This window comes from Phoenix dactylifera, chromosome 10 (genome assembly GCF_051530095.1).
Source record: "Phoenix dactylifera cultivar Ajwa chromosome 10, Ajwa_hap1_PhDact_Kaust_v1.1, whole genome shotgun sequence".
NCBI classification, from domain to species: domain Eukaryota; kingdom Viridiplantae; phylum Streptophyta; class Magnoliopsida; order Arecales; family Arecaceae; genus Phoenix; species Phoenix dactylifera.
In genome coordinates, this window is record NC_143199.1 from 13,412,148 (window position 1) to 13,484,236 (window position 72,089).

At 42.7% G+C, this 72,089-nt stretch overlaps 1 protein-coding gene across 4 annotated transcripts; it reads right to left on the reverse strand.

Moving 5' to 3' along the window:
- Window positions 1-4,164: 4,164 nt before the first annotated feature.
- ARC6 (Chaperone DnaJ-domain superfamily protein) lies at window positions 4,165-56,008 on the reverse strand. Of its 4 annotated transcripts, XR_016396613.1 has the most exons (8): window positions 55,411-56,008; window positions 54,857-55,312; window positions 53,626-53,886; window positions 52,561-53,521; window positions 51,659-51,801; window positions 49,530-51,265; window positions 5,129-5,326; window positions 4,613-4,754 (listed from the first exon to the last, which is right to left on the reverse strand). XR_016396613.1 is itself a non-coding variant. In XM_039117008.3 (6 exons), the coding sequence occupies exons 1-6, from the start codon at window positions 55,744-55,746 to the stop codon at window positions 4,464-4,466; spliced, it is 2,448 nt and encodes an 815-aa protein (XP_038972936.2). In that variant the 5' UTR covers window positions 55,747-56,003; the 3' UTR covers window positions 4,165-4,463. The 4 variants fall into 4 exon arrangements, 2 of the variants coding, with proteins under 2 accessions (XP_038972936.2, XP_088561511.1); XR_015969265.2 differs by lacking the exon at window positions 49,530-51,265 and having other exon boundaries at window positions 55,411-56,007; XM_039117008.3 differs by lacking the exons at window positions 5,129-5,326; window positions 49,530-51,265 and having other exon boundaries at window positions 4,165-4,754; window positions 55,411-56,003.
- Between the last annotated feature and the right edge of the window lie 16,081 nt (window positions 56,009-72,089).

Consider the following 72,089-nt stretch of genomic DNA (forward strand, 5'->3'; position numbering starts at 1 on the left):
CTCGATTTCTGAGTCTCCTCTTGAAAGTACTGAAGGTTGAAGGACAGTAGTAGAGCCTTGAATGCGAAGGAAACACTTCTCGGATTGAGTTGAATGCACCTCTTCCTTCTTTTGCTTGTATTTACTCTTAAGAAGCTCTTGGTAGTTGAAATGCTTTAATACTCAGATAGAATAGCTCTCTTGTTGTCTACTACTGTTCACTCTGGCTATTTAAGTGGTTTCACTCGAAAACTAGCCGTTAGAGAGTGATATGGAGCCATTCTGTCCCGTCTGCACATCCTGACAATGTATTCGTTGGGATCGGAGTCGACTCGTGCGATCTGGAGTCGACTCGACTGTTGCTGGAGTCGACTCATTCTTTACTGGAGACGACTCGCCCATTGTTCAAGATTTGAATTAAAGTGCTTGTCCCATCCTGCAGTCGACTCGGACCAAACCTCGAGTCGACTTGCCAACATCTGGAGATGACTCGGGCACTTAGGGGTCGGCTTGTTCTCAGGGTTCCAGAAATCCATCTTTCTGTTTTTCTTCCTCGAGTCGACTCGGGTTTTCTTGGAGTCGACTCGGCTGTCTTGAGAGGCGACTCGAGATCTTCGGGAGACGACTCGTTCTCAGAGTCCGAAAAACCGATTCTCTATCTATTGAACTGATCTGCCTCGGAGTCGACTCGCGCTTTGTTAGAGTCGACTCGGCTGACTTGGGAGTCGACTCGGCTGACTTGGGAGTCGACTCGGCTGACTCTTGGAGTCAACTCGTTCACAGGGTTTCCGAGATTGGTTCTCTGCCTTTCAAACTGCTTTCCTCTGGGAGTCGACTCGGACATAATTAGGAGTCGACTCGCCAAACGTCGGAGTCGACTCGTGACCTTCTGGAGTCGACTCGGTAATAGGGTCTAAAATCCATCGTTCTGTCTTTCTGTCTTTCTGTCTGTTACCATTTGGAGTTGACTCGGAACCATCGGGAGTCGACTCGGCAAGCATCGGAGTCGACTCGAAATCTTTTAGAGTCGACTCGCTGACAGTGTCTGAAACTCTTCTTTCTGTCTTTCTGTCTTTTCTCAGTCGGAGTCGACTCGTAGAGTACCGGAGTCGACTCGAGCTTGTGCCAGAACCTTTAAACCACTCGAAGTCGGCTCATAATTTTTCAGAGTCGACTCGGAATGCAGACTTTGGTTTAAATTGAGTCCAATACTTATCCAAATTACTTTGAACCAGAGCTTGAGGCACTTAACTAGAAATTCATACATATTTGCCTGAAACACTAGATTGAATTCATTAGTACAACATAAAATATACTCAATAGGTTGACGATTGTCTTTCAGGACACAATTTACAACACTAAAGCCTAAGCCATCCCCTCAAGGAGATAACTTCCACACTAGATAATTTTGTCCTCATGAGAAAACTAAGTCCACGTCAAACATAATTTCCTCCACATCAGATCATCTCTAGTGAGCCATGATTGAAATTAGGTGGATGTTGGGCCTATTTGAGCGATGTGCAAAATGAAAGGCCGATATTGCAGTAATTCGAAATGTAGGCGGTATTTGCAATTCTATACAAAATGCAAAAGGATATTTTCTTTTAGCCTCCAAAAAAATCCCTTGATCCCCTCACCCTCACTCTCACCTCCGAGATTCTTTCAATAGACAGATCTCATAGAAGAAACTATCTCCTCCACACACCTCTGTGCAATCAAAGGCATATTTGCTCCTAATCCACTCCTTGTTAAGAAACATGGCTCGAGCCCTACCTCCTTCTTGATCAAGCTGCTAAAGGGAATATAGCGTGTGGCATAATGGGTAGTTGTCGCCCTCAGCATATCTCCCCAAGTTTACTTCCTCATTAGTGCCAACACCTATTTGTGATTATATATTAATCTTGCAATGGCTTGGCATATCTCCACTATCTATTTCACTCTTTGAAGCTTGCCAATACCCTCAAAGATCAGAAAATGCAGTAAGCAATAATGCCAGGATGTGGCTAAAGTAGAATCACTTTCCAGTAGCCCTCCATAAATCCATCTTATCCTCCTTTAACATGCTATAAATTCTCTATTGATATATGTGTCGCTACTCGGGAAGGCATGTGGACTCAGATCTAATGTAGTTGCCCCTGATCTTGACACATCCCTGCTCTTTCTTCCCTTGCCTACCATTGAAGGCCCAGAATTTGGATGTTATTTAGCTGACACATGGAACTCCAACTAATTGGATTCTCCTCAAACCCTAACTTGGCATAGCAGACCCTAAACTGTAACCCTCTTCATACTGTAATGGTCCAAATGGAGCTTTGTGTCTTGCGACCTTATCCATCCCTCACTGCTCCTCCCTACTAGCCCGGACGGCAGCTTGAATTTGGGCTTTCTTCATGTTAGCTGGGTCAGACAACTCATCAAATGCTAGATCCTTTAAGTGATAGGATGGTGGCCTTGTTAACCACATATCCAACTCGACCTATTTTTGTAGAGATCTCATCTTCCCTTCCATGAAGTCTTGAACCTATCTGAAAAGTTGATAGACCTCTTTGGGACATTTCTTCTAGACCATAACATCAAAATACCTACTAACTTGGTGTTGGTGACCCACCCCTTCCAAATAAAGAAACACTATTTGCACCTCCAATACCACCAATGATGATGGCCACTTACTACCTTACCATGTTGTAACCCAATATTCTGTGGCTTACCTTTCCTGCTTTATGGCTATTGCTAACTAATTAATCTTAAAATTTTTAAAACCACTTATCATTAACCCCAAAAAATAGTTGCATTAATTATCATTATGCACTTATAAAATATCCATGATTTTCATGTATTAATTCTAATTTTTAATTTAAAATTACTTAAAATAGAAAATTTTAAAAATTAAAAGTGCTAGTTATCTCAAAAATTACTTTTAAACTATACTTGCATATTCTAAATTTACATAAATTTTCATTTATTAATATTCTTATATTTTTTTATTCACATAAATATGTATAAATTGCTTAACTATTGAGACACTCCAAAAAAATCTATCTGAAGTACCTTTACATGCTATAGAATTTTTATTAAAAATAATACCTAATATAAAAAAATCTAAAATATTAAATTCTAGTTTCAATTAACGTAGCCTCTAATAAGAGGTACTATATACATTTTCAGGCCATATTAAATGCTAACAACTTAACTAATTTGAGAATTACTTTAACTTTTATTCGAGAAGCAATTAAGGAGCTAAAAAATAATCAAATTGTTGTCAAAATAGGATTGCAAATAACATGTTACTAATTTTTGAAATCTAACATCTTTTTTATTTTCTTTTTAATTTTTATCAAAAAATATATTAATATAAAAAAATGGAATCAAAAAATTAAACAAGTTATGACATTGTTTTGATTTAAAATCTATGATATATCATGAAAACAGGCCAAATGCAAAATTTGAACAATTTTTTTTCATATTTTCTCGATTTCTAACTATTAGGATGTAATAGAAAAAATCTAGCTATTTTCTCAAACCGGTATAAAGCCCTTATAGGACCGAACTGTTCAAAATCTAGCAGTTTCAAAATTGTATATCCTAGTAAATATCATTCCAGTCCAAAGATCAAGACCACAAACTATCACAGTTCATGATTAGCACGATACAGTACCGGCCAAATCAAACTGTTCTATGCGAAACCTAAAAACAAGCATGTGAAAGGCAACAAAGAAAAACAAGCAACTATACAACAACCAACAGTCGTAATATTAATCTTTGTTAGTATTCCTTAAATTATTTATCAACGAATCAAAGATGTAAAGTACTTATTTTGACCTTGATTTTGCTTTTTTTTCCTCAAAAAACCAAAAAACAAAATTAAAAAGTAATGATTTTATTTGCTTTCGAAAAAAATGAAGATTCAAATAAGAAAAAGCATAAGGTTCCACAAATGCTACCTTCAACATAAATCTCCATCCCCAGGTAATATTCCTCTAATGTGTAGAGAAACCGAAACAGAGACAACAATGATGCAAAACATGCCCTCAGCTGTTCTATATTGTCTCAGTTCCTCTAAATCATTGTGTTGAAAAAAAAATTCAACTAATCCTTGAAGAATTTCAAGAATGTTATTCCTATGGCCCTTATTTGGTCTGGTCAGTGATGGACGAAGCTGTGTCAGGCACATGCCCTCACAGTTACTGACGTGGCTAACAGGATAAATAACTTCCGAACACATAGTTATCAGGATCTGTTGTCTGTCAGGTGACAACTTCGATGTTCCGCAGACAGACATCTGAACCTTCAAAACCATTAAATCAATCTACAAGTCAGTAATTTTTCACCTACACTGCATGATAAATGTCCTTAAAAAATCCAAAAAATGATGGATGATTGCAGTCCCCCAAACTCCAAGAAACTCCAGAGAAAAAAAATTAGAAATGATGCTTCTCTGGAACATACGTTATTATTTACATCAATCAGAGAGGAAACAGTGTCGTCTATGACTTGAGGACCGCTCCTTCTGTTATCTTCCAGCTAGACTTGGAACAGGCCATCTCATACCTGGTGGTGTAGGTAGTGCTGTAGGAATCATTGTTCTCTGGGTGAGCATTGTCCGTCAGTTGGGCTGCTTCCTGAATTGTTGCCTCCACTGTAGCTCGACGGCCATCCAAAGAAACAATCACACTATCAATAGTCACACCTAATAGGGTGTACCGCCATAACCAACCATGTTGCACAATCTCTGTAGCTCGATCAGTCCATATCTTTAGCATTCGGCCATCCAGAACCTGTCAATGTCCCAAGGATGTGTATTATGATTAAACTTTGCAAGAAATAACTGTGTGAATCAGAAGGAAAAATACCACAGCCCCATTAACATAAGCTGATTTTTCTATGCCGTTACTCATCAAAAGAAAACCCTTACATCTACCGTCTGACATGATGCATAGTTACGCGGTCAAGGAAACCAGGTTGATCAAGGCATACAGGCACAAAATACATGCTCGCATAGGCATGCACATTCACATGTATTCGGAATTTGTTCTTCATGCATGTGAGCAATTGGATAGTCACAAAATATTTCACATGAGCATGACTTGCAGAAACAGAATGCAAGGCAACATGGAACTAAACCCAGGAGTAACAAGCTTACTGCACTTACGTGTACAGACAACAAGAAATTTTACTGCTGTCGTTGATTTTGTTTCTGATCTCAAGAATCTCATTTTGAGCATGAGATAACAATCTATTTGATGTTTGACTCCCACTGGTGCAACACAAGTTCTTATCAATTTTAATTCAGCCAATGCCCATTCAAGTGAGACTATTTACCAGTCATCAGATAAAGCAAGATACCAACCTGCATTCAAAACTGGCATCAGCCATTCTAATGATATAACTGATTTTTATTTGGCTACAAAGTTTGAAGACCACCTATCTTTAGTATTTTCTGGTTATTTAAGTAATGACAACTGTTATTAGTCAATCTTCGAAAGAAAATTGGATAATAAAAGCAAAATAACAGCATTACCTGGCAAAATCATTGTTCACCAATTAAAATTAGTATTTCTGTATATGTATTAAGTCGATTAAGATATAAAACTAATATAGCATTTTTTTCATGTTGAGATATTAAGTCAAAAGCAGATTGGTATGATATCCATGAGATCAATCAGATCCATGAAATAGTGGGCAGTCATTACATGCTCACACATGCCCTCCAAGAAGGGAACTGATTTGCACACTGATTAGCTGGGTTTGCATGCACTTGTGCTCAACCAATATCTAAACATTTCACTGGTTTTGATTTCCCATGGAGTTTCAGCAGTTCACATAGGCTGATGAGTTGGCTCAATTTTCATAAGATGAATGAAACTGCCTATGGGCATTCTATGATAATATTACAAAAAACACGGCAACAATTAGAAGTTATAGTGATGGCCATATACAAAATGCTGTTGCACTATTAGCTGTCACACAAAGAGGTGCCGGACCATAATAATGACCGTCATAATGTTACGATAGTGGTTATTTAAACCATAGGTTCAAGTCCAAAACCAAAACCAGAAAACCTTATTCTAACAAGTTGAAGTTAGTCTTGTGAATCCTTCTTCCATTCATTAATGGGTATATTTGAACGATTCAAATCCGATGAGAGTGCCCCGGTTTCCCTGTGAAAGGAGATGCATCCCAACCCATCCCTTCCTGGCAGCTATCCTAGTCGGATGTCTCGGTGCTTCCTTGGGATGCCCTTCTTTATATTTTCTAATTTTTTAATTTATCTTAGTCATTTTATTATTTTATTTATTTTTAAATGTATTTGGAGTTCAAATATTAATGTATTTATGGTAAATTGACTCTATTTAGGATCAAAAGCCATGTAATAATCTTTATCTAGTTTCCTTTTGTATTTATTTTCTCAAAAATTTCAAAAATAATCTTCAACAAACCTTATTAACAACTTTAGCTATTAAGGTACATGCTAAACTAGAATGGTGTCTATATCATGGCTAGCCTTCATTATTGAAAAGATGTCAAAAATGAAAATATAATTAACTGAATAAAGCCTAATAAACTATATTTCAATGTTACATAAAATAAATTCATGAGTTTAACTTACATGTTTCAAACTCACTGCTAATCTAACATGGAATGTCTATGGCACTCATATGGAACTGCTTCATGTTCATAAATAGGTCATTGAAAACAATGCCAGTTGAGCCCATTCTTGCTACTCATACACATCTCATATTGTCCGAGATGACCCTTTTGATAATACTTCAGCCAAAAACCGGTCATCCCAGCTTAGAGTAATAAGAGGTGGCACCATACAGTGACTCTAGAGCTTATCCGTGTAAAGGTGGGTCCTATATAGAAGTATACCCTTAAAGATATGTAGAAAGGAATGACCATAACAAGCATTCTGACTATTTGATGCATCAACAGATCCTGCTCTGGTTGATGATGATGACTTGACTTGCTTGGACTCCAACCTACCCATCCGATCTTCCTGATCCATCTACACCATAAACTCCGGGTGTTCTCGATGTCGGTGTATTCCTCAGTTATCCTCAACTTCTTAAAATGATCCAGAATATCCATGGATAGTGTACCGCATCATGCAACAATTTTGGCCCACCTCCTATATGCCAGCCACTCGTTACCCTCACATCTAGTCTGGGCCTAGTTCCACAGTCTTGGTCCTGTGTGGCATGAGTGAACTCTGTCACGCCAATGAATGGACTGATCCTTTGTCCCTCATCACAAACTCCACTTTGACCGCCATGATCACCAAATCCATCATCATTCAAGCTATCATTATCATCATTGTTGGTATCCAAGATCTAGGCAAACCAGGACTTGATGGCTCAGTCATCTCACTACTATTGTCCTTGACTGGCACTTTGTCAACTGGCCTGATTAGATCAACTGATACCTTCCCCTTCCACTTGGACTTCTTGCAAATTTGCTCAATCCCACCTCTCTGACTCCCTCTCGAGGCCCACCCAGCCTCCATCTATTGAATTGCCCTAACTCCCCTGCTAATATCAACACCTTACTTGTACTTGGAGGATAGCATGTTATGCCTTGAACCAAACATCCTGTGAACAAATTGATTCTTAGAATCCTTAGACTTCCTACTGCTTGACCCATCATGCTCATCAGTCCCCTACGTCCCTCACTGAATAGGAGATAAGTGAGAGGCTGCCCATATTAGGCTCTTTCCTCTCACTCACATATTTAGCCATAGTCTCACATTATAGTGGACAAAAACTAGATCCCGCAGTCTCTATAAGGTTAGGCGATTTTGCCGTTTCACAAGGATTAAGGCAAATGTGCTCCAGTTACACTTGCATCTGCTTGACAAGATGATCTCTAAAGGAATCTGAATGGCAGTCTTTTCCAGATTTGGTTCATGCCTCACTGGACCCACCATTCCCCAGCAATCAAATAATACACAGCTATATGACACAAATATTGGAAAAGGGAAACACTATATTTGTGCATCATTGAGGACAGATAAGACACTCAAATGGAGAGGTATTGCAATTGGCTTGTAACCCTCATTTATCCTTCATTGAATAATTTGTGGATGGTATTTACAATTTATTAATACTGTCCTAATATTTCTTATGTAGTCTGCTCCCTAAATCTTTTGTAACAGTATAACCATAAGATAAGGAGCTTGAGATTGATATGAGAAATGCGGTGTATAGCTAGAAGATGGCAAAAACTTGGTTGCAAATGCTATAAGCGAGGCAATAAAGAGTAGACGACTATGACTAATGGTGTACTTGCGCATTGTATTAGCTTATTGAAATTAGACGACTGCTAATGGGAAGTCTATGTTGACCGGGCAGGAGAGTTTTTTGAGAGAGAGAGGGAAACTTTGGAGACCAAGGAGCATAGAAATCAATATCTAAAATGTCACCAGGCATGATTAGCAAAAAATTTGTTTCTACTTTATTATCTACGTTCAGCTAAGGACTTGAGTGCTTATATAGTGGTCTTATATGATTGAAACGGAGTGGCAAGTCCAATGAGGCACATGTACACCAAACTTGAGAAAGATTGTTATTTGGGTCCTCTCACAAACAATCTCATCAAGTGGATGCATGGACAACCGGAATACATTTATCATAGTCCATATAGAAAGACAATTACCTACCTCAAGGAGATTGCAAGATCTAGTTTTTGTCCACTAAAGTATGAGGCTAAGGCTCAAGTTTGTGAATGAGGGAAAAGATCCTAAGCAAGATAACCTATTCAACGAGGATTCTATCCACGAAAAGGATAACCATGTGCCATGCTACGTTGCAGATCAAGAAGCACGGGACCTACCAATGCTGGACAAGCCAAGAGATCCTACCTGACCATCTAAAACAATAGCATGAGAATCAAGGGTGCAAGATCGGGACTGATGGGTAAGCCTTTCACTTATCTCCTATTTAGAGTAGGGCACAAAGGATTAGAGGGAAAATGGATCTCGTAGCAGGTGGACTGGGGATTCTGATTAACAATTTGATCATAGGATGTTTAGTTCAGGGCATGCAAGCCTCCAAGGCTAAATAGGGCACTGAGGCTAGCAAAGGAGGTATGCCAAGTCAATAGGTCAAGGAAGTCAAAGCTGGGATCGAGTAGAGCAGCAAGAAATCCAAGTTGAAGGGTAAAGTGCTAGTTGATCCAATGGGATCGACAATGAGACACCCAAGCCATTAGAATCCCTTTGCTTAGATCAACTTGTGATGCCAGCAATGATGATGATGATAGGTTGAGTCTTGATGAATTTGGTGATCATTGTGGTCAGGGTGGAGTTAGCCATGAAGCACAAGCTTTCTGAAAGATGTAAGGATATCAGGTCTTTCCTTACTACTTCATCCCATGAGATTTTCTACCTTTACCCTCTTATAATATACCAAATCATTTTCTACCTTTGCCTTTTACGAATGACATCAGTTCTTATTCTATCTTTTATTGTATTACCATATATCTATCTTAACATTCTCATTTCGGTCACATACATCTTATACACATTTTCTAATTTTCCAACATAATGCACGATAAAGCATTACCTGTCATATAGTTGTCCTAAAAAAATTTTCCTTCAATTTAACGAGTATCTTATGATCACATAATACCCCAATTGTACTTCTCCACTTTATTTAACTAGTTTCAATTTTATGGATAACATTCTCTTCAAATTGATTGTATGATATTTTTCTGTCACACCTAAATCTACGCTCAATCCCCTTCTTCCAAAGTTTTATAGTATAGCTCATGAGTTTAATACTATGATAGTTAGAACAATTTTGCATATTACCTTTATTCTGATAAATTGGCATTATAGTACTCTTCCTCCATTTATCAGACATCATCATATTTTTTAAAAATCTTACTAAACAAATTATTCAATCAAAGTTACTCCCACATCACATAAACACTTCCAAATAAGGGATTTCATCAAGTCCAACTATTTTTCCTATTTTCATGTTTTTTAGTCTTCTTTACCTCATACTCTAATTGATGCAGCGAAAAAAGGAAGAAAGAGCAATTAGATCAATGAGGTTATGCTTCGAAGATCAATACATAAATAGAAAAAAACTCGATTTAGGAATCCTTCACTTGGTGAAAAAAATTCTCTTGAAAAGAATTTTATTAATATCTTAAAGACTGCCCCTTACAATGAATTATATGCATAATTATAGGACATGATGCCCTCATCCTAATTGGGGCATTAAACCTGATACAGAATGATACTCGAAATAGAACTAGACAACTAGAAAATATACTAGAATTATTCTATTTGTGATACTCGAAATAGAATTCGACAACTAGAAAATATACTAGAATTCTTCTACTACAAATATGAAAACCTGGCTAAAATTTGATAATGTTTCTAATGAAAAATTTATAAAAATAATCTACCAAAAACTTCTAAATCTTATTCATTCACATGCTCGCTAATAGGATGGAAATAAATCAAATATTTGCTTACTGCAGCCTTCGCTCGTGAATTCACTGGCTAATCTGATGCTTGGCACGATCTAGTTGGTTATAGTACCTATTGGTTGCACCCTATGCTGCATTATGCTCCCCAGGTTGGAGAAAATTCACCCTCGAATTCAATTCTTCATTAGATGTATCACCACGATATAGCATGAGATGCCTAACATTGCAGATATCATGGGTGTAAATATAACTCGGTAGCTTCAGGCGGTAGGCATTATCACTGATCTTCTCTATAATCTCACAAGGTCCAACCTTACCAAGAGCGAGTTTTCCCTATTCTCCAGATGGTGGGTGGTCCCTAGTAATGATAGCTCATACATAGTCACCATCCTCGAATATCACTATGTGTTTACGCTCATCCACATGCTACGTCTATTTGATTCTTCAAACTTCCCATGCATCTAAGCATGTATATCGTGAAGCTTTTGCACCATATCTTCACCTTGCAAGCTAGCTTGACCAGGTTATGTGATTGGTGCCAAGTCCAAAGCACATATTGGGTTCCAACCATACACAATCGAAAAAGAACTGAAACTTATTGATCTATGATGGATCTATTCAATGCAAACTCTGCTTGGGCAAGCATCTGATCCCACTATCTCGGATTCTTACCAACCAAAGTTCGCAGTATGTTTCCCTAAGTGTTCCCTACCTCAGTGTGCCCATAAGTCTATGGGTGGTAAGCATTGCTAAATGAAAGTCATTCCAAGCAGGGTCGGCGAATAGTCCAAACCAGATTGTTCCGATCATACCAAGTCGTCCTAGCAGCGGTCCGAAACGGGTCTGGCAACGAAAACGAAACCGTTGTCGGAGGGGGAGAAGGAGAAGAAAAGAGAGGAAAAGAGAGAGCGAGCGGGGGAGGGAGAGAGAGGGAGAGGGAGGCCGGCAAAGGGTCGTCGGAGGCCACAGTCGTTCCCCGGTTTCATTTGAATCAGGGTCCGGCCACTAAAAAATTTTGCATTTTTAAGTGAACCTTGCCCGGGCGCCAGCCTCCCTTTCTCCGCCTTTTCTCTCTCTTTTTTCCTATCTCCCATTCGCCCTCTCCCCCGCCTCCTCTACTGTGTCGATACAGGCCCGGCACGGCACGATATGGGCCCGTACCGACCAGTACCGTCGGACAACCGAGCCAGTGCCTAGTATCGGCACAGCAGACTGTGGTTCCCAAGTCTTTGCCATATGCTCCTCCAAAAATGTGACACAAACTTTGGGTCCCCATTTGAGATGATCGATATCGGAACTCCCTAGAGCCCTACCACCTCTTGAAAAAATAGTCCTGCAATGAAAGATGCATCCATTATCTTCCTATATGCAATGAAATGAGCCATCTTGGAAAAAGATCTACCAGCACAAAGACTGAGTCAAAGCGATGCTGAGTCCTTAGGAGCCCCAAGATGAAGTTCATACTGATGTGAGTCCATGGTGCATCTAACACTGGCAATGGTATGTATGTTGCATCCGTTGCTATCCCTTTAGACACTTGGCACAAATGGCATCATTCAACATATCTCTCTACATCCCTCCTTAGCTTGGGACAATAATATTGCATGGATACAAGTTGATATATCTTGTTTCAACAAAAGTGGCCCTCTCCATGCAACTCTTGTAGGATTTTATGTCTTAGCAATCCGGAATACATAGGCGAGTCCCTTTAAACAAGAAGCCATCACGCGATTGAGCTAGCACCTTTTTAAGAATACTACCAAAGTATGGATCGGTAGCCAACATATCTTTGAAAATATCAAACCTATTATAGTAGCATGCAGGGTCGGTGGAACCATCCCGAACCGAGCGGTTCCAACCATTCCAAGCTGTCCCAGCAGCTCACCAAGACGGTTTCGGTAACAAATGAAAACCATTGCTGAAGGCGGAGAAGGAGAAGAAAAAAGAGGAAAAGAGAGTGAGCAGGAGAGGAAGGAGAGGGAGGCCGGCGAAGGAATCTTGATGGAGTGGCGGCCACATTTTCTCGACCCCATGTGCTGCACATTGTATCGACCTCATGTTGATGGACATTGCGAAGATCCGTAAGGTGCAGCATACGGTGAAGACAGTCCAAAGCATCACCAGGTATATTTACAACCATACTTGGGATCTTTTACTAATGAGGAGGTTTGCAGGAAAGAGATTTTAAGACTAGGAGTCACATGCTTTGCTACCAATTACGTTGCACTTGATAGTCTTTTTGAAAATAAAGTAACTCTACGTCAGATGTTTATCAGTCCCAAGTGGCAGAAAAGTAGATATGCCCGGCATAGCACTGAAGGAAGCAGGATCGAAGACTTGGCGAGGCATTTGGCAACGGGCCACTATTATATAACGTGCTTCGGATCATAGATAGCGAGAGGTACCCCGAGATGGGCTTCCTATATCACATAATGGAGAGGGCAAAGACTCAGATCAATGAGGCAGATCCAACCCATGCCCAGAAGTACATCAACATCATTAAGCGGCGGTGGGACTACCAAATGGGTAAAGACTTACATCTAGCAGATAAGCAAGAACATTAAAAATTAGACCGCTCCTATACTTATATAATTTTACTAAGACGATCTCTTAAGTTACCTCCGGTTCTAGTACAATGTAACTAGAATTGGTATGAATGATGAACTTTTGACAACTCTGCATAATGTCATTTACAAGATGGAGTCTGATTCAGAAGTCACGGCCCTATGTCTAAAAGAGGTAACTTAACTTAAGTGGCATATGTAAATTAACCGGTGTCTTCTATTATTAACATAGTACAACACGAATTTTTCCATATATCAAATTATTTAGAGAGGGTAGCAACAACTTAGGACAGCGGACGACTGTCGTGAGTAAGACAACTATGAATCCAAGTATGCCACCCATCAGGAGGACATTCACCTAGCATTAGATGGTTACTAATATGGTACTATCTTATATCTATTTTAAATCAATATTTTTACAATTGAATGGTAGATTTATTTTAGATTGTCCGCAAAAAATCTTAAGCAGCAGCTAACCGAATCCTCTTCCAGACGGTCTCCTCGAGTAGCTGTGAGCGCAACCGGTCTTCCAGTACAATCTAAGGTTGAGGTTAGAGTGCATTCAGAAGGAACTGGAGCTTAAGTATGCAGATCCAATCCATAAATCTTTCGTTGATGATGACGATAATCCTATGATCAGATGGTTTGTGGATTAGCAGGAGCAAGAACTTGACGAGCCAGGATCGCCTTCACGACCGGCCAACTTCGTAGCCAACGAGGCTAGAGTCTGAGGATGATAGTGTTATTTTGATGATTAACACAACCATTGAGGAAATATCTAATTAAATACTACAAGTTAACATGATACATCATTACTGAGTTCGACACTCTCGATACATTAGAAGAATGAGATCAAGATGTTTTTCAATGATTAATAATTAGATAAAATTTGTGATAGAAAAGGAATAGTGAATTCTAAATTCTAATTCAGCAAAGTTTCAAGTGAAACGTACTCTTAAGGGCAAAATAGTAATTTTTATTGTTAAGAGTATGTAACACTACCATGGCATACATTCAAAATTGCTTGAAGTATATTTCATTGATTGTATGGATGAGTCTAACCTTAAGATGCAGCAAAGTGTGCAATGAGTCGACCCCAACAAAGGTAAAGTCGACCCTGGCACATCATGAAACCATCAGGCACACCTCTGCGAAAATGGCACAGATGAACAGTAGTGGAGTCGACCCTAAGTATGCTTGAGTCGACCCCAGCTTCAAGCCTCAAGAAAACAAGTCTCTGAAATTTACTGAGGGCCGACCCCAGATGGAGCCGACCCCAGGAATGCTTGAGTCGACCCCAACTGAACATAAGTCGACCCCAAGGCTATGTCGTTCAAAACTGTCTCTGAAATCCCTGAGAGGGTCGACCCCAATTGAACTTGAGTCGACCCCAAAAAGAGTTGAGTCGACCCCAGTGAAAAACAGCTGAAATACAAGGTTCTGTGATCCCTGAGAGGGTCGACCCCACTGTAGCAGGAGTCGACCCCAGTGAAAGTTGGGTCGACCCCACTGGAAGTTGAGTCGACCCCAAGTCTGATGAACAGTGGTTTGAGTCAACCCCAGAAAAGTTTGGATCGACCCCAGCACGGGCAGAAGCATAACGGCTAGTTATGTAGAAGTACTTTTTGACCTCCCAACGGCTAGTAACGGATAGTTTTTCAAATCTAACCAATAGGGAGTAACCTAACATGTGGAAAAGTATTTATAATGACACTATTCATCAGAGCAAATCATCCTTTTGCAAAATATCAAAACTTACCCAAGAAAGACAAAAGCCCTAATTTTCTTCATCGAGGTGATTCATTCAAGAGTCAAAAAGAAGTGGTTGAGCAGATCAAAAAGAGGCATTAAGAGCTCCACCAACCCTTGAAGAGTGGAGCATTCCTTGACAAAGAAGAGAAGAACCATATCAAAGCGATAACTATATTCTAACTCTTTTTTGTAGCTTACATTTGTTATATCTGCTCATCTAGAAGTTTCAACCTTCTTTTTCTTCTTAAAATCTTGTAAGGTTTGTTGGTGAGCCCGTAAAACCAACGATGAAAGTTTGTTAGTAAGCCCGCAAAAACCAATATAGGTTTTTGGTGATCCCGAAAAACCAAGTGTAAAGGTTTTTGGATTGTGAACCCGGAAAACAATCCAACTGTAATCCGCGAGATTATAGTAAATTCCCAAGGGATCGCTTGGGGAGTAGACGTAGGTGCATAGGAGAGCACCGAACCACTATACTTCTTGTTGTTTGTATTGTGTATTGTTCTAAATCACTTACTCATCAATTAACATAATTAAGGGATCGAAAATTAACAAAAACCAATTCACCCCCCTATTGGCTTGTCACCTTGGGCAACAAGTGGTATCAGAGCAAGGTGCTCTCATAGTATTTGTTGATATTACGATCAAGAATCAAAAATCATGACAACCCAAGTAGGATGTTCTATTAGCGAGGGACAATCCACAAATAGACCACCCTTGTTTAATGATACTAATTATACTTATTGAAAAGCTAGGATGAGGATATTCATTCAAGCACTAGACTATGACATGTGGAACATCGTAACTAGGGGGCCACACACACCCACAGTTAGTATAGAGGGCACAATCATTTCTGAGCCTGAAATGGATTGGAATGAGAGTGATAGAAGACTTGCACAATTAAATGCTAAAGCAATTAATGTACTTTACTGCTCACTAGATATAAGTGAATTTAATAGAATATTCACATGCCGCTCCGTTAAAGAAATTTGGGATAAACTAGAAGTCACACATGAAGAAACTAATCAAGTCAAAGAGTCAAAAATAAATATATTAGTACATAAGTATGAATTGTTTAAAATGAAATCCACTGAGTCCATAACTGAAATGTTCACTCGATTCACTGAAATCATAAATGGACTAAAGAGTTTGAGAAAGTCTTATGCTAACTCTGAACTTGTGCGAAAAATTCCCAGGTCTCTACCAAGAGTTTGGAAGGCCAAAGTAACTGCAATACAAGAAGCAAAGGATCTCAATACACTGCAATTGGAAGAACTTCTAGGATCACTCATGACCTATGAGCTGACTATGAAACAAAACTCAGAAGAGGAGGTTAAGAAAAGGAAGACCATTGCCTTGAAATCCACAGCTCCAAAGCAGGAAACTGCATCAGAGGAGTCCGATGATGAGGAGGAATATGATGAAGAAGGAATGGCAATGCTTGCAAGAAAATTCAGAAAATTCATGAAAGGTAAAAAGAAATTCCATAAAAGAAAACCTTTCGTAAGAGGTAGCTCAAGCCCGAAAAAGGGAAAAGAAAAAGAAAAGAAAAAAGAAGTGCCAATATGCTATGAGTGTAACAAGCCCGGGTACTTCAAGATAGATTGCCCGAAATTGAAATAGATAGCAAGAAAACTTAAAAAGAGGAACCTCATGGCTGAATGGAGTGAAAGCGAAGAGTCAAGTTCGGAAGAGGAAGATCAACAAGAGACGGCTCAAATCTGCTACATGGCCAATAACGATGAGGTAAATTCTGAACTTGAATGTGATTTTTCGATAGAAGAGTTACATGATACATTTTTAGAAATGATGAAAGAACACAAGAAACTAATTCATAAAAATAAAGTTCTAAAAGATGAAAATCAATCTCTTATCAAAGATAAGCTGAAACTATCTAATAACTATGAAACATTAAGTAGGAGGTTCACAAATGAAACCAAGAATCTAATTGCTGAAAATATCAAGCTAAAAGAAGATGCAGAAAAATACAAATCCTTAGTGGACAAATTTACACTTAGTTCAACTAAATTAAATATGATTCTTGATAGTCAAAAAGCTGTATATGATAAGGCTGGTTTGGGATATAAAACAAATAGGAAGCAAAAATACCTAAAGAACATATTTGTGAAAGCCAAAACTGAAAATATAACTTGTCATTGCTGCAATAAAGTAGAACACAAAGCATATGAATGCAATCTTAGAAAGGCTAGCTATAACAAATTGAGTGATAAAAGTAAGCTAAAGTCCAAAAAAATTTGGGTTCCAAAAAGAACATCAAGTACTAACCTTAAAGGACCCAACATGGTTTGGGTACCTAAAGCACATTCTTGACTTTGATTGCAGGAGTGTCTTACAGCTAATAAGAGGGATAAACGATGGTATCTAGATAGCGGCTGTTCAAGACACATGACAGGTGACATAGAACAATGTCACTTTGGAATCTAAGGAGAGTGGGGTGGTAACCTATAGAGACAATGGAAAAGGACTTATCATTGGAAAGGGTAAAATCTATATTACTCCATCCACATTTATAGAAAATGTTTTATTAGTTGATGGTCTGAAACATAACTTGCTTAGCATAAGTCAATTTTATGATAAAGGTCTTAAAGTCACATTTGAAGCTTCAATATGCATAATTACAAATCTAAAAGATAATAGCATTGTACTTATGGAACATAGGCATGAAAATATTTATATGGTAGATCTTCATAATTTAGGCAAGAAAAATGGATTATGCTTAATTACTAATGAAGAAAGAAAAAGTGAAACAAGTTGGCTTTGGCACCGTAGACTAGGACATGCTAGTATGGACTTAATATCAAAATTAGTCAAGAAGGATCTAATAAAAGATGTGCCGAAATTAATTTTTGAAAAAGACAATCTGTGGACCATGCTCATTGGAAAAGCAAACAAAATCATCTTTCAAATCAAAGAATATAGTATCAACCACTAGGCCCTTTGAACTCATACACATGGATCTATTTGGGCCTACTAGAACTGCAAGTCTACGAGGAAAAAAGTATAGACTAGTCATAGTAGATGATTTCTCAAGATACACATTGATTTCATTTCTTGCACATAAGAGTGAAGCATTTTCAGCATTCTTGAAATATTATAAAAATATCATAACTGAAAAGAAGCTCACCTTAATTGCAATTCGAAGTGATCATGGAAATGAATTTGAAAATCAACACTTTGAAGAATTTTGTAATGAAAATGGTATCTCCCATCAATTTTCAGCACTTAGAATGCCTCAACAAAATGGAGTTGTTGAAAGAAAAAATAGGACCTGGCAGAGATGGCACGCACGATGTTGTGTGAGTCAAATCTTCCAAAGTACTTTTGGGCTGAAGCTGTAAGTACTGCTTGCCATATTTTAAATCATGTTTTAATAAGACCTATAACCAAGAAAACTCCTTATGAACTTTGGAAGAATAGGAAGCCAACTGCTAAATATCTTAGAGTATTTGAATGTCGATGTTTCATTTTAAACAATGGCAAGGAGGATCTAAGTAAATTTGATGCCAAGTCAGATGAAGGTATCTTTTTAGGATACTCTACATCTAGCAGGGCATACAGAGTATTCAACAAAAGAATATTCGTAGTTGAAGAGTCAATTCATATCATTTTTGATGAGTCTGATAGCGAGTCTCCTAGGAGAGAAAATACTTCTGATGATGATGCAGGAATTTTTGAGTTCGAAAAATTGAATCTCAATGACGTACCAAATCAAGATAAAGAAGATGATCATGTACCATCACACTCTCAAGACCTGCAAAAGGGATGGAGGTACGCACATGGGCATCCTAAAGACTTAATCATTGGTGATCCATCTCAAGGGGTAAGAACTCGATCTTCTCTTAGAAATATAAATGACTACTTGCTTTTGTTTCACAAATAGAACCTAAGAATTATGAAGAAACTGAAAAAGACGTAAATTGGATAAATGCTATGCAAGAAGAATTAAATCAATTCAAAAGAAGCAATGTATGGACATTAACTGAGAGACCAAAGCATAATTCTGTAATTGGAACAAAATGGATCTTTAGAAATAAATTAGATGAAAATGGGGTAGTTATAAGAAATAAAGCTAGATTTGTAGCTAAGGGATACAATCAAGAAGAAGGAATAGATTTTGAAAAAACATTTGCTCCCGTAGCCAGATTAGAAGCTATTAGATTACTTCTAGCTTTTGCATGCTTCATGGATTTCAAATTGTATCAAATGGATGTAAAAAGTGCCTTCTTAAATGGTTATATAGAGGAATAAGTATATGTAGAGCCATCGCCGGATTTTGAGAATCATGAATTGCCAAATCATATGTTTAGATTACATAAGGCATTATATAGATTGAAACAAGCACATAGGTCTTGGTATGATCAATTAAGCAAATTTCTGCTAAATAATGATTTCAGTAGAGAAAATGTAGATAAAACACTTTCTCAAAAGAAAAGACAAAAATTTGCTAGTAGTACAAATATATGTAGATGACATAATCTTTGGTGCCACTAATGATAATCTTTGCAAAGAGTTTGCTAAATTAATGCAAGGAGAATTCGAGATGAGTATTGTTGCTGGAAATTGGACCCGGAGGCGACCGCTAGGCCAGGAAGGGGGAGCTCCGGTGAGAATCGGCGGCGGTCCGTCGACGCGTGGCGTCCTCCGGAAGACCTACAAGAAGCCGGTGGCCGGAATTTCCGGCGCCGGCCCTCCGATGCTTAAGTCAGAGGGGGCAAGTGTGAGAATGAAGACAATAGTAGAGAGTCTGGGTTTTTTTGCTTCCCCCCTAAAATGGAGAGTCCCCTTTTTATAGAGGGAGCTGGGTTAACTGTGATGTGACGGGGCAAACGGCCTGTCGTACAATCTGGTATGGAGTGAAAATTAATGCCCGATCGTGTGAGTCAACGCTGTTACTGTTGGAGATTAGGTCGAAGCTCTCGAGTCATCGTTGAATCATGCTATCATCAGTTGTCAAGTAGGTTTGCCGTAAGAGGCTCAATGTCCGTAGACGACAGAAGCCATACGCTTTAATTGTTGAGTGAACCAGAGATCATCATGAACCATGCCCATTTAATGGTTGAGTGTGCTGGAGGCCTGCAGAGGCCATGCGCAATAATAGTTTGACGACAGTGGCAGGATACAGTGAGGTTGCGTATCTGGAGTCAGACTTCCTTAAGGAGTTAGGCCGGGGTCGAATATTTGGACAAGGCATTTCGGAATTCGGCACCTGGTCGGGTGCCGAGCCGAGCCAGTTGCCAAGCTGGGCGCATTCTAGTCCGAGCGTCATCAGGTCGGACGCTTCTGGTCGGCGCTCTCCGGTCGGCGCTCTCCGGTCGGGCGCTTCCTGGTCGGCGCTTCTTGGTCGGCGTTTCCTGGTCGGGAGCTTCCTGGTCGGCGCCTTTCGCTCCAGGATGCCTTATGTTTTTCCCCCAATACTACCCCCCGACTTCCGAGTTCGAGCCGATCACAAGCTCGAGCGTGGGAAGTAGTTTTAATTGGGTTAATGCGGGTTAGGAAAATTTTGAATTATCGCGCGCTTCAAGACGCTTCTAATGGGCGGCGTCTCCTCTTTCCCGAAACGTTTCATCATTAGGGTACCTTTTCGTTTTTCGAAGCGTCCTCGCGTCGTGGGCTCATGATGGTGCCACACGATCCGACGAGGCGCTTCTGTGTTCGAAGCTCAATCACTACTCACAGTCTGTGAGCAGGAAATGAGGAATTTGGAGCAGAAGGCCGAGCAACACGAGGCTCGGGAGGAGGCCAGGGAGCAGGCCCGAAACGCTGTCGAACTGTTTCATGAATCGGAAGAGTTCCGCGACCTGCTCGAGGAGGAGGGGGTGAACGGGCTCACCCAAGGCTTCAATGAATTCCGCGATCAGCTACGGCGGTTCCTCCCCGACTTCAACCTCGACCTGCTTCAACCGGGAGCGCGGGGGTCGAGTTCGAGGCAAGTACTCCGGCGGTCAACGAGGCCACCGAGGAGACTGGGTCCGCTACCGAGGAGGGTTCAGCGGGAGCGCCCGAGGCTGCTCCTAAGGCCGCCGAAGACGGCCATGCCGAGGCTTTGGCCGCGGAGGAACCAGCTGCCCCCGAAGCCGCCGAAGACGATAGGGCCGAGCCATAGGACTCGGTCATTTTTTGTATCTTTTTATCATTTGTGTAAAGGATGGCCTTCACGTTATTATACGGCCAAGCCTCGATTTTGTACTTGGCCCTCGGTCTTTTCTTTTAAATGAGTATACTTTTCTATGATTGATCCAAGTTTTGTTCCTTAATAAATGTAAATTTCTTCGATCGAATTCACTTTATAGACGGGCTCTGCAGCCTCGACTGCATCCGTTGCGTGGTTAGACTTAGGTTTAGGCTCGGCATATTTGCCAAGTCTTTGAGCTCGGGTCCTAAGTTCCCGCTGCTCGGACCTTCGACCAGCGATATTGCGATGTCCAGGTCCAAAAGATATACCCGGGCTCATCAAGCCTTCTCGAGCCCTGGACCAAAGGTCACTAGCCTGACTCAAGTTTTATTCGTACTCCGCGAGCTCGGACCTCTAGTGGCCAAGGCGGATTGTAGGACTTCTCCGACTTAAACGGGTCCGATAAGGGTCCCAAGCTCGGGATAGGGTTTCGCCGAGCTGCCGGTATAAACCGAGCTAAGGTTCGGCGTCGAGCAGTGCATGCGGGGCAGGTGAGGCCAGGCGACAATCGGCCCGGCTGAACGCCCTGGCGCTAGTCGGGGCTTTATTTAAGCACTTAATAGGTGCAGGAACGAATGAAATAATGTAACCTTTGATTAAAATGTACCTTTTGTAGTGTCAAAGTCGAGCGTCCCGTGCCGAGGTTGGCAGTTTTGCTCGGCTAATTTTTGAGGGCGCTCTTCTGCTCGGGGTCCGCTCCTTGGGGACGCCGGCGCATTAGGAGGAATAACCCATTGATTTGTGGGCGTCGCTTTATCATCCGCGGACCTTTCGGGAGCACCGTTGTCGATCACGAACGTTTCGGGGGGCCGCGAAGGTACTACCCCGTCATCCCGAGGTCGAGGGAGCCGCGAAGGTACTACCCCGTCATCCCGAGGTCGAGGGAGCTGGGCTCGCACTGTCGACACTCGGGGCATCCCGACCTTAGTCGAGGAGGCGCTACGGGGAGCCGCGAAAGTACTACCCCATTGTTGGTGTTGAGCGCCACGGAGGGCCGCGAAGGTACTACCCCGTCTTTCCGAAGTGTCGAGGGGTCTAGGCACGCACTGTCGACACTCGGGGCATCCCGACCTTGGTCGAGGAGGCGCTACAGGGGGCCGCGAAGGTACTACCCCGTTGTTGGTGCTGAGCGCCACGGAGGACCGCGAAGGTACTACCCCGTCTTCCCGAAGTGTCGAGGGGTCTGGGCATGCACTGTCGACACTCGGGGCATCCCGACCTTGGTCGAGGAGGCGCTACGGGGGGCCGCGAAGGTACTACCCCGTTGTTGGTGCTGAGCGCCACGGAGGGCCGCGAAGGTACTATCCCGTCTTTCCGAAGTGTCGAGGGGTCTGGGCATGCACTGTCGACACTCGGGGCATCCCGACCTTGGTCGAGGAGGCGCTACGGGGGGCCGCGAAGGTACTACCCCGTTGTTGGTGCTGAGCGCCACGGAGGGCCGCGAAGGTACTATCCCGTCTTTCCGAAGTGTCGAGGGGTCTGGGCATGCACTGTCGACACTCGGGGCATCCCGACCTTGGTCGAGGAGGCGCTACGGGGGGCCGCGAAGGTACTACCCCGTTGTTGGTGCTGAGCGCCACAGAGGACCGCGAAGGTACTACCCCGTCTTTCCAAAGTGTCGAGGGGTCTGGGCACGCACTGTCGATACTCGGGGCATCCCAACCTTAGTCGAGGAATCGTACGCGAGATCGAGGGGTCTGGGCACGCTCTATCGACCTGCGACGCTTCCCAAGGTCGAGGGGTCTGGGGACGCACTGTCGACCTCGAGGCATCCCGGCCTTAGCCGAGGTATTTGAGGGAGATCGAGACCGAGCTCGACATAATGCACTCCAGACTTCTGGCCAAGGCGCCCGGTGTTAATGTCCGCGCGAGGTCGTATGCACGAGCCGGGCCAGGTCGTCTAAGAATCATGAAATATGTAGTCATTAGGAGGAACACTGGTTAAATGATTGCAGAAATTATGGAGAAGGCGAGATTTATGTTCCGATCAGAGGACCCCTCGGGGTCCTACTGGTAGTACACCCGGAGATTTTCAGAGCTCCAGCTTCGTGGAATGGGGGTCCCCTCAAGAGACTCCAATCTGTATGCCCCGGGCCGCTGGACGCGCGCGATCCGGTAGGGTCCTTCCCAGTTCGGAGCCAACTTTCCTTGCTCGGTTGGCCGAGAAGCTTCGGCCCTTCTGAGGACGAGATCCCCCGTTTTGAAAGATTTAACTTTGACCCTGGCATTGTAGTATTATGCCGTCTTTTGTTGGTATCTCGCCATGCGGACTCGGGCGGCTTCCCTTGTCTCCTCGATTAGGTCCAGGTTGTTTCTGAGCTGCGAAGAGCTGGAGCCGGCGTCATAATGCTCGACCCTCGGAAAAGGGAGTCCGATCTCCAACGGGATGACGGCTTCTGTTCCATATGTCAAATTGAAGGGAGTCTCGCCGGTGAGTATACGGAACGTGGTCCGATAAGCCCACAGGACGTTGTATAGATCCTCGACCCACTGTCCCTTGGACTGGTCGAGCCTGGCTTTAAGCCCCTGCAAAATAGTTCGATTCATTACCTCGGTTTCTCCATTTGTCTGAGGATGCGCGACCGAGGTGAAGCGGTGGTCGATGCCAAGCTCGGAGCAGAACTCCCTGAATCGAACGTTGTCGAACTGGCGGCCGTTATCTAATATGAGGATGCGGGGGAGTCCGAATCTGCAAATTATTGACTTCCAGACGAAATCCCGCATCTTTTGCTCGGTGATCCGGGCGACCGGCTCGGCTTCCACCCACTTAGTGAAATAATCAATGGAGATGACCAGAAACTTTCTTTGCCCGGTTGCCAGGGGGAATGGCCCCAAGATAGTGTTGGGGATCTCGGACGTGGCGAGGACCGAAGTCGGGGCAGTCCCCGCAGCCGAGGCGGACTCTTCGGGCGAGGCGGGTTCTTTGCTCGGCACGGAGACAGGCTTCTGGGGCGGCCGCGCTCCTCGCGACGCCTCTTTTGCTTCTTGGAGGCCTGCTCGGCCCCACCCCGTCTAGAAGCAACAGCTTCTTCAGCCTTCGCGTATTTCCGCGCCCGGACCTAGCATCTCGGTGAAGTCGGCTGGAAAACTCTTCTCGATGGAGAAGAGAAACCTATAAGACCGGGCTCCAGTCTTGAGTGCCGACATGGCTATTGACTGGTCAAGCTCACGGACCTCCCAAGTTGCGGCAATGAAACGGTCCAAGTATTCCCCCAGCGACTCTCCCTCCCTTTGCTTTATATCGAGGAGGGAGTCCGAAGTCCGCCGCTGGGGTCGGCTGGCAGCAAAGTTAGTAGCGAACTACCTGCCGAGCTGCTCAAAAGAGAAGACTGTGCTGGGTTTCAGCCCGGTGAACCAAAGCCGAGCTGCTCCTCGAAGCGTTGCTGGGAAGGCCTTGCAGAGCATGGCCTCCGAGGATCCTTGGAGTGCCATCAAGGCCCGGTAACTTTCCAGATGGTCGAGGGGGTCGGTCTTGCCATTGTAGGGCTCCACCTGTGGCATCTTGAACCTCAGCGGGACCGGCTCCTCCTCGATCTGGTAAGAGAAAGGGGACTTCGTGGTAAACTCGTAGTCGCCCTCACATCTCCCCCTCTTGCCATTGAGCGCTTCAATCTGGCGCTCCAGCTTCTCGACTTTTTTGTCGAGTTCATCATTCCGAGGGATCGCCACAATGGTCTGTCCGGGTGCGGGTTGTCCTGGGACTGATTCGACCTCTGACGGTTGTGGCCAGTCGCCTGGACCCCTCGCTAGGGGCTCCCTCCAGGAGAATGGTCGGGCGGAACCCTGGCAACGGCACCGCTCCTCACCGTTGGCCCTTGAAGAGGCGTGGAGATCGCGGCCTTGGGGGGCCGGTCCACTTGGAGGGGGCACCGGTTGGACCGGGGCCTGAGGAAACGGTGCTGCTGGGACGCCCTCAGGTTGCAGGTTTTGGACAGCGGTGGCCAAAGCCTGTACCTGTTGCACTAGGGCATCAAACTGCTCCGGCCGAACTTGCAGAGTCGAATCGGCCGGAGGTGGCGAGTTTTGGACAGAATGTCCAGGACTAGTTGGAGGACGTCGGGAGACATTAGAAGCTCCCTTGCTTCTCAGCTTCATGGCCGCGACTCGGACCCTTCCTCTAGCACCAACTATTGCTAGAAATTGGACCCGAAGGCGACCGCTGGGCCAGGAAGGGGGAGCTCCGGTAAGAATCGGCGGTGATCGGCGGCGGTCCGTCGACGCGTGGCGTCCTCCGGAAGACCTGCAAGAAGCCGGTGGCCGGGATTTCCGGCGCCGGCCCTCCGATGCTTAAGTCAGAGGGGGCAAGTGTGAGAATAGAGACAATAGTAGAAAGTCGGTTTTTTTACTTCCCCCCTAAAATGGAGGAGTCCCCTTTTTATAGAGGGAGCTGGGTTACCTGTGATGCAACGGGGCAAACGGCCTGTCGTACAATCTGGTATGAAGTGGAAATTAATGCCCGATCGTGTGAGTCAACGTTGTTACTGTTGGAGATTAGGTCGAAGCTCTCGAGTCATCGTTGAATCATGCTATCATCAGTTGTCAAGTAGGTTTGCCGTAAGAGGCTCAATGTCCGTAGACGACAGAAGCCATACGCTTTAATTGTTGAGTGAACCGGAGATCATCATGAACCATGCCCATTTAATGGTTGAGTGTGCTGGAGGCCTGCAGAGGCCATGCGCAATAATAGTTTGTCGACAGTGGCAGGATACGGTGAGGTTGCGTATCTGGAGTCAGACTTCCTTAAGGAGTTAGGCCAGGGTCGAATATTTGGACAAGGCATTTCAGAATTCGGCACCTGGGCGGGTGCCGAGCCAAGCCAGTTGCCAAGCTGGGCGCATTCTAGTCCGAGCGTCATCAGGTCGGACGCTTCTGGTCGGCGCTCTCCGGTCGGGCGCTTCCTGATCGGCGCTTCCTGGTCGGCGCTTCCTGGTCGGGAGCTTCCTGGTCGGCGCCTTTCGCTCCAGGATGCCTTATGTTTTTCCCTTAACAAGTATGATGGGAGAACTAAATTTTTTTTCTTGGATTACAAATCAAGCAAACTAAGAAAGGCATCTTTATTCATCAAACTAAGTACACAAAAAAAATACTAAAGAAGTTTGGGAATGAAAATCACAAGGGGATAGGCACTCCTATGAACCCCACTAGTAAACTAGACAAAGATGAAAAAGAAAGTATAGAAATGAAGCTCTATAGAGAATTAATTGGATCTTTACTTTACTTAACTGCCAGTAGGCCAGACATAGTATTTAGTATAGGAATATGTGCTAGATACCAATCAAATCCTACGGAATCACATCTAAGTGCTGTCAAAAGAATCCTTAGATATTTGAGAGGAACCACAAACATAGGATTATGGTACTCTAGAGACTCCTGTACTGATTTGCTTGCATATTCTGATGCTGATTTTGCTGGATGCAAATTAGATAGGAAAAGCACCAGTGAAACATGTCAATTCTTAGAAAATAACCTAGTATCATGGTTTAGCAAAAAGCAGAATTCAGTAGCATTATCAACGGCTAAGGTAGAGTATATAGCTGCCGGGAGTTCCTGTGCTCAAGTACTATGGCTCAAGCAACAACTAGAGGATTATGGAATTAAATTAGACAACATTCCTACAAAGTGTGATAACACTAGTGCCATTAACCTTACCAAAAATCCGGTTCAGCACTCTAAAGCCAAGCACATTGAAATAAGATATTATTTCATTAGAGATCATGTGCAAAATGGAAACATATGTATTGAGCATGTATGTACTGAGAAACAATTAGCTGACATATTCACAAAATCTTTAAGTGAAGATAGATTTTGCATGCTTAGGAGGGAATTAGGCATATGATTTCTTTGATTGAGAGGAAATGGAAGGAATAAGTTGCCTCATGATACTCCTCTCTTATTTTGAAAATCCCATGAAACATGAGTAAAATTATTCATCTCTAGATTTCTTACTCACATATAAATGTCCCACAAAGATTTGGTAAGGATCAGAAGAAAGAATTAAAAAAAAAAAAATTGGGCTGAACTGGGGCCGACCCGAGCCAAAATGGGGTCGACCCCACGTTGAGTCGACCCTAGTAGAAGCTGGGGTCGACCCAACGACGGGACCCACTTTTAAAAGGGGGACCCGTGAGCTATTCTAGGGCACTGTTTCATCTTGTCCTCTTCCTAAAACCCTATTTTTCACTCTCCAATCTCTTCCAATCATCTCCAAACAGTAGAAGATTGCTTCCCCAAGCCGTTGGATCAAGACCTAAGGAAGCATTTGGTGAAAATGGGACCCAAGCAAGCCGTTGCTAAGAGATCCGGGAGAGTTTCACGGCCTACCCTCGTAGATAGACATGCTAGAGATTCTTCTACAGTGCCCCCACAAGGTGAGACACGTGTAGAGCCTCCTCCTCCCTCCCCTTCAGTTCAACTTGCAAAATATGCGGGAAGACCGATTACCATGGGGAGAAGGATCCACTCCGAATTTTTGGATCAAGAAGGATTCCGTTTGGGGGATTGGATGCGAAGGCAAGGATGGGAGTATCTTTGCTCCCTAGATTTGGTGACCTATCCGGGCTTGGTTCGTGAGTTCTACGCCTTCCTAAAAGTTGGACCAGGAGGGCTTGTGTCTGAAGTCCGAGAAGTAAGGGTTAGGGTCTCGGAAGAAAGTTTGAGTGAGTTGCTTCATCTCCCCTGCGAAGGTGCAACCCCAGAAAGACCGGAAAGCAAGTTAAGAGCTCTACAGTTGATCTTTGAGAGAGATGATTTTGATTACTCTGAAACTGTGATAGCTAGCTCTCTATCAGCTGAGATGAGGTTGTTGCACAACTTCATAGGTCGGATTTTGTTTCCGAAGAGAGAGATTTGATCACATATCTGAGCGAGATTTGGTCATTATGGAGCACGTTATTCAGGGCATTCTCCTGAACCTCCCAGCTATGATGATCAGGCAAATGAGAGAGACAATATGCAAATCGAGAGTTTCTCTGCCTTATGGTATGATACTCATCCTGGTCTTCCGACAGCATGACATATCTATGGAGGGAGAGATCTCCAGGCATCTATTATTCACTGACAATTACACTGCATGGTCCCTAGTTCACATGGGTTATGAAAAGGTGAACGGGCAATGGGTGCGTGCAGGAGCAGGGATACATGCACAGAAGGGTGATGCACCAGAGGTTGGAGACCCCATCCCTGAGGCTGAGGTACCTGTGGATCATCCTATGGCACCTTCAGAGGCTGGCCCGTCGTCATCCATACCCACGGGGTGCACAGAGAAGTTTTGGAGTAGGATGACTGAGCTTGTGTCAGCTCAGGTGAAGACTCTCTCTGACGGATTGACGAGCAGGATGGACATTATGACTACTGAGATTAGAGACCTCGGAGAGCAGATGGGAGCGCTACAGAGAGAGAGGCTCATGGTCCATCTGTGCCCCGAGCAGCTGAGTCGGAGGTTTCGGCACATATCCACGCCAGACTCAGTCCCATCAGGCTCGACCTCCCCTTGCCACTTATACTAGGAGGATGAGGACTAGATCACAGCCCTTAGATACCCCCTAGGCTGATGTTAGCATTATGATTAGTGCCTAGAATTTATCTAGCTCTCATATGTATTTTGCCTTGTTGATGTACTTTGCACTTTGATTGAAGAACATTGTATTTTCGGCATTAATGTACTACAATGTTCCATTTTGATCAATGAAACTTGAATGTTTATTATTTACTGCCTCTACTTATCTATTGCCATACACTTGTTTGATGATAACAAAAAGGGGGAGAAGTAAGGAAAGAAAGAAGTTGCAATAAGTTGACAAATAAGGTTGAAAATTATAGTAGGAGATAATATTCACTTAAGGGGGAGCAATATGTAACAATGAAAATTTTAAAGTCTAAATTTTTAATCAAAATTTCAGAATTTGGCACATACCTCTCATGCTTCGATACATAACCTGAAACTCTTGCTTTATCTCAAATTTTTGAAGTTTCATCCTTAACCAAATATAAAAGAAAGGGGGAGAAAATCAAAAGTTCAAATTGGCAATATTTGGATGAAAAAGGGAGAGACTTCACTTTCAAATTTGAAAAGCTGAAATTCAACAACTTAAGCTCTTCTAAAACAAATTTTCTAATTTTAAGATAAGTATCAATCTGCTCATACTCAATATTTTGTAATCATCAAAAAGAGGAAAATTGAGGATGATAGTGTTATTTTGATGATTAACACAACCATTGAGGAAATATCTAATTAAATACTACAAGTTAACATGATACATCATTACTGAGTTCGACACTCCCGATACATTAGAAGAATGAGATCAAGATGTCTTTCAATGATTAATAATGAGATAAAATTTGTGATAGAAAAGAAATAGTGAACTCTAAATTCTAATTCAGCAAAGTTTCAAGTGAAACATACTCTTAAGGGCAAAATAGTAATTTTTATTATTAAAGTATGTAGCACTACCATGGCATACATTCAAAATTGTTTGAAGTATATTTCATTGATTGTATGGATGAGTCTAACCTTAAGATGCAGCAAAGTGTGGAATGAGTCGACCCCAACAAAGGTGGAGTCGACCCTGGCACATCATGAAACTATCAGGCATACCTCTGCGAAAATAGCACAGATGAACAGCAGTGGAGTCGACCCCAAGTATGCTTGAGTCGACCCCAGCTTCAAGCCTCAAGAAAACAAGTCTCTGAAATTTACTGAGGGCCAACCCCAACTTTCCTTAAGCCGACCCCAGATGAAGCCGACCCTAGGAATGCTTGAGTCGACCCCAATGGAGTCGACGACCCCAACTGAACATGAGTCGACCCCAAGGCTATGTCGTTCAAAACTGTCTCTAGAATCCTTGAGAGGGTCAACCCCACTGTAGCTTGAGTCGACCCCACTGTAGCTTGAGTCGACCCCAAAAAGAGTTGAGTCGACCCCAGTGAAAAACAGCTGAAATACAAGGTTCTGTGATCCCTGAGAGGGTCGACCCCACTATAGCAGGAGTCGACACCTATGAAAGTTGGGTCGACCCCACTAGAAGTTGAGTCGATCCCAAGTCTGATGAACAGTGGTTTGAGTCGACCCCAGGAAAGTTTGGATCGACCCCAGCACGGGCAGGAATATAACGGCTAGTTCTGCAGAAGTACTTTTTGACCTCCTAAGGGATAGTTTTTCAAATCTAACCAATAGGGAGTAACCTAACATGTGGGAAAGTATTTATAATGACACTATTCATCAGAGCAAATCATCCTTTTGCAAAATATCAAAGCTTACCCAAGAAAGACAAAAGCCCTACTTTTCTTCATCGAGGTGATTCATTCAAGAGTCAAAAGGAAGCGGTTGAGCAGATCAAAAAGAGGCATTAAGAGCTCCACCAACCCTTGAAGAGTGAAGCATTCCTTGACAAAGAAGAGAAGAACCATATCAAAGCGATAACTATATTCTAACTCTTCTTTGTAGCTTACATTTGTTATATCTGCTCATCTAGGAGTTTCAACCTTCTTCTTCTTAAAATCTTGTAAGGTTTGTTGGTGAGCCCGTAAAACCAACGGTGAAGGTTTGTTGGTGAGCCCGCAAAAACCAACATAGGTTTTTGGTGATCCCGGAAAACCAAGTGTAAAGATTTTTGGATTGTGAGCCCGCAAAACAATCCAACTGTAATCCGCGAGATTATAGTGAATTCCCAAGAGGTCGCTTGGAAAGTGGACGTAGGTGCATAGGAGAGTACCGAACCACTATACTTCTTGTTGTTTGTATTGTGTATTGTTCTAAATCACTTACTCATCAATTAACATAATTAAGGAATCGAAAATTAACAAAAACCAATTCACCCCCCCTCTTGGCTTGTCACCTTGGGCAACAGAGTCGATGCAGGGCAATAGGGTGAGCACAATATTTCACGCATTCCTACAGCTAATCAGCCACAGTTGCAGAGAAGCTAGACACCACATGACTCCTTGTACGAAACCTCCTCTCAAAGACATGATCGAGAGATGTTCGGATAAAGCCACTACGCTATCTGGTTGACTCGGTCAGGAAGGTGATAGCCAGACAGAGAGGGGCATGAAGGATAAGAAGGCAACTGCCCAGCAGACCATTAAAGAAAAATAAAAGGCACCTGCAGCCCCAATGGAGTGTCGAGTCTTGGAGCAGCAGCGATGACGATTCTGGTGGTTATGGATCTGCTGGCACTGGAGGAAGTGGAGTCCCAGTTTGTGAGATAGCCGAAGGATGGTTTTCGATACACCAAAGTCTCAGTTTACGCATGCTACACATGATAAAGACCACGGTGCACGATCCGGTAGAGCCTGCAATGATACGATTACATATAGGAGATGGGCTCCTCGAGGTCGTTCAAAAGGACACAATGCAGCTATAGATGACCTCGCACGTGTAGTATTTATAAATGTATCAAGTTCAGAATCATATATTGGATCCTATTATCCGCAGCCACAGACAACCTATAATCCATACGGATATGAATATGGATATGGTGTGTCTGAGGCATCTTCCAGTGGCTACTATCCTACGCAACCCAAAGCATCTCACGAGTCAAATTTTGCTGCTGACATATTCGGATGAGCCCCTCCACAGTCGTATTATCAATCAGAGAACACCTCTCAAAGTCAGAGCTTCAGCGAAAAATTTAAGAGTGCTCATAACCTGGTGCACGTTCTTTATGGAATAAACATACAAGACTACAACGCCACTTGAATAGAGAGTGGGTTGATGTGCCTTCTAATTATGCCGATGATCTGGACATCTACGAGAGGCATCGCCACTCGATCCAATTTTAGATATCATTATGTATGTTTGTTGGACTTCAAAAGTATGTAATTGATTGTATCTTGATTTAAAAATATTTTATGTTGTTTATTTTATTATTTGTAATATTTTCAAGCAATAAGATGCATTATCTAGCTAAAAGATGCACCCAATACCGGTTCGGCAATTCTTGCGGAGAACATTAAAAAAATATCAAAAAAACATAAAAAAATCAAATTAAACTTAAATTCATAGAAAAAAATCAAAAAGAGAGAACTCCCATAAATGGAAGTTATTTAGGGCCAACCGGTTCGGTTCGGTTACCGTACCGAGCACCGATCGGTACGGCACTGGTACTGGTACGGTGATCCTTGACTATATATGAGTATATCATCAAAATAAACTGCACACCTTCCAATGTATGATTTTAGTTTTTGGTTCATAACTCTTGTGGTTCAAATTTGGCCCGAGGGTGACCATGCCGGAGGAGTCGGAGGAGCTACCAGTCGAGACGGAGAAAGAACGCCACCTTCCGTGCACCGGCGTACCTGCACAAAGCCTCACTGATGATTCCGGTGAGGGCCCTCCGATGCTTAAGTTAGCATGGAGTTTTTATTGGCCAAAAAGTCCTCAGGCATTACCTGATGGGACTATTTATAATCCCCGCAGAGGTGCTCAGATGGCGGAGATATGGCTCGTCCTCATTGTGGAAGATGGCGCTGGCCAGGTGGCGCACGGCCACGGCTTGCTTGAGACACATGGTTTGAGCTGTCCCTGCACGCAGTATGGCACTGGCGCGTGCCATAGAGCATGGCCCTTATCAGCAAGCATGGCTGGGGCAGCAAGGTGTAGTCCTTTGTTGAAGATGACGCTGGCCAGGTGGCGCACGGCCACAGCTTGCTTGAGGCACACGGTTTGAGCTGTCCCTGCGCGCAGTATGGCGCTAGCGCGTGCCGTAGAGCATGGCCCTTATCAGCAGGCATGGCTGGGGCAGCAAGGTGGTCCTTTGTTGACTTGTTTTGGCGTGGCCATCAAGCGAAACATGGTGCGGTGAGGTTGCCGCAGGACATGGCCGCAGCGCGTACTGGGCGAGATTAGCTCGGCCTTTGGCGGGAATCAAGGTCATCTCGGCCTTTGCCGGGGATCGAGGTCATCTCGGCGTTCGACAAGGGCCGAGGTCAGCCTTGCCCGCTTGGCAGGGCGCTGAGGTCGGGCCGACATAGGGGCCATGACAAATATTCGGTGAGGTCGGCTTGAGCACGGACAAACCGACCCAACAGACCTCGGCGGATAAGTGCCTCGATCTCATCACAAAGCTAGTAGCAATCCGTATCATGGCCGTGATCTTTGTGGAAGCGGCAGTATTTGCCTGAGCACTCCTGCGACTCTGACGGTCACATCCTCGGTGGTGGTCGGAGGTAAGCCTGACCCTCAATCTTCACGAGGATCTTAGCTCAGATGGAGGTGAGGGAAGCGTATTTCCCGAACTTCTGGAGGAAAGACTTCGGGCGAGCCGGACTCTTGGGCCGAGGAAGATTTCTCTCAAGCCGGGGGATCTACTCCTTGGTCGGTCGTACTCCCTTTCGTCGGCCATCGTGCGCCGCGTGGCAGGGGAGTGACATCGCAGGCACCGTCTTGAAGACTCGCACCCGCGAGGAGGGAGTGCAGGCCGGGCTACTGCCTGCTGGAGGCCTTGAACGGCCGCAGTAAGTATTTGGACTTGCTAAACGAGCATATTAAGCTGCTCTAGCTGGACCTGAGAAGTTTGAAGCGAGTTGCCGAAAGTTGGTACCCAGCACCTCGATGTATTTGAAGCTCCATGACTCAGCCTCATGATCACGACTCAGGGGCCCTTTCCTTAGCACCATATGTTGTGGTTTAAATTTGGCCCGAGGGTGACCACGTCGGAGGAGTCGGAGGAGCTACCGGTAGAGACGGAGAAAGAACGCCACCTTCTGTGTGCCGATGTACCTGCACAAAGCCTCACCAGTGATTTCGGTGAGGATCTTTCGATGTTTAAGTTAGCGTGGAGTTTTTGTTGGCCAAAAGGTCCTCAGGCATTACCTGATAGAGCTATTTATAGTCTCCGTAGAGGTGCCCAAGTGGCAGAAGTATGGCCCGTCCTCATCGTGGGAGGAGATGGCGCTGGCCAGATAGCGCGCGGCCACAACTTGCTTGAGACACGGTTTGGGCTATCCCTGCGCACGGTATGGCGCCAACGCGTGCCGAAGAGTATGGCCCTTGTCAACAAGCATGGCTAGGGCAGCAAGGCGTAGTCTTTTGTTGATGTGTCTTGACGTGGCCATCAAGCGAAGCATGGTGCGGTGAGGTTGCTGCAGGGCATGGCCGCGACGCATACTGGGCAGATCGAGGTCAGCTCGGCCTTCGACGGGGGCCAAGGTCAGGCACTGAGGTCGGGCCGACATGAGGCCACGACAAATATTCGGTGAGGTCGGCTTGGCGGGTTCTACTAACTTTGAGGTCTACTCAGCAGGGCGCCCCGAGCTCGGGCCGGGGTGCATCGTCGCATAGGGCACCCCGAGCTCGGGCCGGGGTGCGTCGTCGCATATCCCTGCAGTCAAGGGAGCTCTTCGGCTTGCGGTCGACACAGCAGAGCGCCCCGAGCTCGAGCCCGGAACGTCGTTATGAGCACTAGAAGAGGTTGCAGCAGGTCATAGCAACGGAGAGATTCGGACGAGGTCGGCCGAACCTTTAGCGAAATCCGAGATCGGACTGGCTCTTAGCGAGACCGAGGTCCCGCCTGGTCGGCGCCGAGGTCTGCTTGGCTGGAATGGGGTGGTCCCCTGTCCTGAGCAGGACGATCCATTCTGCCCCTATCAACACTCATGAATGTATTAGGTGCATTTGATAGTCCAAATAGCATCACCAACTATTTATATAAACATCTTAGCTCCAGCCAGCTGGCCTAACATAACATCTAACCTCAGAATTGGAAAATACTTCATCATTATTTTGTTTAAGGCTCTACTATTCACAAACATATGCCAAGTTCCATCCTTAAAAGTTAGAAAGGTTGGAACTGCATAAGGACTCATGCTCTCCGGAATCTATCCTAGAAGCTTATAAACTTTCCTGGACAACTCTGCATGCTATGTAGGGCTCATCCGATAGTGGGCTCGATTTGAAAGACTCGCTTCAGGAATCAAGTCAATGTTGTGCCATATATCTCAAAGTGGGGATAATCTGAATAGTAGCTCCTCAGAAAACTCCTGAATAATAGGTTGAGCCATATTTCGAACGCCTCTATTTTTCATAGCTTCCTTTCCCAACAAAACCACGGTCATGCCAAACTCTAAAGCAGCCACAATAAATTATGCTTGAGAAAGAAAGCTGCCACTCTCTCTGGGTTGTGGCTTATATATCGCTTCCTTCGATGGTACGAACACAATTTTGGTCCCATTCATGATAAATGAGTAAGTGTTCTTCCTTCCGCCATGCAATACACTTCTCATACTACCAATAATGCCCAAATAGAAGATGATGGACATCCATTGCCACAACATCACACCAAGCTCAATCTTTATACTTGTGACTAATAGAAAATGATACTAAACACCTCTTCGACACTAGAATCTCACTATCTTTCTTTCACCAAGCTAGCTTACATGGATGGAGATGCTTTTCTGTGTTCATCTGCAACTTGGTAACAGCCTCTTCTGACACCATATTATTACAGCTACCACTATCAATAACCATCTTGCATACATTTCCCCCAATTGTGAAGATGGTGTGAAAAATATTATTATGCAACCAATCGTCTCATGACTCATCCCATGGTATAAGATAAATCTGTCGTACGACCATAGATTCCTCGACATCTCCATGTACAATCTCCTCTAGTTCATCCTCATAGTCATCAAAAATAGGCAACGCTTTGTGACTTATAGGTTCCACTTCCTCATCTTTAGCAATCAATACTTGCTTCTCCTGTCACCGCTTTGGCTTCTTGCAATTTGTAGCACATTGGAAGCATCATGTCCAACTTTGGGCATTTTAAGTTGGCTGAAAAATTCGATTTTGAGTTGTATTTGATGCTATGGTACCCTTAAGAATAGTACAATTACCTCCTATAAAACTCAACCAGTTGCTTTAGCACCCTACAGCAACGATAGTTGCGAATTTCTTTGCAACTTCTTTTATATCACGAGAACACATTGATGCGCCTCTGATACTGACCAACAATCCAACAATAACAATTCATCCTGAATACATTGGCTTAAAACCCCAACATATCTCGAAATCAATTGTTCTTGGGATTCAGCTAAATCATTTCAAGTGACTAATTTATAGAATTTTCAGAATAATTATCAACTGAATCGCTTCCTTACCTTAGATTTTATAATCTTTGATATAGAGTACGTACATAATTATAAGGAGCTCCCCATGCATCTTCTTTTTCATCTTTTCCCAATCAATGATTTTTGGCTTGCCACTATGCTCCCGCATGATTTTCAATTGGCACAACATACAACCACCTTACCTCGCCATCTTATTGCCCTCGGCAGCGCTTTCTTGTCATCTGGAACCTCCTTGAACTTAAGAATCTCCTCAACCGTATAGAACCAATCCAAAAACTCCTCCGCAGGGCAGGTTGATTTTGAGGCTCTACTCCCATCACCTTGGATCCCTACCAAAGGTTGGCCTTCATTTTGATGCCTTTGATGTGATCTCATGGAAAGAGTAGAGAATGTTCTCATCCTCCTCAACGTCTTCCACTCGTGAGGGGGGTTTGATTGTGTGAAATTGTTGAGTAAGGGCTTCGATTTGGCATCGGATCTCCACTACATCCAACACCAATTTGCTTCCTTGTGCTCCTCTCGCCATGGCCGTATGCACCATTAGCTTCTTTGGAGCCATCTGAATTAGATCAAAAACTCAGACTTTGATACAAAGTAGAGAAAGAAAAAAGGGTTGATTTGATCAACAAGGTTATGTTTTGAAATCAACACACAAATAGAAGAAAATTGGCATAAAAAATCTCACTTGGTGAAAGAAATTTTCCTAAAAAGAATTTTATTAATATCTTAAAGGCTACCCCTTGAATTGTATTATGAGCATATTTGGTGCGGACACCAGTGCCAGGTCAGCCGGTCGCCACAGGATCCAGCCAGCTCAGCGGGTTCCAGCCGATTCAGCCAGCCTGATTTTATTTTAGATTGATTTATTTTATGTTGATTGGGTTTATTTGCATATTGTCATTTGGGTTTATTTGCATATTGTCATTTTAGGAGCTTTTTGGAATTATTTTATTTGTAGGGGTTATTTGTTATTTTGTGACCCTATATATATGGGTCCATCCTGATGTTTAGGGTTTAATGAATTAATGAATGAAAAATTGGTCTTCTTCTTCCTCCTCCTCTTTTCCTCTTTCCCTTCTTCTTCCCCTCTTCCTCTCCTCTTTCTCTCTGTATTTCAATCCGTACTTCCGTCCTGCATCAGCTTTGGTATCAGAGCCTCGGCTTTGCCCCTGTTGCCAAAGCCCCGATCCAGTTTATTGGAGCAACAAAACATCTTGACCTGTCAGACTTCCTGCCATCCGATAAAGGGTTCCGATCCTTTCTTCTTTCGAAGCAGAACTCCCGCACCCTGCTTCCGTGTGTGCGAGTCCTCCCTCTCGAGTCTCACCAGAGGAGAAAGAAAAAAAAAAAAGGAAATCCTTTCTTCCCTCTCTCGGTTCTCGCACAAGAAACAGGGGCAAACCCCTTCGCCAGGTCTACCCACCCGTCGTCACATCCGCGCCTACCGCCGCCACCAGTCCCCGCCACCGTCGGACGTCCTCGCCCTCGCCGCAGCCACCGCCCAGTGAGGGCCCGAGCCCGCCGTCGGAGGAGCCATATCCCCACGGAAACGTCGCTGCCCGGGTTCCCGTGCCTGTCGACACCACCAGTGGCTACTGTTTTCAGCCGCCCTTCATCTGCCGCCGCAACTCCTTCCCTGCAGTCGTTGCCGCGAAGTCCGGCCGCCGCCACAGGGCAAGTAAACCGCCCCTCAACTCAAGGCGGAACCCAAACCCAGTAGGGTTGAAAAAAAAAAAAAAAAAAGCATCGGGCGTGAAACGGGTTAGCAGAGCGAGTTGTGCCCGTTAACCCGAACACTACCGGATCTCTGTTATTAAAAAAAAAAAAGAAAAAAAAAAGAAAAAAAAAAGAGAGCAAAAAAAAAAAAAAAAAAAACTATTCACCTTTCTTCCCCGAGAACTCCACCGCAGCGCCGCCTCCCCGCCGACGAACACCGCCGCCGAGCATCCCACCCGAGCTCCTCCGCCCGTGCCGCTCCGCCTTCGCCGCCTCCGCCCGTGCCGCTCCGCCTTCACCGCCTCCGCCCGTGCCGCCTCCTACCGCCGCCGAGATCCGCCATCGCCTGAGCCCCATCTTCTCCCTCCCCACCGAGCCGCGCCGCCTTGCCGTCGCCGTCCCCGCCGCTCCCGCAACCGCTCGATTGCCACCACCGCTGCCTCCTTCCCCTCCTTGCTTCACCGCTGCCCCCTCTGATCGCACGCCGCAAAACCACCGCCTCCACCACCACTTCACCGCCTTCCCTCCCCCACTCACCCCACTCCCTCCCTCTTTTATTTCATCATGGGATGTTGAAACCCTCTTCACCACCACCTCAGGCTCATTTCGCCCCCCCCCCTCCTCTTCCTTCACGAGCCGATTCCACGCACCCTACCACCCTCCTTCCTCATCGGGCCCAAACCACCCGCACACCCCTCTCAAAGCCCACCCTCACTCCGGCCCGCCCACCCTGCTTTCTCTGCTGCGGGCCCCTAACCCGCAGGCCTTTTGGGCCCAATTTCAACAGGCCCTTTCTTGCGCAAGCCCACCAACCAGAATTGATCAGGCCCATAAGTTGCAGAGATCAGACCCACCGAGTTGCTGTGCTCAGACCCGATTTGCGCTATTTGCATCTGATCGTCGCCCCAACCCAGGTCAGGTTTCTTCCTTACAGCAAATTTTATTTGTTTGTCTAAATTTAGAATTAATTAACTCTTATGTGCTCTATTGATATTGCTTCCTAAAATTCAACACATCCACTCCAAACAACCCCAAAACCCTAGTAGTGGCCTGTCTTTGTTATTAATTGTAGGGCTACCTAATCTTTGGAAGTTCTTTGAGGCTCTGTGCAATCCTGCAACACACTGAAAACTAGTACTATTTGACTGCAACTACTTATCTGAATTTGTTACGTAATTCAAAGCCAATTTCAATTGCTTGAGTTAGCTTCGGATTATATTGAGTATCTACTTTGCAATTTTGAATTCATTTCATGCATTAGGTCTACTTAGGAACATTTATAGTTGGTCGGATCATACATTTTGACATTCATTTTATGCATCTACGTAGTGGTCGTGACGCATCTCATCCTGAGTCCCAATTAGGCATGGATTCCAAAATCGAAGCCCTATTAAAAGCTATCCAAGACACTAATGCTCAAGTCCAAAACACTAATGCCCAAGTCCAAAAAACTAATGCTCAAGTCCAAAATACCAATGCCCAAGTCCAAGCAAACAACTTTGATAATAGGCATGTTCCAGGTCACCATTATGCCTACCCTCGCCCTAGAGGACCAGGTCCCTTTCCTAATATGAATAGAGGTTACCGACATAACGTAGAACCCAGAGCTCTTCGTGACCCTGATGAAGACGTAATGAGAGGCATTAGGGTGGAAGCCCCCACTTTTGACGGTCGTCTTGACCCGAAAGTCTTCTCCGATTGGTTACACGAAATGGACCACTTCTTTGAGTGGTACAATCTGTCTGAGAACAAAAAAGTTCGATTCGCTAGAATGAAACTCCTTGGTCGAGCTAAGCTGTTTTGGCAAAACACTGAACAACTATTAGCTAGGAGACATCAACATGAAATAACTGATTGGGTAGAGATGAAAGAGAGACTTAAAGAAAAATACCTGCCCCTTAACTACCAAGACGATCTCCTAAACCGATGGAACACTAAGTCCACATTTGTAAGGCGCCCTGACACACGGAGCACTCCCACCGGCCTTAATTCCTTAGGGTCCAAACCTTCTGTAGGGTCCACTACTCATAGGCCCCCTCCTATTGCCCATGTCACAGGCCGAGACACTAATGGCAAGGGAATGCTTGGTGAGCCTCCCAAACCACATTCCAAAATTCGGTGTTACAAATGCCAAGGTTTTGGTCACGTTACCTCCCAATGTGCGAACAAATTTTTCGTTATTGCTCAGCAAGAGCAGGGAGGTGACATAGATGACTTAGAGGAGCAAATCTATGAACCAAACCTCGATGACATTCAGGACATTGAGGAAGAGTGTGATGACAAACCTGAAACCCTAGGATGCACCCACACTCCACCTAGCTCGCTTGCACAGTCAGATAACGAGTCTGACCAGTCTACCATGAGTGTAGTTGGATATGCCCTCGCACAACCCATCGAAATTGATATTAGAATTTCTGAGCCTGCATATGCATTTACACAACACATTCATAAGTTGTATCAGGAAATCCATAAGGGCATTCATGCATGTACTGCTCAGTATAAGATGCAAGCTGATTTCCGTGCTAAAGAATTTCAAACTTGGGGTTACGTAATGATCCATCTTAAGGAATTGCAGTCTCTTAGTATTGGACCATTCAGGGTGTTGCACAAGGATGGCACTGACGCCTATGCCATTGACTTTCCATTTGATTTCGGTCATAGCCTTACTATTAATATTAAAGATTTGGTTGCAATCCCTGATGACTCTTTTGCTGCACACTCTCCTGCGCCTGATGTTTATCCTATTATTGATTCCATGCCATCTTCGTTTCCTTTTACCCCCCATCGAGCACAAAAAGAGTATATTGATTCTATTTTAGCCGAGCAAATAGTTTTTACCAGTGATGGAGGCATCCAACATTTCCTGGTTCGTTGGCGAGGACGACCAAGGTCCGGCTACACTTGGATCCAGCGCGAGGAGATACCGCCGATTGACCCGGACTTGTTGGAGTACTACCGGGGCTTTACCGAGCCACTTTCGTCGAGGTCGACTTCTTTCCACCCGAGGAGAGTTGGTGCGGACACCAGTGCCAGGTCAGCCGGTCGCCACAAGATCCAGCCAACTCAGCGGGTTCTAGCCGATTCAGCCAGCCTGATTTTATTTTAGATTGATTTATTTTATGTTGATTGGGTTTATTTGCATATTGTCATTTGGGTTTATTTGCATATTGTCATTTTAGGAGCTTTTTGGAATTATTTTATTTGTAGGGGTTATTTGTTATTTTGTGACCCTATATATATGGGTCCATCCTGATGTTTAGGGTTTAATGAACTAATGAATGAAAAATTGGTCTTCTTCTTCCTCCTCCTCTTTTCCTCTTTCCCTTCTTCTTCCCCTCTTCCTCTCCTCTTTCTCTCTGTATTTCAATCTGTACTTCCGTCCTGCATCAATATTTATAGGATATGATACCCTAACCCTCATTCGGATGTTAAACCCGATACAGAATCATACTCGAAATAGAAAACGATAATAAGAAAACATACTAGAATTATTCTATTGCATATTGAAATCTCACTGAAATTTGATATTATCCCTAATGAAAAATTTATAAAAAAATTTGCCAAAAACTTCTGAATCCTATTCAATCGCACGCTCGCTCACTGGATGGAAATAAATCAAATATTTGCCTACTGCAGTCTTCACCATGAATCCACTAGCTCCTCTGATGCTTAGCATAGTCTCGTTGGTCATAGTACCCGTCGACTACATCATGCATTGCATCACTAATTCTACTATACATTTAATATTTTTATCCTCAATGAAACTAGTAAGGCATCCTAAGTCGTTTACATAACTTTCACTGAATAGCTTCTGGAAACAACTTTTTCATTTTCCTTTGATCTCGTCTTCCTTAAGTAAAATATTTTGATTTTCATCTTTGATGTATTAAACCTAAGTCTCTAGTTTTACTCTCTTAGTCTTGCAATCTTATAGATATTTTTCTCGCCACCATTAGTTTCTAACTTATGATAGTACATTCTGAATCTAGCTTCTTGTACTACCTTCTTAACTCCCTTCTTAGACATCTTATAGCTCTCATACGCTTCTCTATTCCTATAATTAGGTAGTCAAGTGCTACTGGATTTTTCTATACCACTACCAAGTTTGCATGCTAGATAGCCATTTTTACGTGGATTCTTCTGATATCTCTGTGCCACTTTTTTAATATTGTTAACTATCTCGTCCCATATTAATATTGTTAACTATCTCGTCCCATATGATATTGATTTCCCCATCTAGATCTTATTTTCTTCTTCAAATATTCTATATCTTTAAAAGTCATTTGTTTCTCTCCTCGCAAGTTCCACAACCTAGTCCTCGAGTTCTTATTCTCTTAGTCCTATTCCATTTCCTAATACACACATCCAAATCTATCAATCTATGATGGTTATTAAATCTCACTCGGTATAAACTTACAATCTTTAGATAAAACTTGATCAGACTTGTTAATGTCTTTCTCGTGAGAAAGAAATCTATTTGACTAGTATTTTACTTACTTTTAAAAGTTATCAAGTGAGAATCCTTCTTTTTAAAGCAAATGTTAGCTAATAATAGGTTATATGCCATCATGAACTCCAAAATGACATCTCCTTCCTCATTTCTATCTCCGAAACCATGGCCCCCATGCACCTTTCAAAATCTATATTATATTTTCCCACATGATCATTCAAATCTCCTTTGATAAATATTTCTTCCCTATAAGCAATCCCTTGAATTGATCCATCCAAATCCTCCCAAAAGTGTTGCTTTGTAGCATCATCCGATCCTACTTGAGGAGCACAAGCACTACTGATATTAATGGACTCGTCCCTAACACTAATTTTATCACTATTCTATCTCCTACTCTCTTAATATCTATAACCTCATCTTTTAAACTCTTATCTAGAATAGTCCTACTCCATTTATATTTCTATCTTGCCTGGTATACTAAAGTTTATAACCTATTTTACCAACTTCCTTAACTTCTCTTCCATACTCTTAGTCTCATGCATGCAAGCTATGTTAACTCTCCTCTAGACATTGTTCCATCAATTTTCTTATCAAGAACCCTATATTCCATATTATTAAATGTATCGTATTTTCATAGACCAACTTTTTTACCTACACCTGCCCATTAAAAAGTGCGAACCAAAGCCCATATCAGCCAATTTAGCCTTGTACCGGACAGGTACCACCCCTGACCGGTTCAGTACAGGCTTAAAAAATGGTTCCGGCCCCTTCGAGGCTGGAACCGAGCAGTTCCACCTTCGTACCGGTGCGAACAGGGCTGGTACCGGGCTCATCTTCTTCCTCTTCGGTGGAGGGGAGGCGGAGGTGGCACAGTGACCACAACGGCACGAGGGCCCTAAGCCCTCCTCCCTTTGGGACGGCGCTCGCACGGTCATCCCTTGCCGGCGATGAGGGAGAGGGGGTAGCTTCGAGAATGGTGAGGAGCAGCCTGTCGTTGGGGCTCCCGACGACGGCGCCTCCTTTGGCAACTGGGGAGGTGGCCCCACAGAAGAAGGCCCCGAACGGAGTGGACAGTTCGAAGGGATGAGCTGGGGTAGGGGAGGCGGTGATGTGGAAGGGCAAGGGAAGATGATGCGGTTCCACGCGGTCGCGTGCGGTTCCCAGCGCTAGGAACCGCCCCCGCACGGGGCAGCGAGCGCGAGCAGTGAACCACGCCAGCAGTCGGTTCCTCGCGCAAAAAATCGCGCCCAACTCACTCCTGCGCACGATTCCCCGCGCAGGGAACCATGCGCGCGGGCGCGGTTCCCCGAGGCAACCCGCGTGGGCCATTTAATGCCATAGAGATGTCATTTAACGCAGATGCGTGCGCACACGTACGCGCATTGTTTTCTTTGTCCGCTTCCGAACTTCGCTGCTCCGTTAGCCCAAAATGGTACCGATTCGGTTCGGTACCGTAACGGTACCGGTGCCCACCGGTACATCGGTACGATTGGTACGGCGAACCTTACTGAGAACCCTTGCCTACTTCTCCCCACATCTAAGGATCGATATGGTGAGTCGCTTCTGAGAAACACCCTAGTCAACTCTTGCACACTTTTCATTACACCCAGGGTCCAATGTAGTGTGTCAGCTTCTTTTATATAGATTCATGTCCATACGATGTGACTATAGTTTTATGTTAGCCATTAACCCACCCCAACCCTCGTACAAAACAAAAGGGGAGTTTCTTAAAAAATAATATTACTGAGAATATTTTATTTTGTATTCCCATGTTCCTTCTTAACATGGACTCTCTACAAGCCTATCCTTCTATTCCTTTACAACTGGTGGAACCTATAGAACCAGCATCTCATAACCTATCACGCTCCTTCCTGACCAGTTATCAAGCACTCTACCATGCTCAAGTAGTAACAACAAGAATAGTTTAGGCTAGAATCTATCCTTTGCCTGAGAAATAGAAGGAAAAAAAACAGAATATTACATCGACTAATCTTAAGAGCATTTGATAAATCATCTGATGTGATAGTTATCATTTACTCAAAAAAGTAAAATACAAATACTATGCATGTGCTTATCAAGCTTTAAATGGGCATGGTACTAAATAATAAGAAAAATAACATTATTTACTCGTGTTAGGTTCAGGAATATAAATTTGTGAATAATTACTTTTTGTAGTTATAAAATATATTATTTTGAACTGCTATAGAGATTTGATCTGTTTTCTAATTTATTATGTTAATTAGCATCCGTTGATATAAATAATAGCCCATGGTATTTCATGCTGAAATAATGTTCATAGGTGCTCAAAACACTATGCACTATTCAAATGCTATGAGATGTTGTTTCCTCATGTTGATCTCAGTCAAGTTGCTTGGTGCAATGGTAAAGACCTGGGTTAACATGTGAAATGGCACGTGTTGGAGTTATGCCCAGCCACTTTGTAAAGAAAAAGTAAAACAAAGCTTAGGCCTATCCCCAGTTCACCCCACTCAGGACCCTGGATTATCAGGGACATAACTGGGTAATGACCTTTTTAATCTCGGTCACATATACATATGTACATATATATATATATATATATATATATATATATATATATATATATATATATTATATGTGTGTGTACATATACATATGTACACATACATGCATTATATGCATACATACATATACATAGATTCGTACGTATATATGTATGTGTATATCTACGCACATGCATACTAGTATAAATATGTATATATTTGTGTCTATACTACACATCGAACATTAAATTCTTGATAAAGGATTTAAATTAAAGTCCATAGAACTGATTTTGATCTATGCCTCAAAAAATTAGTAGAAACCAAAAATTATATGTTCCGAAGATTTCTAACCCTATGAACCAAGTAAGTCAAGTAATGAAGAGTATTAATTGAGTTAGCATGCTAAAATACATAGTAGGCCACAAATTGAAAATCCACTAGATTAATGGACATTTTAAACCAGGGGTAGATTTGAATTTAATGGGTTTTGATGATCGGACCATAGCAAAACAAAGTATTAACTATGAAATCTGTCCATATGTGCACCCAATTGATACGCAGGTTAAAGGAGTACTGAAACATGTCTTTCGGTGTGTAGGCATTTTTTATGGTGTAGTTCATGCTCAATTGTTTGAATCTTCTGTTTGATGGTCACTCATTGGTTTTCAATGAAAGTTAGCTCTAAGTATCTTCCCTTCACCCAAGGGTTACACTCTTTAACAACCTGAGTATTTTCAAAGTCCCTTTCCACAACACAAATCTTTCTCTCTTATGTTCTTAAGTTGCAAAACTCAAAACCTGCAAACGAAGCTCCTTTCTTGTTCCACATGTTCATACCATCCTAATCAGAGATTGTGTTATCCTAGAACAGTGCAATTTTCGTCCATACTTTTCTGTCCTAATATCACTACCATATATCTATCTCAACCTTTTATTTATACCATGTCTATCCATATACATGGACCCACTTCACTACCCAATGTGCTGATCCATATGGCATTTGGCAATTAGACAACTAAATTAACAACTGAACAATCACCATTAACTCTCTAGTTCATCCACTCCAATTTCACCTTAACATTTATATGGAGGTCCATATTTCCATTATGCTACTTAACACATCCAAAGTAATGAAATGCGATTATAATAAGTTGTATCTTGGCCATCAATTCTAACTAAGACCCGTTTAAATTTGTCTTCCAACAAGAGTTGCAATTCTACATAATTCAGCTAAAATTGTACATCGTTGTCGAAAGCTTTTCTCCATTCTAATCAGCATTTAATTATATTCTTGTCTCATCAATTAACATTACACAATACAAATTCCTGAATTTTGTGTTGCATTCATGTCCAAAAAAGTGTCAGCAGGAGAGGTAAATACTAAACACCAATCCATGATACAAACCTCAGAAAAACATGGCCTCACTTTTCTAGCCACATCTACTTAAAGAACTCATTGTTACTGATGCAGGACAACTGTAGGAGGGAGAGGGAAGGGAAAAGAAGAGGAGGGGGAAGAAGAAGAGGAAGGGGAAGAAGAAGACAAGGAGGCTAACTTTCATTCATCATTCATCCAGCCCTAAACATTAGAGTGGACCCATATATATAGGGTCACAAAATAATAAATAGGCCCCTGCAAAAACAACAATCCGAAAAGACCCTAAAATGACAATATGCAAATAAACCCAATCAACATACCATAAACCCAACTAAAATAAATAAATCCAAAATAAAATCAAACTGGCCTGGACTCTGTGGCGACCATAGACTCGATGATGGCTAATCTGGCACTGGTGTCCGCACCAACTCTCCCCGGGTGGGAAGAAGTCGACCTCGACGAAAGCGGCTCGGTGAAGCTCCGGTAGAACTCCAACAAGTCTGGATCAATCAGTGGTAGCTCCTCGCGCATGATCCAAGTCGAATCGGACTTCGGTCATCCGCGCCAACGATCCAAGAAGCGCTGAATGCTCCTATCACCGAAAAAAATAGTCTGCTCGTCTAATATGGCATCAATGAGTTCTTTTTATGTTGGTGGAAGAGGCAAAGGAAGTGGGGATGGTATAGAACCAAGAATAGGTGAATCACCGAGCGCAAGAGATGGCTCAGCGAAAGGGTCATCAAGGATGGATGGACCCTTGAAAGTAACCAGATCTTCAATATTAATAGTAGAGCTGATACCAAAATCAGATGAAAGAATAATAACATAGGCAATCGTGCCAATCCAATGCAATACCCGAAAGGGTCCAGCACTACGAGCCTGCGGAAACCACTCAAGCTGAATACTCACCATAACATAATCTCCAGGTTGGAATATCTTATTCCACTTATGAAAATCAGCTTGTAGTTTATATTGAGCATTATGCACATGAATACGCTTACCAGTGTCTTGATGCAACTGATGCATGTGTTGTGCAAATGCAAGTGCAGACTCTGAAATGTGAATGTGCGGTGACATGGGTAGAAGATCGACAGGCTTTCTAGCTTTATAACCATATACTACCTCAAAGGGACTCATGCCTATAGACCTGTTGACTGAATTATGGGGATAAACTTTTTGGACAAATAGGGTGGGCATTAAAGATTTGTGGAACACTTCCCGCTCAAATTCAACAGGACGCAGGATGTGAGACCCCAGTCCTTGGATACTTCGCTTCTCTTGTTCTTGTCAGGTGGCTTAGGCGGTAAAGGATTGAGCTTAATCTTCGTACCCTCGAACACGAAAGAACAAAAATTGGACCGACCAAAAATAGTGACATTAAGGTCGAACAACCACGGTCTCCCCAATACTAGGTGACCCACATCCATCGGAATCACGTCACACCAGATATTATCTTTATAAGAAAAAATTTGAATTGGTACGAGACACTGCTCTTTGATATGGATAGAAGACGTGTCAACCCAGGAGACCTTGTAAGGTTGGATCGAGGGACTGGAGTCAAACCTAAACGAAAAATAATGTTTGAAGATATTGCATTAATAACTCCCGCTATCAATGATAACCTTACAGTCCTTATCTCTGCACTTGATATAAGTATGGAAGATCGAAGTTCGCCTCCAATCATCATGTTCTGTAGGTTGGGCGAGAGCACATCTTTCTATATTCATAGCGGACTGATCGGATGCAGTCACAACTGGTGAAGGCGTGGTGCGGATGTCATCTAAATTTGGCTCATAGATTTATTCTTCCAATTCGCCGGTATTACCCTCTTGTTCTTGTGCCTCAATGACAAGAGATGTAGTCGCACATTGTGAGGCAACATGTCCAAAACCCTGGCACTTAAAACATTGAATTCTAGAACTAGACTTGGGTGCTTCACCAAGAATGCCCTTGCCCTTAGTGTCCCGACTAAGGGTAGGGGTGGTAGAAACTGGTCTAGAAGGCATGGATCCAAGCGAAGGTCGGATCCGGAAAGGAGAGCACTGGCAGATGGCCCTTGAGGGTCAAAACAACGAGCAAATGTAGACCTGGTTACCTGCTCATAATTCTAGACAAATGTGTAGGCCTGATCGAGGGTGGATACTTCTCGAAGGATGAGTTCCTTCCTAAGCTCATCATTAAGACCTCGTCTAAACCGACTCAGGACCATTCGTTCGTTTTCTTCCACATTACATCGCATCATAAATTCATCAAACTGGACGATGTAATCTGTAGCAGACCGATTATCTTGTCGCAAATTATTCCATCGGTCGAGGAGGTCATCCTAGTAGCTCAAGGGTAGGTATTTTTCCTTAAGTTTCTCTTTCATCTCTACCCAATCAGTAATTGCATATTGATGTCTCCTAGTTAGTAGATGTTCGGTGCTTTGCCAAAAAAGTTTAGCTCGACCGATGAGCTTCATTCTGGCGAACCGAACTTTTCTCTCTTCAGATAAATTGTACCACTCAAAGAAGTGGTCCATTTCATGTAACCAATCTGAGAAGACTTTCGGGTCTAGACGACCGTCAAAAGTGGGGGCTTCAACCCTAATGCCTCTCATTACATCTTCATTAGGGTCACGAGGTTCTCTAGGCTCTACGTTATGTCGGTAACCTCTATCAATATTAGGGAAGGGACCAGGTCCTCTAGGACGAAGGTAGGCATGATGGTGATCTGGAATAGACCTATTATCAAAATTGCCCGGCCGAACAGAGCCTTGTTGTTCTAGGATTTGTTCTAGGGTGTCGTCCCTTTCAAGACCCGGTAAATGGGAGGCACTAGCTTTCTTGGATTTAATAACCCTCTGAAGTAAAGCCTCAATTGAATCAAGTCGGGCATTAACCTGGGTGGACATTGTGGTTAGGTCATGAATTTGGGCATTGTTGGCTTGGACTTGAGCATTAGTGTTTTGGACTTGAGCATTAGTGTCTTGGATAGCTTTTAATAGAGCTTCGATTTTGGAATCCATGTCTAATTGGGACTCAGAATGAGATGCGACACGACCACTACGTAGATGCATAAAATGAATAAAGATATGTATGATCCTACCAACTATAGAGGTTCCTAAGTAGACCTGATGCATGAGAGTAATTTGAAATTGCAAAGTCTATGCTCAATATAAACTAAAACTACTCCCTAGCAAATAATTATTTCAAAGTGAAAATTAAGATGAGACGCAGGCCAACAAATAGCTGCAATCAAGTAGTACTAAGTTCTCGTGTTTTGCAAGGTGTCATGGAGCCACGTAGGTCTCCCAACAAAGGTTTAGCTCTACAATTAATAATAAAGAGAGCTACTATTAGGGTTTATGTGTGTTTTGTGGGATGTGTGAAGCGTGCGTTTTAGAATTTCCGGGGTAAACCACCAAGCACAAAAAGTAACTATTAAATGCCAAATTTAAATAAGCAAACTAAATTTTCGGGGAAGGACAAACCTGGCCCGATAGAGGGCGACGAACAAAGTGCAGCAAACAGCTCGTCAACTGGCACGAAGTACAGGAAGGGGAGGGAGCTGCGTAGGCCTGCTGAGCCGTCGCCTAAAGGAAGAAGGAAGAGGCAGGCTGCAGTGGAGTTGCAGGCCTGTTGGCTTAGGCCCGTGAAGAAGAAGTCAAGGCAGGCTGAAGTGGCAGTGCAGGCCGTTAGTCTTGGCCCGTGAAAACGAAATCGGGGTGGCAGTGGGCCTGATTGAGGAGTCAGGCCTGTGAGAAAGAAAGAGGGAGGGAAGGGCGCCCGGAGGTGGGGTTTCGGTGTGATCGGAGGAGATGACGGATGGGAGGGGGGAATGCGGCGCTGGGGAATGTAGAAGCGGCGACAGAGGTGGCGGATGGGCGGGGTGCGGCGAAGATTTGGGGTAATGGTGCCACGGGCCGGTGCGGAGGGGCGGTGGGCTCGTGGAGGGAGAAGGTGGAGCGGCGAGCTTCGGCGGCGTGGAACGGCGGAGCTTTGCGGTGGAAAAAACTCGGACCGGCGGTTGCGAGGGCGGCAAGACGAAGGCGGCGCTGCGGTGGAGCGGCGACGGCGGTCGCAGCAAGGACGGGCGGCGCTAGGGACGGCCGCGGTGGAAAAAAAAGTAAGCAGCGGAAGGGAAGGAGAATGGTGGAGCTCGGCGGCAAGGCAGCGAGGCGGGCGGCGACGGCGGACGAAGGCAGTGGCGAGGGTGCTCACGGTGAGGAAGATGAACAGGTACCTGTTTTTTTTCTTTTTTTTTCTTTTTTTTCCTTTTTTTCCTTTTTTTTCTTTTTCTTTTTCCTTTTCTTTTCTTTTTTTTGGCCTTTTTTGGCACGCACTTGTGGTCACGTGCGCGCTTGCACGTGTGACTCACGTGCAAATGAGCACACGCAGTTCACGTGCGGCTCCTCTCTTTTTTTTCGTGAAGCGGAGCCGGGTTACCGGGTTTTGGATCTTACCCATTAATGCAGTCCGTCTTCAACCTCCGACGGGTTCGTTGGGATACGCCAGATTTTGCGGCTTCGGCTGCGGGGAAGGGCGCGGCGGACTCGGGTGGGGAACGGCGCTCCGGGGCGGAGGGCGGCGGTCACGGCTGCGGGTCCGTGTCCTGCGGCAGTGGATGGAGGCTGGTCAGACCTAGGACTCAGGGGCGGCGGCTTCCATGGAGATGCGGCGATCTGCGGTGGCGAACTGGCGGTGCTGCGAGGTGGGGGAGGCAGCGGCGACAACTGATGGCGGCGGTAGGCTCAGGTGCGACGACGGGCGGGGAGGGTCCGGCGTAGGGGTTGTTCCCCTTTTGTTCTTTTGTGTGGAAGCCGAGAAAGAAGAAAGGGGCGACAGAAGGGTGTTTTTCTTTCTTTTTCTTTTTTTTTAATTTTTGCACTGCTTTTCCTTGATGCTTCTTGATCCATCGGACGGCTACGAGATGGATTTCTGGAAGAAGGAACTCACGGCCAGCATGGCACGGGAGAGAGAGGTTTCTTTCCCGGGAAGAGAGTTGTTCAGGACTAGGCTTTGGCAACAGAGGCAAAGTCGGGCTGCTCTGATACCAAAGTTGATGCAGGACAACTGCAGGAGGGAGAGGGAAGAGAAAAGAAGAGGGGGAAGAAGAAGAGGAGGGGGAAGCAGAAGACAAGGAGGCTAACTTTCATTCATCATTCATCCAACCCTAAACATTAGGGTGGACCCATATATATAGGGTCACAAAATAATAAATAGGCCCCTGCAAAGAAAACAATCCAAAAAAATCCTAAAATGACAATATGCAAATAAACCCAATCAACATAACATAAACCCAACTAAAGTAAATAAATCCAAAATAAAATCAAACTGGCCGAACTGGCTGGACTCTGTGGCGACCGTAGACTCGATGATGGCTAATTTGGCACTGGTGTCCGCACCAGTTACAAATCAAACAGAATCAATCTCAATACATTAACAAAACACCTGTTTAAATTTTTCAAGTTAAAAACGTGAGAAATTGGCTAGAAGGCTGCAGGTTTGGGAAAATTTCATTTATTCTGGAAAAACTAAATAAGTGAAAAGTTCATCATATTACTTGTCAGTTCCAAAAACACAATCAATGATAGCAGTAATAAAAGTTCGAGCACCTCACCTCTGGCAGTTTCGTGAGACAATGATCTTGTCCCAAAGCTTGGGATTTCACATTTTGCCACTTGCGAACTAGAGTTTCTGCAAGCCTCGAGTCCATCTTAGGTGCTTGCTCTCCCCAGTTCTCAACCGTAGGGACATCTGAACCTAGAAAATTAAAAATAAGAAGGCCCTGCCTAAGAAAATTTGAAGAAATAATGTGAAAAATATAAAAGAATGCTATGAAGAAGCATAGGTACTTCTAATTCACCAAAAATACTACTTCAAGTACGAACCATGGTTTTAAAATCCTATCCTAAGTGGGAATATCGAAATAACATCTAAAGTCCTTTAATAATTCAATAAACAAGAAGAAAAGGACAAACTAAAATAAGTAAATAGAGTGCTTTTGCATCATCTTATGGTTCCTTGCTCTCACTAGCAAAATGTCCTTTTCATTTGACTATTTTTATCCTTCAAAGATTGGATGCTCAAAACCAGGTCACAGAGGAACTTAATTTCATGCACAATACTTTAGATGGTTACAAAAATAACAAAATATTCTCCTTCAAAATAAGGATAAGAAACCTTTTTTGAACCTTTCAGCTAACCGCAGCTTTCTTTGAATTTCTTAACAATTAGGAGAAACAGCATTAGTGAAAAAAAAAAAGAAATGCTAAATAAAAGGGAGTAGCAGGTGCATACAAGGTTAGATCTATAATGTGCCTCATGATAAAACAAAGTTATGGATAGACTGACCTAACTACCAGGGAAATATTATTTGGTGCATGTAGACAATGTTGTTTTGCCTTGTGAATGCAGTTCAGACACACTTTCACTTTAAGATCAGAAACTAGAAGCCAACAATTTTCCTTTACTTTCAGCTTTATAGTTGCAAAGTAAAAGTGTTGGAGTCTTACAGATTACCTAAATTGACAACATTAGCAGCCATTGCTGAACCTGTCTCTTTCTTAGTAACAGGCAACACATTTTTTCCAGGTAAATACTTGAGCCCTGCTAGAGTTATTAGTCCAACCACAACGCCAGCACACACAACCTTGACACTAGCATTTCTTATATCATACATTAAATCTTGCTCATCTAACCCCTCAGAATTAAGATTTCCAGAAGCCTCAGCCTCAAAACCTGAATTAACTTGATCAACTTTTACCACAGACTCCTTAGTTTGTATCTCAGTAATAGAATCATGTGAATCATTGACCTCCTCTTTGCTCGATCTTTCTACTTTGTTGACCAGTGGAAACACTTTCTGCAATGCCTGAAGTGCGCTTGACTTAACGTTACCAAGTGCAGCTGTAGCCTCAGCCCCAATTTTTGCTATGGCAGCTGCTGCAGCTAAAGGTGAACTGCCACCACCTTCAATCCTTTCCAGATATCTAAGGACTGTGGGGTCATCGTAGTAATCTCCAAGCTTGAAGTGTATATCTTGAGTATCTCTAAATCTGGGAAAGACCACTTCCATTAGCCAAGCCTCTAACAGTTTGCAAAGCCCGGGAAGAAGATCATTATCCTTGTCAATGTTAGAATTATCCACAATGAATTCTACAATTGTTGGATTTCTGAATGGCGAGGTCTCGCTATCCATGCCTAACCATGTGCGGCATGCATCAAGATCTCCCAAAAGCAGTGAACAAAGCCCTCTGTCAAGTGCAAAGTCTATCTCATGGTCAGCCTTTGTAGCGTACTCAGATATAGAACCTAATAGAGCAGCCTTTGTCTGCTGAAGTTGTAGAAAAAGATCGTCTGCTTTCTTGATAAGGTGAGGTTCCTTGCCCACAAAGGCCTGGGCAACCAAAGCAAGTGCCACACCATAGACTTCGAAGCTCTCTGGCAGTATATTACTTGGAGTTGCATAAAATAATTCTACCTTTACATCATAGAAACAAAAGACCAGGAAACCTCATAAAGAGGTACTCATATGACGTCAATAACAATAGAAATATAGACTTTTACAAGAACTGTCACACATACCTGCTCGGCTGCAGTCATGCGTAGAAATGATTCATTCATGAAGTCTTCACGAGTAAATCCTCCCCCAATCACAGCAGCACCTCCCCTACCAACAGTCCATAATATGTTGCGCACACCATGAAGACCTTCCTCCCGTTTTATTTGGTGCTTGTCATCAAGGGGCAATGCCAGAAGCTCCAGAACACAACGAGGGGTAATTTCTTCCAATGTTTCATCAATCTGTGCCTGCAGGTCTGATGCAAGGTTGCTTGCTCCTTCCTCCTGTTTTACATGAGATTCTCATTCAGTTATTTCATATCAGGAAGCATAATGCTAGACTTAAAATATGTATAAACTTGATTTCTTTCTCTCTCTCACTCTCTCTCTCTTGGGGCATTATGTGTTTGCAGCATTTAAACTATTTTGCTTTTTCTTTTTCTTAGTTTTCCCCTTTCCATTGCGAAGAAAGAAATAGATGAAAGATGCAAGATTACCTATTTCCTCATGTGTTAAAGTGGAATGCTTTAATAATGTATAACAGCTTTTGCTCCTTATTCAAATGAACATGATGCATTTAATATTCAAATAAATAGAGAAGCAAGAGAAAAAAATATATATTACGATAGAAACAAGTATGTTCCAATAAATGAGATTCAAATTTTTGTATCAGTACCTTTATGTGTTTTGCCTTGTCACATAATTTGCAATCAATGACTTTGCAGATTATATTCTCTTGGTAAGTTAGTTGTGTAAATCCACATCCTGATTTTCATTCATGCCATTAAAAGAAGAGACAACCAGACTTCCAGTTCCTCCAAAGAATGAATATAAAAAGCAACTTTAATGAAGGAAGAAGAGGGATGTGTTTCAGCACTGCAGTGAAGTCCTCAGTTGAAAACTGTCAGGAGACCAACGACAATGCAGTGGCATTTGGAAGCTTCATTTGCAACACTACGGAAACCATGTAAGGGAAGCACTTGTTCTTTAAATTAGGCAGGGTTGCAGGGTGATTCCCTAAAGAACCAATCTGTAACATCTTAAAGACCACATATTTCTCAACATTTGAACTCCTGAGGGTCCTATTTATACTAGTGAACTAACACAATATGCATTGCGTTCTGAAAAACATTCTGGATTTAACTTTTATAATGATAACAGATAGAGAAACTACAGTAATGTTTGTGTTCAAACAATCACCGATGAGGAGCACGATATGTCGAGAGCTCATGAAAAAGATGCAAATTTTCTTTACCTGCAGAAGCTTCAAGGCCCTCTCGAGGACCTCGCAACACCCGATGAAATCCGGCGGTCTCAGAGCCATGGCGTCCCTAGAGAGGTCTACATACGCCAGCGCCATGGCCAGCACCACGTCCTGCTTGAAAGACTTGGACAGCCGCTCGAGCAGAAGGCTTGTACCCACTCGAAGGACAACCTCCGTCTCCCCGGCCTCCTGCAGCACGCACAGCGCGCCAGGGACCTTGTCCCAGGGGACGTGGGTGGTGAGCGTGGAGTCAGGATCGTCGGCAAGGCCAAGGTTGTAGTCGCCACGGGAGGTGGTGTTGGAGAGGGTGTCGCAGGCAGCCTGGAGGATCTGGCGACGGGCGATGCGGGCCTCCGTGCTGAAGCCATACTGGGGGGGCTTGGAAACCCTAGCCTCGAACGCTCGCCGGATGCCGTCGCCGAGGAAGTGGGTCTCGGCCCCGAGCACCTGAAACAACCCACAGAATAATGGATTAGAATCAGGGGTTGGATTGATGTGGCGAGGGGTTGGATTGACGTGGCGAGAGCGAGAAGGAAGTTTGAGACCTTATAGAAGTCGAGGGGGAGGGGGACGGTGCGGTCGGCGGCGGCGGGGGGAAGAAGGGAGAGGACGGCGGGGTTGGGAGAGGAGGGTCGCGAGGGCTCCGTGGCGGTGGGGAGGAAGTGGAAGTCGCCGAGGAGGCGGTCAGCCCATTTGCTGGCGCGGCACGCGGCGGTGTTAGCGGGCTTCTTGTTGGGTTCGGGGAGAGGCAAGAAAGGCTTGGACAGTCTCTGCGAGGCGGAGGAGAAGGAGGAGGAGGAGGAGTGAGGGGGTTTGGAGAAGAATGGGGGTGGGCAACAGAGGCAGGAGAAGCCGACGTAGTTGAGGGTGAGGGCGTCCATTGGGAAGAGGAGGAGGAGGATGAGGGTGGTCAGAGTTCAGGAGCCTCGGATGCCCAGCGGCGTTGCAGACTGCTCGGATCCCTACTTCGATTATCTCAGCTCTCCAAGCATAAAATTTGCGTACCCAAACCAAGCCCTGGGAGATTTTTTGGAGGGCCAAAAACGCCATAAAACATAGGGTTTGCTTCCACTAAAACCAAACCTAGTTGCACCAGGATGGGATCAAATCTGCAACCAAAAAAAATGATCAACAGATCGATTTGAAACTTTTTAGTTCTTAACTCAGAAAGAGTTTCAAAAAAAAAATTAAAAAAAAAATTAAAAAATAAGAGCATAATTTTTTTTATATATGGGGGAACCCATCATATAGTATATACAGAGAAAAAAATGACGATCAACGCATTTAAGACCGTAAGATTCGCAGCTAAGCACTTTCCTTATTTGCTGATTGGGATTGTTACAATATTTCTTAAGGTCTTAAATTGATTTCCCAAAGATTTGACCGATCATTGATTCTGCATGACACATTATCGTTTGTGTTGCTGGAAATTGGATCCGAGGGTGACCGCGGACCGAGGAGGAGGAGCTCCGGCTGGTGGTGCGGCGGTGGACGACTGTCTCCGACAGACCTGCAAAAAGCCTGTGGCCGGGAGTTCCAGCGTAGGCCCTCCGATGCTTAAGTCAGAGGAGAATTTTTTATGAAGAGAAATATAATGGAAAGAGTTTAGCCGAAGGAGAGGAAGGAAAAGTCCCCTCGCCTAGAGCTTCCCTCCCTTTTTATAGGAGGGGATGTAGCAGTTACCTGTGATCGAGCGTGATTGTGCGAATCAATGAATTACCGTAAATGGCCCGAGATTTCGGGCTAGCTAGTGGTCCGTTGAGATCACATGCATTCAAATGTTGACAGTCGTTGAGGCGAATGTTGTCCAATTCTTATTTACCTAAAAATACGCTAAATAGATCGTTATTAAAACCGACAAACAAAGTTTAATTTAATTATACTCTTACCTTTTCTACTCGAAGAATAGTGGTCGTAAGAGGTCAATCCACAAGAAGGCGGTTGGAGTTGCATAAAAATTAAAACGTTCACTCAAATTAAAAATTGATTTTTGAATAACAAAAGAAAAACATTACGTCGGGGATGTTGAATGATTCTCTAGTCTACCAGAGAATGTTTTCTATTTGAAAATAAACAAAGGAAAGAAAGAAAACTTTCCAATTAAAACCTGATGCAGAGTAGGGGTCGATTTCTAAAGATAGAATATAAATTAAAATCGTCAATCGAACAGCAAAGATTAATTCCAGGGTTATCTTAAAACTAAGAATTCTAGAATGCATACAATAAATTAAATTAAAACTTAGACATGGATTGCATAAAAGAAAAATTAATAGATTGTATAAAAAGTAGAAATTAAACTGAACCTAGAACATGGATTGCATGAAAGAAAATTGATTGATTTCATAAAAAGAAATGATTACAAAAAGTAAAAAAAATGAAGATGAAGCCTAATGCTTCTTTCTTCTGCAAATAAAAATAAAATAAAAATAAGAAAATTGCATTTTCTCTCCCTTTCTCTCCCACGGTGGAACTTCAACATAAAATACTATTTTTTTTCTTTCTTCTTTCCAAGAACAGAGCATCCCCTGTTCTTGGTTCTTTTTATTTTGAACCAGCCGAGAACTCCCCACCTCCCCTGTTCTTTGGCCCCAACCGAGCTCCACCCTCTCCCCCCTCTTGAACCAGCCGACCACCTCCCCTTTTGCCGATGACTCCCTCTCCTTTTATAGATCAACCCTTGGAAGGAGGGGGAGGATTCGTGCGTGCTTGGATGCTTGATCAAGGCAGGGGCGGACTCGGAGGCTCGACTGCAGCGTGATCCGTGGAGCTCGGACGCGGAGGAGGCTGGATCGTCCGGTGACTGCGAGGAAGAATCGCTGGATCAAGGGCTCCTTGTAGCTGCTGGGATCACGCACGGAAGAGGTAACGAACGCGATGCAGGCGGAAGAAGAGGTGGAGGAGTTTCGGAATGGCTGGATGAAGGAGAATAATTCGGATTGGATCTAGGAACGGGATGCTTCACGGCTGGCCGCGGGATCACTGGGAGGAGCCGGGAGCATGAAGAGGGCAGACGCGATCAACGGGGCTTCACGAGCGGCTGGGTCGCGGATGGAATCCGGAAGGATGGGCACGATGCTTGAATCACGCTTGCAGTCGGACGGGCGTGAGATCCTTTCTTCTTTCCTGTTTCCGCACGAGATGAAGCTGGAGATCTTTGAAATGGGCGGCCGGACGCGATGCTTGGATCACGCTTGAGGGGCGCTGATTCGGGAAGGGGGCTGATTACGAACGCGGTGGAGGCTGGGATAACGGGAGATTGCATGCGCCGGTGATGCTGAAATGGAGGAGGAAATGCTGCTGTGAACGCATTGGGAGGCTTGAAATCGGGCGTGGAAGGCTTTGGACGCTGATATCATAGGAAGGATTTGGCTACGGCTGGAACGCGGGATGAGCTCCATCACGTGAAGATGCTGGCTTGACTTGAGCTCAGACATGTGTTTGCTCGAAACGGCCAGAAGGAACGGAGACGAGCTGGACATGGGGACTGCATGGCTTCGGTTGGGACCTTCATCGCGTGAAGGTTGGAATGGGCTGATACGTTGAGGCATGGCATGCTGGGATGAGCCGAGCTCAAGCCCAATGTTATTGGGTCTCTTGGATTACTTACACTCAAACACAAATACAACGTTAATTAGTTAATTTTATCATTAATGATTAGCTATAACACTAATTAAGATGAAATGATAATTGCACTTTTGTGCTCTCATCACACCTCCCAACTAGCTTATTGTTAGTCTCTAGCAATTTAGTGCGAAAATGATAAAATGAGGGCACAAAAGATGTAGTCTAACCTATAACTTTTTATTGAAGCTAAGTACATAAAACTAAGATATGTACCCACTTTCGTAGAGTATCACGATTGCACTTAGCACGTGCAACAAGCCATTAAACCCCTAGGTTACCATAGTGGATGAGTGTTGTCTCATGAGGGTTTGCAGTGAAGTTACCCACAAACTTCATCAGTCAGGAATTTTCAATTTTTAACTCGAAATTTGAACAAGTATTACTGTATAAAACTAGAGTTGCAAGGACAATAGAGACTTGTTGCTATCATATTTAAGCAGACTCTAACTCAAGTTTCATTACATCCCATCTATCTGCTAACAAGTTAAGAGTGTAGTGAGGTGCAAGATAGTATCATATAAATGAGTGGCTTTCACTTACTTTCAACATGATCACTCCAATTTTCAACTTTTTAAAGTTAACTGGTAATGAACACCCTAGATTTATTTATTTATTTATTTATTTATTTATTTATTTATTTTTATTTTTTTAATCAGATTGAATGCTAAGAAGAATGATTTGTGCAATATCTAGCCTTATTAAGCTTTCTAGCTAACCCATGTAGCGAGTGTTAGGCCGATGACTTCCGATCCAGATGGCTCAGGGCACTAGGTGTAAAGACACCCTAACAGGCTTAATAACTCAAGTCAACTAGACTCCAAGGCCAAATTAGTCACTCAGAGTTTAATCTCAGCCATCCTCCCTTTTTACGCGAACACTCGCTGCTTGCTAAGCAAGAGGCCCGGTTACTCAGTGAGAAGACTTAAAATAAACTCATTATTTTATTTTATTTTATCTTTCTTCTTTTTTTTTCTTTTTTTTTTGGTGTTCATTACACACATAACTTTAAATTATCCAGAAGATTAGAAGTATTCACATTAGTTGCAAGTTTACATACCCCACTATTCATGTACTTACGTGTAAGTGCTAAACATCTTCTATCATGTTAGCAGGAGACAGGTGAAACGAAAACTCAAGCTAGAACCGCTATTATATTCCTTAACTCAAAGCTATTGTCAAAGCAATTTCTAGTTTGTATAGCCAAAAAGATTAGAATTTGAGTTAAAAATTTGAAATCCCACTTTTTTTTCTTTTTTCTTTTTTTTTGGCATAAAAATCAAAAATATTCTCACCCCCATACCTAAATTCAGCATTGTCCTCAATGTTGAGAAAATTAAAACAGTAATAGGGCAGAGGAGACATTACCTGATTTTAGATATGGCTGAATAACTTGAAGATTGGGGAAAATACCCCCAAACCTGCGTGTTAGTAACTTATTAATAATAATTTTAATCTTTACATGTTGGATTGCCTCCCAAGAGCGCTAAGTTTTATATCTTCAGCCAGACAATTTTAATTCATTCATGATAGATAGGGTCGGTCAGAAGTGTCTCCTCAACTTCTGGACTCAGATACTCAAGGTATGGTTTTAAACGATGTCCATTGATTTGAAAAGACCTACCATCCTTGGTATTGCATATTACTACTGCACCATGCGGATGCACTTTCTCTACCGTGTATGGGCCAGTCCAGCAAGATTTAAGTTTTTCAGGGAATAGATATAATCGAGAATCATATAGAAGGACTTTTTGTCCTTGGTGAAATTCCTTACGATTGATCATTTTATCATGCATAATCTTCATGCGATCTTTGTACTTCTTGGCACACTCGTAAGCATCGTTTCTAATTTCTTCAAGCTCATCGAGTTGAAACTTCCTATGTTCTCCCGCTTTGTCAAGATCAAAATTTAAATTTTTAATCGTCCAATAGGCCTTGTGCTCTAACTCGACAGGTAAATGGCAAGCCTTGCCATAGACAGTTCTATATGGAGACATTCCAATTGGTGTTTTGTAAGCCATCCGATATGCCCATAGTGCATCTGTTAGCTTAAGAGACCAATCGTTCCGAGATGTATTAATAGTTTTTTCAAGGATGGTCTTGATTTTTTGATTGGAAATTTCGACTTGTCCACTTGTTTGTGGATGATATAGTGTACTGACCTTGTGATTAATGTTGTACTTTCTCATAAGGGCTTTAAAAATTTTATTACAAAAATGTTTTCCCCCATCACTAATGATAGCACGAGGGGTGCCAAAACGAGCAAAGATATATTCTTTAAGGAACTTGATCACCACTTTGTGATCATTGGTCTTACACGCGATAGCCTCAATCTATTTTGATACATAGTCAACTGCCACAAGAATGTACTGATGCCCAAACGACATAGGAAAAGGATCCATAAAATCAATACCCCAAACATCGAAGATTTGTATAATTAAGATAGGATTCAGGGGCATCTCATTCTTTCTCGAAAGTTTTTCTTATTGTTCACATCGATCACAAAATTTACAATAGTCATGCGCATCTTGAAAAAATGTGGACCAATAAAATCAGCACTGCAAAACTTTTGCAGCAGTTTTCTTCCCACTAAAATGACCACCACAAGCATAGTCATAACAAAAGAAAAGGACATTCCTTTGATCGTGTTCAGGGATGCATCGTCTGATGATTTGATCAGGACAGTATTTGAACAAGCATAGTTCATCCCAAAAATACCATTTTACACGAGCTAGGAAGCGGAATTTCTCTTGCTTGGTCCATGAACTGGGCATTCGTTCAGTAACTAGATAGTTGACTACATCAGCATACCATGAAACATTGGTATGGGAAATCATCATTAATTGTTCATCAAGGAAGGTCTCGGACACAGGCATGGATTCTTTAGATGATTCAACAATTAATCTGGACAAGTGGTCAGCTACAACATTTTCAGATCCCTTTTTATCTCGTATTTCAAGATCAAATTTCTGGAGCAATAGGATCCAACGAATGAGTTTTGCCTTGGCATCCTTCTTTGTGAGAAGGTACTTAAGGGTGGCATGATCAGAGTAAATAAGGACCTTGGATCCTATTAGATAGGGACGAAATTTGTCAAGAGCAAAGACAACAGCCAACAACTCTTTTTCAGTGGTAGAATAGTTGAGTTGGGCGTCATTCAGAGTTCTGCTCGCATAATGAATCACATGGGGAAGCTTCCCCACTCGCTGACCTAGGACGGCACCTGTTGCATAATCAGATGCATCACACATGATTTCAAATGGCAGATTCCAATCAGGGGACCTTATAATGGGTGCTGAGGTTAGTTCAGACTTCAGTCTTTCGAAAGCAGTTATAGAAATTGGCAAAAAATTAAAAATAGCATCTTTCGCCAATAGATCGCATAAGGGTTTCGACAATTTACTGAAATTCTTGATAAAGTGGCGGTAAAAATCCGTATGCCCTAAAAAGGATCTGACTTCTCTAACAGTTTTGGAAGGTGGTAACTTAGCAATTAATTCTACTTTGGCTTTATCCACCTCAATTTTTCTTTGTGACACAATATGTCCCAATACAATACCTGATTGAACCATAAAATGACATTTTTTCCAGTTGAGAACTAAATTTTTCTCTTTACATCGTTCTACAACAAGGGTTAAGTGATGCAGACATTCATTAAAATTAGATCCGAATACAGAAAAGTCATCCATAAAAACTTCTAAAAATTTCTCCACCATGTCGGAGAAAATGCTCATCATACACCGTTGGAATGTAGCCGGTGCATTGCATAACCCAAAAGGCATGCGACGATAAGCAAAAGTGCCATAAGGATAGGAGAATGTGGTTTTCTCTGGATCCTCACGTGCAATTGGAACTTGGTTATATCCAGAATAACCATCAAGGAAACATTAATGAGAGTGGCCAGCTGGACGTTCTAACATTTGGTCAATGAAGGGTAGTGGGAAGTGGTATTTCCTAGTCATGGCGTTCAGCTTTCTGTAGTCGATGCATACTCGCCATCCAATTTGGATTCGAGTTGGGACTAACTCATTGTGGTCATTCTTAATTACAGTGATTCCAGATTTCTTTGGTACGACTTGAACTGGGCTCACCCATTGGCTATCAGAAATAGGATATATAATCCCTACATCTAAGAGTTTAATGATTTCAGCTCGAACCACATCCTTCATAACTGGGTTAAGTCGCCTTTGTGGTTCTCTAGAGATTTTTGCATCCTCTTCTAGATGAATTTTATGTTTGACCACAGAAGGGCTAATCCCCTTGATATCAGCTATAGACCAGCCGATCGCTTCTTGATTTTTCTGAAGGATATTTAACAACTTCTCTTCCTGTTCTTTAGTTAAATTTGATGCAATAATAACAGGTAAGGTGTTATTGTCCCCGAGAAATGCATATTTTAAGTTTTCAGGCAGATCTTTAAGTTCAAGCTGGGGAGGTTTGACACTTGAAGGTACTAGCTGGGATTCAGGTATAGGTAATGATTCAAATTTAGTAGCCCATCTGCTAGTATCCATTACAGGAATGGAATCTAACAATGCATTAAGCTCCTGATTCGACTCTCCTTTCTCACAATCTTGACTAAATTGGGCCAAACATCTTTCTAGTGGATCAGAATAACTTGATTCCTTGAAGGACTTGCTGATTATGTTTTCAATCATGTGAATTTCTTCTAAATCATCCATCTCAGATGGTTGATTACTACTGTGAAAGACATTGAGTTGGACTGTCAAGTTTTCAAATGCTAAGGTCATTATCCCATTTCGGCAACTGATCACAGCATTTGAAGTGGCCAAAAATGGCCTGCCAAGGATTACCGGGATGTGACTACCTGAATTTTTCACTGGTTCAGTTTCGAGGACTACAAAATCCACAGGGTAGTAAAACTCATTCACCTTTACAATTACATCCTCAATAATTTCCTTAGGATACTTCATAGTCCTATCTGCTAATGACAAAGTAATGTTTGTGGGCCTTAATTCCCCCAAACCTAGTTCGGTGTAGACAGAATAGGGTAACAGGTTTACACTTGCTCCTAAGTCTAATAGAGCTCTTTAGTAGATCGTTTCTCCTATTTTTATTTCAATGGTAGGGCAACCAGGATCTTTGTATTTTGGGGCAATCTGTTGTTGAATGAGAGATGAAGCTTGTGCAGCCATAACAGCTTGCCTAGGAATGCTGGTTTTTCTTTTGACCGTGGTGAGGTCTTTCAAGAATTTTGTATAGGTGAAAATTTATCGTATGGCATCGAGGAAAGGTATATTTATTTGAACATTTTTAAAGACTTCCATTATTGCATCAAAGTTAGATTGTTTCTTGTAGTCCTGAAGTCTACTGGGAAAGGGAACCTTAGGTTTGTATGTTTCTATGGGTTCTTCCTTTTTTTCTGGTTTGTTCTGTTCTTGACCTCTCTTTTGAATAGGGTTCTTATTGAGTTTATGTTTATTTTCTTTTACGTGTTCAGAAAGTTGGACTTTATTGTCCACTTGCTTTCCAGACCTTAAAGTGGTAATTGCTTGGACTTCATGGGTCGGATTTTCATTAGAATCGATTTGATACTGACCTCTCTGACCTTGTTGTCTACTAGGGTTAGGCACTGGTTGACTAGGTAGTTCACCTTTCTTCCTATCTCCTAGAGAGTTTGCTATTTGGCTCAGACTAACTTCAAGTTTTGCAATTGTTTGCGCATTGAATTGGTTATCTGGGTTTGGGTCATGTTGGTTTGTTGTTGCTGTTGGATAAAATCTTGTTGTTGTTTCATCATATTAGCCATCATGGTTTCTAAAGGTGAAGATTGTTGTGGGATAGGGGTATTGTAAGGAGGTACAGATGGAACCAAAGGTTGGTTCATTTGTGATGGACCTATCCTGGAGAAGTTCCTCTGAAAACCTGAGGGACCACCTTGATGCTGAATAGGTTCATTTTGCTTGTATGAGAAATTTGGATGGAACCTATTATCAGGGTGGTAGACTAGGCTGAATGAATTGGGAGTGGGCTTTTTGAAGGCACTATATGAATTTAGAGCATTTGCTTGCTCGGCCTTTTGGTGGGCAGATTAGGGCAGCACTCCACTAGATATTCCAGACTGTTACACAAGACACATAAACTATGTGACTCGTGATCCACTTTCATGATGGGATTTAACTCTTTATATGAACTCGAGCTAGTGGAAACAGTGAAAGCATCAAACTTTTTACTTAAGTTGTTCATTCTAGTCACCAGATTGGACATGACATTTTTGAGATCTGGGTCTGCTTTCATTTCATAATTACCTGGTTTTTTAGATCCGAATTCGTCTCTATTTACTTCCTCACCATAGCTACTCCAATTTTGGGCGTTCTCGGCTAAGTCAATAAGAAATTCATAGGCTTGATCCGGGGTTTGGTTCATGAACCTACCCTTGTGCATGGACTCGATCATGTTTCTATGTGCCGGAAGTAGTCCTTTATAAAAGAAGTGGACCAGATCAGCCTTATCAAGCCCATGGTGTGGGCATTTGACCAATAAGTCAAAGTTCATATGGAGTTTTTTTTATAATTGGACGAATTAAAACTCGGTTTAAAATATGGTAAGCAGTATTTGTGGCTTTAGCCCAAAAGTACTTTGGAAGATTTGACTCACATAACATAGTGCGAGCCATTTCTACCAAAGTCCTTTTTTTTTTCTTTCAACAATCCCATTTTGTTGAGGCGTTCTAGGAGCTGAGAATTGATAAGAAATACCATTATCATTACAGAATTTTTCAAAGTGTTGGTTTTCAAATTTGATTCCATGATCACTACGAATTTAAACTAAAGTAAGATTTTTCTCAGTTATAACATTCTTGTAATATTTTAAAAAGGCTGAAAATGCTTAATTTGTATGTGCAAGAAATGAAACCCATGTATATCTGGAGGAGTCATCCATAATTACTAAACCATACTTTTTTCATCCTAGACGTATAGTTCTAGTAGGTCCAAATAAATCTATGTGGATGAGTTCAAAGGGCCTCGTGGTTGAAACTACGTTCTTTGATTTAAAAGATGACCTTGTTTGTTTTCCTAATTGACATGGACCATAGATTTTAGCCTTTCCAAAAACTAACTTTGGCAAGTCCTTAATTAAATCCCTTTTGATTAGTTTTGAAATTAAGTTTATACTAGCATGTCCTAATCTTCGATGCCATTGCCAACTTGTTTCATTTATCTTGTTTTCACTAGTAATTAGACATACCCCATTTTTCTTAGCTAAATCATCAAGGTCTACCATGTATATATATTCATGCCTATATCCTATAAGTACGATGCTGTTGTCTTTAGGATTAGTTGTTGCCCAAGGTGACAACCCAAGAGGGGGGGGGTGAATTGGGTTTTCTAAAAAATATGTTCCCTAATTTTTACTTTGAATTGAATGCAGCGGAATGATAAGATGTTATTTTCTTAAGCTCTAGGCAATTACAAGTAAAGCAGTGAAAAATTAAGCTAGAGCAATTATACTATGGCTTTAGGGTGCAATTGATCTAAAATTAACTTATAGTTGTATGATCAATTTCAATCTATGTGTATGGTAAGAATGGAGTGGAAGCTAAGCAAATTCTAAACAATCACTTATAACTCTATAGAGAACAAAGCTAAAGATATTCCACAATCAAGTATGAATGTAAGGCATGAAATACAAGAGATAAGGCATCACAAACACAAAAATGTATAGTGGTTCGGTGCACCCCAGCACCTACATCCACTCCCCAAGATCTCTTAGAAATTTTACTATAATCCTCCAGATTACAGCCGGTTGTTTTACAAGCTCACAACCCAACTTGTTGTTTTGCGAGATCACATCGAACTCGGTCGGTTTTCACAGGCTCACCGACTAGAACCAACCGATTGTTTTCACGGGCTCATAATCCAACCCAGTTGATTTTTCCCGGTTCACCAACCACAACCTTACACCGTTGGTTTTTCCTTTGGCTCACCAACAAACCTTAACCCCTTGATTCAATCCCTTGATTGAATCAAGTTACAAGATATTAGACTAAGAATTTAAAGCAAATACAAGCTTTTTAAATAAGCAAATATAGCAAATATAAACAAGTAGAGTAAAGAGAAGAAGCCCTCAAACAAATTTGTAGATGAAGGAACTCGGCTTCTTCTTTACTTGACCCTCTTCTGATTTGGCATGAGGTAGACGATCACTGAGGCAGCACACAGTTGGAGAGGAAGCTTTGGAATTCACTTGGATGCTCTTCTTCTCTCTATTTTGCTTTGAATGGCCCTTTTGTGCTTTTGGGAGGTTTTTCTTGAAATCTCTTTAAAATCTCTTCCCTAAGTGTTCTCTCCTACTTCCATCATTTCTTTCCTAGCTCTCCCCTTGATTTTATAGCTTTGGATGGCGTGGGAACAAAGATCTAGCCATTAGAGACAAAAATAGAGCCGTTGGAGTTGAGAAAAAAACTAGCCGTTATGCCTCCCAGCATGTTAGAGTCGACTCGGCTAAAGTAGGAGTCGACTCGAGCACTGTAGCACTGAAAATCAACTCTCTGTTTTTTGTCTGTTTGTAGTCCTGGAGTCGACCTGCAGTCTCGAAGTCGATCTCGGAGTCGACTCGAGCACTGTAGCACTGAAAATCAACTCTCTATTTTTTTTTTGTCTGTTCTCAGTCGGAGTCGACTCGTAAAGTTCCGGAGTCGACTCGAGCACTGTTCCTTGAAACCCTAGAGTGCCAGAGTCGACTCTGAACTTCCAGGAGTCGACTCGAGGACTATTCTTTTGAATCTTTCTTTGAATTTGCTCCTCCAACTTGAATCCTTTGAACTTGAAACTTGGACCAATAAAGTGTAGCTTTCTTCCAACTTTTCTTGAGAGCTTTTGAGGCCTTCTTGTATTTTTCCAACTTGCTATGTTCCTTACAAAACAAATTATCTTTCTTCTTGCAACACAAACATTAGTATTTATACTTCAAGATTTTGTGATCATCAAAATCAATCTTTAAATCAATCTTTGGGTCATCAGTCTCCCCCTTTTTGATGATGACAAAACTTGGAGTATATGCAATATAAAATATATTGTGTTCTAGAAGTAATGCATAGCTAAGTTGTTTGAAGTAGAAAATATATATATTTAAAATATACTTCATGATAATGCTTTAGATTTAATCTGTTGACCCCCTAATGGATTTTGATGAATACAAAATACTAGAGTATAATTCCATTTATCTTAACAATTTATTTGAGAATTTCAGGTGATTAATTAATAATATTGTTAAGAAATGTCTAGGCAAGTTTCCATAATTTTTAAGGATTTATTGAAGAATTTTTTAGTTGAAGAAAATAGATCAGGGACAGCCGAGACGTCTCCGGGTTGTCTCAGAGATGTCTCTGGCACAAACAGGAAGAACTGGCACGTCTGGAGACGTCCCCGGCACCTGGCGAGGCGTCTTGCAGGGTCGAAGTCGACTCTCTCAGAGGCGGAGTCGACTCTCTCAGAGGCGGCAGAAAGGCCGATTTCAAGGGATGCGCGCGAGTCGTCTCCACAGGACGCGGAGTCGTCCCCGCGAGTAAAAAGCAGACTTCTGGAGTCATCCCCGAGGTAGCGGAGTCGACTCTCTCAGGATATTCCAGAGGATGTCTTTTTCGATGATAAGGCAGCGGAGACGTCCCCTGAAAAAGCGGAGTCGACTCTCTCAGAGAATTCCAGAGGACTTGTTTTTCGAAGATAAAACAGCGGAGTCGTCCCCGAGGCAGCGGAGTCATCCCCATGCAAAAAGTGCAAACATCCCGAGACGTCCCCGTAAAGTGCCGAGGCGACCCTCTCAGAAAAACAGAAAAACAAGCATTCAAACGGTTCATCATCAGAGTCGTCCCCGTAAAGCACCGAGTCGACCCCAAACAACGTCAAAAGAAAAATCTTACAGCCGAGACGTCTCGCGTTGAAGCGTAGACGTCTCCGGAGTGCCTAGGACGCGACTGACACTTTTTTGCAGGTTTGTTTGAATTTCAAACGTTTCTTTCTTTGTGTCTAACGGCTATATTTGCTTTTTGGGCTATAAAAGGGAGCTCTTAAGTGCCTTCCAAAAACTTCTCACCAACCTAACATAAGATCATTCAAGAGAGAAGAAAGAAAAAGAGGTTCAAGGGAGTTAGTGCATTCAAGTGAAGAAACCAAGTGCCTTCAAGCTTCCGCTCGGCATTCAAAGCTCACATTCAAGCTCACATTCAAGCCAACGCAATCCACATCGGAAGAACCACCACTTCCCACGCTTCCAACGGCTAAAAGGGTTCTTTCGGGTTTTATTATTTCTCACTGTTTTATTTGCTTCTTAAGAGCTTTTGAATCCTTGTAAAACTTTTCATTATTGTGCTTGTTCCAGTCAAGGGACTTGGAACAAGGGAAAGGCGTCCCAAGCCTAGGTGAAATTGGGGGTTGTAGGGTTCGTTGTTAGCCCGGTGTAAAACAATGAGTTGGGTAGTGCACTCGCAAAACTACCGGACTGTAATCTTGGATTATAGTGGAAATTCCCAAAGGTGCTTTGGGGAGTGGATGTAGGAGCAGTGGAAGCTCCGAACACTATAAAACCTTGTGTTTGCGATTGTCTGTTTTCATACCTCTATTTTTACTTTAGCTCATACATTTGTGTGTTTTATTTTTAATTGGACAAAAAGTTTTAAAACACCCAATTCACCCCCCTCTTGGGTGACCATCTCTGGGCAACAAGTGGTATCAGAGCAGGTGCTCTGTGTATTTCTTGAAGACCTAACCGTCTTGGCCAAAGATCTAGATGGCAACACCCTTCAACAATATTCCTGCTGAGAGGTAGGCAACCAATAGATCTCCACTCCTCAATGGGACAAATTATACCTATTGGAAGATTAGAATGAGGATCTTTATTCAAGCACAAGATTATGTCTTGTGAAGGGTCATAATCAAGGGACCACACGAACCATCTCACATGGTTAATGGCATTCAAATTCCCAAACCTGAGGAGGATTGGGATGAGAATGATAACAGGATGGTTCAACTCAATGCTAGAGCCATGAACTCATTATTTTGTGCTCTAGATGTGAATGAATTTAATAGAGTCTCCACATGTAGTTCCGCTAAGGAAATATGGGATAGGCTTGAAGTTACCCACGAGGGTACAAATCAAGTCAAAGAATCTAAAGTGAACATTCTAGTTCACAAGTATGAGTTATTTAAGATGGAACCCAACGAAACCATCTCATGCATGTTCACACGCTTCACCGATATAATAAATGGTCTAAAGAATTTGGGCAAATTCTACACTAACCCAGAACTTGTGAGTAAAATTCTCAGGTCCTTGCCAAAAGCATGGGAAGCGAAGGTCACGGCGATCGTGGAAGCTAAAGACCTCAACACATTGGGACTTGAACAACTATTGGGCTCATTGATGACGCATGAGCTCACAATGAAGCAACATGAAGAAGAGTTGCCAAAGAAGAAGACAATCGCACTCAAGGCTACTTCGAGTGTGTGTGAAGAAGAAAGTAGTGAGAGTGAAGAAGAAAGCGAAGATGAGGACATGGGTTTAATAGTAAGGAAATTTAAGAAATTCATGAGAAGAAAGAAACCCTTCCCAAGAAAAAAGTTTGGAGGGAGAAATGATTGGAAAAAGGAAAAAGAAAAGGAAAGAGACCCAATCATTTGTTATGATTGCAAGAGACCGGGACACATCCGTTCCGAATGCCCTCAACAAAAGAAGCATTTTGGAAAGAAGAAGAAGAAGGCATTGAAAGCAACATGGGATGATAGTGACACATCATCCTCCGAGGAAGAGAAGGAAGAGACCGCCAATTTGTGCTTCATGGCATTCGAAGACGATGAGGTAAGTCATAGCTCAACTACAAATTTTACTTTAGAAGAATTATATGAAGCTTTTCAAGAACTCATGAGTGATTGTAGTATATTAGGAGCAAAGAATAAAGAATTAAAAGCCTCCAATCAAAAACTAAAGGATGATATTGAAAACCTATTGATTGAGAAGGAGAGCTTCAAAAATGTTAATACCATTGACCTAGAAAATAAAAATTCAAAACTCAGCATTGAAAATGAAACGGCAAAAACACAAATTAAGGAATTAAATCTAAAAGTTAAATTCCTACTCAATAGTAATACCTTACTTGCGCAAAATGTTGAACTCCTTAAAAAGGATAAGGAAGAATTAGTTAAAGAAAATGTGGATCTCAAGAATGAGGTACATAAGTACAAACCAATTGTTGAAAAATTTACACATAGCTCTGAAAAGTTAAATCTTATTCTATCCAATCAAAGAGCTGTTTTTAATAAAGCCGGTCTAGGATATAAAACTAGCAAACAACAAAAGTATCTAAAGAATTTCTTTGTGAAAGCAAAAGATGTCAAATCTGAAAAACCTACATGCTTTCATTGTGGAAAAAGTGGACATAAAGCCTACTCTTGCATTCAAAGAAAGATTCAAACTAACAAGAGTACATTTGTAAGAGGTAAAAACATAACTAAAGTATGGGTGCCTAAGGGAACTAACTATACTAACCAAGAAGGACCCAAGAAGACTTGGGTACCTAAGAGCATCACTTGATTATTTTGCAGGTATGCCTTACAGCCGGAAATAGAAAGAGAATGTGGTATCTTGATAGTGGTTGCTCAAGGCATATGACCGGTGACAAGAGTCTCTTCGTCACCTTGAAATCAAAAGAAGGAGGAGTAGTCACATTTGGAGATAATGCTAAAGGTCAATGTCCTAAGGAATCACACTTGCAAGCTGTTAAAAGAATTTTTAGATATCTAGTAGGGACATCTAATGTAGGCTTATGGTATTCTAAACAATCTGACATAAATTTAATTGCTTATTCCGATGCTGATTTTGCCGGGTACAAACTCGACAGAAAAAGCACAAGTGGCACATGTCAATTCTTGGGTGCTAATTTGGTTTCTTGGTTTAGCAAGAAACAGAATTCAGTTGCCTTGTCCACAGCTGAGGCTGAGTACATTGCAGCTGGAAGCTGTTGTGCCCAAGTTCTATGGATTAAGCAACAACTTGAAGACTTCGGTATCAAAATGGACAATATACCAATTAGATGTGATAATACAAGCGCAATTAATTTAACAAAAAATCCTGTCCAACACTCAAAATCAAAACATATAGAGATTAGGCATCACTTTATTAGGGATCATGTGCTGAAAAATGATGTGATGATTGAGTATGTATGTACTGAAAATCAATTGGCCAATATCTTTACAAAGCCCCTTTGTAAAGATAGGTTTAACTATTTAAGGAATGCTTTGAGCTTGTATGATCCTAGCAAATAAATTGAACTTGTATTGCAATGCTTTGCTACTCAAACTAATAATCCACCTCAAAGTCACAAATAGCAAACCTAGTATCTATTAAGTGAAAGCATGAATCTATCTAAGTTAAATGACGAACTGTTTGACTTTCCGGAGGATGGTTACCCTCCCTTGGACTCTTCATGGAGATATTTTCAGAGCCTATTTCATAGGTATTCGAAATTTGGTCAAACATTCCTCATTTCAATATTAATAATTCAAAAAATTATTATCAAACTTTTATAGGGTATATTATTAAAGGGAAGGATCACAAACAAACTCACTCTATATTCACCAAAAGAAATCAT

What these genes read in the sequence shown, in the direction of transcription:
- ARC6 (XM_039117008.3), bottom strand. Translation starts at nt 55,746, where the DNA reads ATGGACGCCCTCACCCTCAACTACGTCGGCTTCTCCTGCCTCTGTTGC. An exon ending in GGGCCTTGAAGCTTCTGCAG is followed by an intron (nt 53,887 to 54,856) that starts GTAAAGAAAATT and finishes CATGTAAAACAG; the next exon opens with GAGGAAGGAGCAAGCAACCT. An exon ending in GCATGACTGCAGCCGAGCAG is followed by an intron (nt 53,522 to 53,625) that starts GTATGTGTGACA and finishes TATGATGTAAAG; the next exon opens with GTAGAATTATTTTATGCAAC.